The sequence below is a fragment of the Myiozetetes cayanensis genome, unplaced genomic scaffold (assembly GCF_022539395.1).
Source record: "Myiozetetes cayanensis isolate MyiCay16 unplaced genomic scaffold, myiCay2020 scf155, whole genome shotgun sequence".
In the NCBI taxonomy this organism is placed as follows: Eukaryota; Metazoa; Chordata; class Aves; order Passeriformes; family Tyrannidae; genus Myiozetetes; species Myiozetetes cayanensis.
In genome coordinates this window covers 15,944-88,032 of record NW_026087215.1, presented here as the reverse complement: position 1 = coordinate 88,032, position 72,089 = coordinate 15,944, and the positions used below count along the sequence as shown (strand labels likewise).

Below are 72,089 nucleotides of genomic sequence, written 5' to 3'. Positions count from 1 at the left end.
TGAGAGAAGTATATTCGTGTTATTGCAGAGTCTTCCATACAGTGTACAGGTAGTGGGTTATAATTGTTTTACCTTTTGAATATGCAATGTTCATACACAATGCTATATGCATAAATACTAGCATTAAATCCTAATTCCCCCTTTGCACAAGGATATGTAATCAGAAATATTCAACAAGGAACCATATTAGCTTCATGTTCGATAGTGTGGGTTGCTGAAAGGGGGACATGAATAATGGTAACTCCTAATAAATTCCACTCTTTCCAGTTGCAGTTTGTTTTTTATCAACTCTGTTGCATTGAAATCACTTGTTTACAGGAGAGACTAAATGAAATTCCTTAATACAGATGAGAATTGTGCAATTCAGGGTGATTGAAAGGGAAGTTTTCTGTTATTGTGAAAAGACAATGTAAATGTGTAAATTACCTGTGTTTGCTGTACATTCTGTAGGAGGTTTTGCAGCTAAGAATGAAAAGGAAAAAAAACATTTCTCTTAAAAAGTATCACAAAAGAGTTCCTTGTATTATCAGAAGCAGTTACTGAAGTAAGACAAGGTTTTAGAAGGGTTAATCGAAACACTTTTACTGTAAGAACCCGTTTATCTCCCTCCTCCCTTTTCTGTCTTGCTCAAAGGAAGACTATGTCCTGTACTAGTGTAGTAGACCTTATAAACCCACATGAAACACTAAGCAAGTTGCTCAGTGCTAATAAATCTTACCTAAAGGAGCCAGGCTAGGCATTTGAATAGGTGAAATAGGCCTGAAGCCAAGCCTTTTTCTCATGCCTCAATGATCAGAACATAGAACAATAGAAAGAACAAAAGGTTACAGGGTCAACTGGCAATGAAGAGGAAGATCAAGACCCTTTGACAAAGTAAAGATCGGACGTACCCCAAATTATTCCTCAAAGATGAAGACCACACCTCAAACTCCGCCCTGACCCCTCCTGCTATGAATATTGTAATCTAATAATCCAATATTGTAATCTAATAATCGTGGTTTTGCCCACCAGCCCATCCCTGGGGCTGAGGATGGTTTTGTCCAAGTGATTTCCGGACAAAAAAAACAATCAAAAAGTTCAGTGACGCCTTTGCTAATTACATCTTTAAGAAAACAGAAGAGAAGGTTGGTTGCGCAGTTGAAATTAGGAGCAGCAGCCATGTAGAAGAGTAGCGGGCCTGAGGAGGGCCAAGGCCCCCTCCTCCCCCGGCTTGGGCCGGGAGGGGGCAGGTGTAGTACTGAAGCCTTCCTTCTCTTCTGTAAAAGAGTGAAGAAAAAAAAAAGGTTTAAAAAATGAACTGCTTGGACAGAAACCGCTGCAGAGAAATTCCAACGAAGAGATAAAGGATTTTCAAGGTCAAAGCTGGCAGTCGCAGGAGAGAGAAGAAAAGTTCAAAGGGGGGAGAGCTGCTTTTTTCTCCCTTCTGCTCTCCCTCCCTTCAGCAGGGTAAAGACTGAAAAATAAAATCCCTGCCACTTGTAAAAGTTTGTTGAGGTAAAGAGACCCCCCATGCGGCTCACAGAGGAGCTTGTGGATGTACTAGAGATTTGTGACTTTAACAGAGAGAGAAAGCCTGACGCTGGAGCAGAAGCGGCTCAGATGAGACAGAGTCCTATTGAAGACTTTGTGACCCTTGAAGGGGACGATGCTTATGCCTGAGCAAGGATGGCTCGGATAAGCTTGGGATCTCAGTGAGAGATCCATGTTGCTGGTGCTGAAGATTTGTAACCCTGGCTTGGGTAAACTTGGGATCTCAGTGAGAGATCCATACTACTAGTGCTGAAGATTTGTGACCCTGAGGGAAACCCACGCTGGAGCAAGACGGCTCAGGTGGGATATTGGAATCCGAGTAAGGAATCCAGACGAGACCCATGCCAAGAAGTTTATCAAGGACTGTTCTCCCATGGGGAGGGACCTCCATAGGGAAACAGGGGTGAACTCTTAAACCATTATCCCCTGTAACCCTGTGGAAGAAGATCCACAGTAAGCAAGTGTCCCCTTGCAAGCCTATGGAAGAAAACCCTTCAGGACCTGGGTAACCCCCAGCCTTCGGTTTTAACCCAGGAGAGGGGTAGGCCCAGCCCTAAAGGCTGACATAAAGAAGGAGAAAAAGTTCCAACTGCGACAAGAGTGCTGCAAAGTTACTGGAGAGAAAGAGAGAGCTGGAATTCCAAGAATGGAAAAGGACTGCTTCTCCTCCTTGGACTGATATAAAGGGAGGTGGGGGGAGAAGTATCTTCTGTAAATACATAATACCTTTTACTTAAGTAGAATTGTTGTAGATATAATTCTTCAGTTTTAGCTTGTTAATAATAAATACTCATACTTTTTTTTCAATTCAGTCTCTTTTTATCTGCATAAACCTTCTCTCAACTGATAGTAATTGTATGGGGGGTGTAAAAGTAAATTGAGCCAGGGCAAAACCACAACATCCAGTAATGTGAATATGTATGCAAATATGTTGTAATCAGGGCCAAAGCTGTATAAATCACCCTTTTCGTACCCGACCAACTAGGAGTCCCTTTTTCCAGCAATAGCTGAGGGACTTCAGCGGCCACTAATAAATACCTGCTGTTTAAAGGCATAAAACTCTGTCTCTAATCAGTTTTTCAATCTGCCTTTTTGGGCATCACTGCACTGACATTGATCTCCACTATTACATATGCACAATCACCCTTTGCGTGGTTTAATTTGGCCATAATTTTGAGTTGCAATTGTTGGCAGAGAGGCTCCGAGACATAAATACACAGCCTATGAAGTCCACAATATGTCCGGTTTATTCAGGAGAGCTCAGACTTTTTATAGTATCTGTAACAAGGTCTCGTGACAAGAAGGACATAATTGGTTACAAGTCACTGTCAGGATGTAAACGTGCATTACAAATACATTTATAATTGGTTATTAACAGGTAACAAGGCAATTATTTACCTTATCAAACTCCACCTTCTTTTTGGCACTGATTTCCTCTAGCAAAGAGACTCGCAGCCATCTTGGCACTTATAGTATTATAAAACTATATAAAAGCTTATAAAAGTTTATAAAACTACAACACACAATATAAATTGCTCACACATTAATCATGTTCCTCCCACATGCAATTCCAAAGTTTCATAAAATATGTTGTGAACAATGGAGGAGAGCAGAAATACCAACGTTTCTCATCAGTCTTTTGGACTGGAAGGGCTGTTTCATTTATGCTCCCTCAACTGTCAGCCTCGGGTCTGCTGTGCAAACAGTTCTACACTGAACCTTATGTACTTTTGCAACACCTACATCTGTGCAAACCTATAAAATCTTCCAAGCATCACACTGATTTAGGCTGACAGAACTTACACAGAAATTCTGTTACCTGCTTCTTCAAGTCCTTCTTCACTTCCAAAGCTGAAAGACATTTCCTCAGTGGAAGTGGAATTAGTGCCTTGCTCTCTGGATGTGGTAGTGTTTTACGCTGGTCCTGCCAGGTAAAGGGGAAGCAAATTTGTTCATACTAGCCATGACAGTTAAATCTTTGGTTTAAGACCAAAAGGAAAATGTTAATTTAAGAAGTAATTTTGCCTGGATTTTTTTGACATGTGGACAAACTGCAGTCTGCTGACAACAATGATACTGTCCTTGTGAGTACAAACCTCTCTGAGAGATGAAAAGTCATCACAGAGGTCACATCTGCAGTTAAAACCCCACCGTGCCATTCATTTGATATAAAGTAAACACAAGTGACACAGCTCTTCATCCTCAGCAAGGACTTGCCATTGCAAAGACATTATTAACATGCAGAGTTCTTGTTTACAACTGTTATTAAAATGTCAGACAAATCAGCCAACCAACTTCCCTTATCCTTCTGTACCTCTCGCTGTTGCTGCTGAGAAAGGAAGAGGCAGAGTCCTTCAGGGTAAATAGAGGAGACTTTCCAATAGGGAGAAGCTTCCTCTTTTTTTTTTTTTTCCAATGACAACAGAGGGGTTTGCCTTGAATATCTTTGTCAGCAGCTGCAGAAATGCTGAGAAGTTGTGTTTGGTCATCACGAGCAGGACCTGAACAACCCAGACTTTTACTGCTCTGAAATCCAGAGGCTTCATGTAGTGACACGACCTTCTGCAGGAATATGGAGAAAAAGTAGAACCACATGTGTTGATGTCCAACAACAAATATCATAAAAACTTCTTCTGAACTAATACATATCAGGAATTCCTCAATGCTCATATTTGGGGAATTGACAGTAAATCTGACTGTAGCTCTGTCAATTCACACTGAATCCAGTGCAGCTTGACCAATAGACACCAAAAACCTGTGGAAGAGCATCTAAGTCATAAAGGAGCACATCTAGTTCAGGGGAGATTTCCCTGAAATCTCAGAATGACTCACTGTAGGTTGAAGGATAAGTCAGTGCTGAAAGATGAGCACAGCTGAGGTGGTGGTTGCATCCACAGATTTAACAAAAGAGGATGTTCTACAGGCTTTTTCTACATTCAGGTACAGGTAGCTGTTCCCATCTCTTCATTCCACTGAATCTGCACAGTGTTAATACAGTTCTGTGCTGAGCAGGGCAAGTGACTGACGGAACTGGAAAACAACATGGAAAAATTGAGTGATAAATGTGACCCTCTGCTTTAAGGATATGGCCTTAGAATAGCCCAGGGTGGAAGGGACCTTAGAAGATCACATGGTCCGATTTTTTGTGGAAAAGGGAGGGAGCCTTTTTGAGATTATCCAGAGCCCCATCCAACTGCATCTTGAAAACCTCCAGCAATGTGTACTCTACCATATCCCTGGACAGGTTGTTCCAGCAAATGCTTGTTCTTACTGTAAAAAATTTTTTTCTTGTGTTGACATGAAACCCCTCCAGTGTTACTTGTTTGTGTTGCTCCTTGTTTTCTTCGTGTGTCTCTTTGTGAGTAAAGATCCTCCACCCTCTTTGTGGCTCACTTAAATGTACCAGAGTAATGTGATAAGGTCCCTCTCAAGCACTGGGTTCTCCAGGGAGGAAAGACCTGACTACTTCAATCTTCCTCATAGCGCAGGAACATACAGTTCAAGAGATATTTGGAGGAAGCAAAAATGAGAATGGAGAAGTATCACGGGTGGGGTTCGGCCGCGTGATCGACCCTAGCGCACATTTTGTATAGGGAAGAGCCCCCAGATAGGTGACTCACAAAATGGCTCTTTATTAAAACAAGGTTTCAGTTTATATAGAGGATACATAGAAGGGTCTCGAACAAGGGTGGGATTCTTGCCAGAGGCACGAATCCTGAGGGTCAGAGATAAGGGAAAATGGAGGGATTGGCCGCAGGGATATGTCCAGCCATATAGGGAGATTTGGGAGTTAGGGAAGGAGGGGGAGGAATGGTGAGGGGGGCACAGATAGGGGAATTCTGCAGGGGTCTGTGGAAGCGGTGTCTTATCGCTGGATCTCAGGCGCTTCCTGCAGTTGCAGCTGTCAGAGCACCTCTAGATAGATTTCTTCCTCCGAGGTTTCTTCGCAGCCTTTCTGCATCTGTCTCCATTCTCTGCAGGCCTCTGCTGGTCCACTCCCGACATCTCCCCCTTTCCTGTTTTTGAGGACTGGGAAAGCTTGGGAAAAACTTTTAGTCATGGATTTTTTAACACAAAAAATTAGACAGGGAAGGAAGACAAGGATGGAGAAAGTGATAATTAAAATTCTTTGATTTTCTGCTAGCAGGCTCTGAATGGCTAGAGAAGTGGCATTGGTTTCTTTGGCCATCTAGCAGGTCATGTGGGAAGGAAGGTGGAAGGTAGTTTAGTGGATTGAGAGAAAAGTTAAGTGGGAAGAGGGTAAGGTTTGGAGTTATTGCACCATGCGGTGGTGTTAGTATAGATGGAGGAGATGGGGGATAGGTTAGGTTTTAGGTTAAGGCGATTAGTAGTAGGTTTGAATCTAAGGCAAATGGTAGTTACAGATGAGCCTAAAAGTTCTAATTCTTGGGGATCAGTGTCTAGGGTACCTAGACGCAGGAGGGTTTGGGAAATAGTGTTTGGAGAAGGAAGGAGATTATCTATGAGGGAAATGTTTTGGATAAACCCATTCCAGTCAGGAATACCCACGAGACAGCTTTTAAATGGATGACTCACGCTGTCGAGGGAAAGGCACATTGTATCACTGTTGGTGGCTTTGGCTAGGGTAATCCAGACGTTTTCTGCTGGTCGCTGCATCCAGTCTGGAATTGAGAAGGTTGAGGCAGTCTATGGTGGAACAAAGAGGATGAGAAACAGGAGGGTCTGGAGTCCTCTAGGAAGGGTTTGATCCTTCTTGAGGGAACCCATCTTGGACTGTTCCTGTTGTAGAATTGGCCCAATAGTGCGAAAGGGTGAGTGGATCCTCTCATGAGTTTCCACAAGTTGATGAGTCATATCTGTCCATTGTCCTGATGCTTGCTTGGTGTTGTCGGGTGCTGTGTTACGTTGTATGACAGCACCTGTGACTGTAATAATTGTGGTAAATGTTGCACTTTGTTTTATAGATGCAGAACTTGGTGTTTGGTTCTCTAAAGGGGTTGTTTTCAAGCTTTCGGTAGATGTAGAAATTGTCTTTTTAAGAGTTGTCTGGTTTTTGTTATTTACTGTTTCAGTTTGTGTGGTTGAAGCAGCTGCAGGTGTTTCTTTCTGTGTCTCTGTAGAGGTCTGCTTCTTGGAGGCAGGCTGTTTGAATTCAGTTTGCAGTTGTGCCTGCATTTGAGGCAGGCTAGGAAACAGTGTTTGATACTGAGAACTGTCTAATGATGCAAGGGGCATTGCAGCTGAGACTGGAATATCTGTAGGTTGAATTGGTGCATTTGTTGCCGCTGGTGTTTCATGGGCGCGGCCATGATTGTCGATGTCATGTGACGGAGGGGCGGAGGGAGCCCCCCCTGAGTCACTTGAGAAGGCTGGAACTTCTGGGGCTGAGTTACTCACGTCCCGTAGGAAGGAGGAGTTTTCCAGGGTGTACGAAGGAGGCGTGTATAAGCTGTCTGCCACCGCCCACTCTCTCTCCCCTCCCTTTTTGTAAAGTTCAGAAAAGTTTTCGCGCGGTTTGAATGTTTCTTTGTTCTGTTTTTCGCCATCTTGGCTGCCCCGGGACATCGTCCCGCCGTCTGTGTCTTTGTTCTCCCCCCACGGTCCGTCCCCGGGTCCTGCCGTTTCTGCCGTGCTGGGAAAGGCTTGGGGTGGGGGTTGCTCCATTGCCGGGGCTGAGGGGGTTTGTGGGGGGTCGTTTTCATTCCTGCCGTGGCTCCTGCCTTTGTTAGTGTCCACGGCTCGGGGGGGCTCTGCGGGCTCTGCTGTCGGTGCGAGTCCCGGTTCAGCGGGGGAGGGAGGGGGATTGCTCCTCTCGGGCTCCTCCGCTGGATAAGCGGGGCGAGTGGGGGAGGGGAGGTCGTTTGTAGGCAGGTTTGTCGGCTGTGGCTTGCGCCTTTCTTTTTGTAAGACTGTGAAAATAAGCCTCCAAGCTATTAATGCTTCAATAGCCAAGGAATCACCTCTCTCGCCTATTTTCCAAAGGTGATTTCCAATTTTTTTCCAGGTTTCATAATTTAGGTTCTCTGGGACAAAAGACTGATTTTCTTGGAGCCACAGAGTTAAAGCTTTTAGAGAGTTTTTGTCACATATATGTACTTCAAGTTCAAATACAGCTCTGATTTTCTTATAGATTTCTTTTTGTGGGTCATTTAATGTAGTTTCGAATTGATGCCATTGTTGGTAAGGTAATAATTGTGGCGAGAAAAGTTTGCTTTTGAAACTACATTTTGTTAAAGTTTTGAGGGATCTTTGATGTTTCGAGCTAGAAGGTTTGTTTCCCATTATTAAAATAAAAAAGTTTTGGGTACCTCACTCGCTATCTCACGGGGTGCTCTGGTCGCAGTCGGACTGGAGCGGGGCTGCAGCTGCGTCTCCCAGGACGGGGTGGTGGTGGTCCGAGCACGGGTGGAGCGGGGCGCGTCCGCGGCGCTGGGCGCAGGGTCAGCGACCGGCGGTTTCAGCGGCGGCGGCGGCAGCTCCAAGCGGGGGGGTTGCTGGGACCGGGGGTTTTTTCTCGCAGCAGCAGCGACGTGAGACTGAGTGGACCGGGGGTCCACGGATCGCTTGAGTGAGGTAGGGTCGTGGGGTGCGTTTGACTCCGGAAATCAAACGGCACCAGTAGCTCAGGTGAATCAGAGACCTTTCTTAATATAAGAAAGGGGGAGTTCTGACCACGGTGAGCGCCATTTATCACGGGTGGGGTTCGACCCCGTGAACGACCCTAGCGCACATTTTGTATAGGGAAGAGCCCCCCGATAGGTGACTCACAAAATGGCTCTTTATTAAAACAAGGTTTCAGTTTATATAGAGGGTACATAGAAGGGTCTTGAACAAGGGTGGGATTCTTGCCAGGGGCACGAATCCGAAGGGTCAGAGATACGGGAAAATGGAGGGATTGGCCGCAGGGATATGTCCAGCCATATAGGGAGATTTGGGAGTTAGGGAAGGAGGGGGAGGAATGGTGAGGGGGGCACAGATAGGGGAATTCTGCAGGGGTCTGTGGAAGCGGCGTCTTATCGCTGGATCTCAGGCGCTTCCTGCAGTTGCAGCTGTCAGAGCACCTCTAGATCGATTTCTTCCTCCGAGGTTTCTTCGCAGCCTTTCTGCATCTGTCTCCATTCTCTGCAGGCCTCTGCTGGTCCACTCCCGACAGAGAAGGAATCAAAAAAAGGAAAAGGAAACTAAAATGGGGCAGGGGGGAAGAGAGAGAGGAGAAAAATTATCCCAAATGGTACTTTTTAGAAGTCTACCAAAAGTTTCTGACAGTGAGGAGCTGGTATAGCTGGCAGCACAGAAATAGGAGCAATTATTTCTGCAATGAGAACTTTATCTATTGTGGTAACTCTCTTCTTCACTGTTCAGGCTCCATTCAGACTCAGTGGCTTGTTTGTAAATCATACAGTTTGCCTTATTTTCAAAAGGGGCTGATTGACACAACATGTGGTTATTAGTTTCCCTTGGACAAAGCAGAATAAGCCTTTTTGTGACTGAACGGACTGCATGGGGAAGGAACCTGCCCTAAAAGCTTCATAATGCTAGAGGACCTCCATCACTCTCTTTAGTTGTATCACAGTGTAAGAATATAATTGTACTGCAAAGTTTGGACAATTGCTTATGAACTAATGATCTTTCCTTCATCTATGCTTAGATTGAACATAATTTATTTTAGTCTTATAGAAAATATTTAAAGAGAAAAGCAGTTTAAATTATATGTGTTCTATGGTCTCAACTTAATTGCCTTCATATCAATAAGCCAGGGATTTTGCCCTTTAAAATAAAAACAAACACACACAAAGGATTGTCTTTTCTCTCTCTACACAAAATGTAGGTATCTCCCCTATTTGGAAAGTAAAGAATAATTACATTTGTCTTCATAGATTTTTGAGAAGTGAAATTAAAATACTGATATGTTATAATTTGAGGAGCCAACATTGAAGGCAATAGAAGTATCCATGTTTACTTGAAGAGAAAGAGAAGGGCCTAAACATTTCATACATTTACATGTCCTCAGCTTGGCCTCATGACTTGAAAATGTCATTTCAGCCTTCATTGTGTTGGTCACAAGATCCCATGTCACTGTTTCTGAAATAGATATTTGTTCATGCTATTATGAACAAAGACTCATACTATTTAAAAAGTTCATACTCTTCAAAAGTTGTGATAAACCCAGCAATAAAAATGTACCTTTTACAAAATAATATATCCTTTTAAAAATTTCAATTTTTATCTTAATTAAACAGAAAAATTGTAATGGAAAAGGAAAAAAGAAAACTTCAATGGTTTGCACATAATCCATTAATTATGTTGTATAATCATTAATAATTTGATTATAAGAACCCTATAATTTTCACTGGCACCATTAAAAAGGCACAGCACAAATTCTGTAAGACACATTGAAATCAGGATCTGGATGTCCTCCAGCAACCACTGAGCTAGATTTGTAATTTAAAGGTGCTGTAGTGATTTGTATCAGCTGAGTTTCTAGCTCATCCTCTTCTGTAATCTAGTTGTGTCTGCAATTTCCATGTTAATTAATTCTGTCCTGAATAGTTTCCTCGATATGCCTTTCTGCAAAATTCAGCTGCTAATCAACATTAATGAAAAGTTTTTACTTTTACCAGTGGATTTCTGGGAATCTTGTGTAGTTCTAATCATTCTATGCTTAAATATTCACCCCAGATCTTTCAACTACCTGCTTGCTATAAAGAACAAACCCAAGAACACTGAACAAGTATATGTTTTGAAAAATCAGGTTTTATTATATTTATTTTAATATTTTTATTTATATTTATTTTAATGAATATAGATATGCTCTGTATGGGCTTGATGATGATCCTTATCCTATCTTCTGTGATATAGAACAACTGCAATTCCTTGCAGGTTTCTTGCATCTTTTCAAATGCAAATATTATGCGTGTTCTCGCTTTCATCCTGACCATAGGAAGAGATAGTAAACAACTATAAGTCTCTTACTCTTATAAAAATATCAAATAGAAAGATCAGATTCAAATTCTGTTATTTTGTTACTAAAATGTGTGAGAATCAAGAGATCAGAGAAGATTTAAAATACTGCTGCAAGACCAGAGTATGTCTGTGTTCACACTGCTTTGTCTTCTGTACTTAAACTCAGGTTTTTAAGACATATTCATTTAGCAGTCTTGCAATTCAGAGTCGTGTTTCAGATTTGTGTGTTGTTTAGCCGTTTTGTAAATGTCAGCCTGACAACCTGCAGGTCAGGGTTACACACCTGAATTTACAAACCTCCAGTACCAGGCTGAACAGGGCCCCTGAAATCACTCACCACATCTGGTTTTACCTTTCCCTTTCTGCTACAGAGTAAATAAAAAATGAAATATGACTTTCAGACTGAACCGTCAGTAGCCTATGACGTACAAAAGTCCACCCCTCAAACTGCAGTTCTACCTCAAACCTGGAAACAAACCACTTAAAGTCCATTTTAATATTTTTTTTTGCACTGCTCAGATGGTGACTTACAAGTCAAAACATGGCAAAGCAAGATAGAAAAACAAAAAAAGGATAACTAAGGCTGAATTCTCTTCTGTTTTCAGCTGCAACACTGAAGAAAACACAGAATGAAACGTATCTGGCATTAAGCAGGTTTAGTCTGTAGGATTTTTTTTTTTTTAATGAGTAAAAGTAGTTAATCTACACTGCCTTTACTTTTGCTCCTATGCCTAAGCACCGCTGAAATGTGTTGAGTCCAAAAGGGTGAGGTTTCCCCTCCCAAATACTGCCCTGCTGTTCTGTTAATTTATGGATTGGGACTGGCTTCCTTTCTGAGGAGATTATTCAGTGACACCAATTCTACATGCACTTGAGTTCTGGGTATCATCTGGAATTACTGGTCTATCACAGACAACCTGCCAGTGCTGAGGAAATAGAAAACCAAGGAAAAACAACAATTTGTGTCTCTGCAACTGTCTAAAAGCAGCGAGAAAAAAGACCATCTGATAATTGGGAGGATTTAGCCCTCAGTGCAGCCACGTTCATGCTCCTCTCGTCCCTGGAACTGTCAAATGAATTACTTTTAATATTCCCAAGGTATTAATGGTTCAGACTGGGGACTGTCCATGCTCCATAACTGCTTTTCATAAACGTTTTAAAGGATAGGGGCCCAATTCCACTGAGGTCAATTAGAAACTTCCAAAGAAACTCTTCCTTCCCCTCCTGGCACTTGTGTACAGCTTGTCAGAATATGACACTAGACTTTTATCTTAAAATTATATGAAAGGCAATTTTCCTGTGGGAAAAACTGTCACTGTAGAATTCATGGGTAATACTGAATGGGATAAGACTCAGGTGAAAACACTCATTTAGGACCTAATTTTCAGACCTGCTGAACACAATTCTGCTTGAAGTTAAACCCAGGCTTTGGTGGTCATTTACTCCGAAAAACAAACCCAGAAGTGGTCACAGCTCTCATTTTGCCTCAGGCTGATGTTGACCAGAATTAGGTTTAGAGGAATGTGGAAGTGCATTGCAAAGTGTTTTTTTTCTGAAAAGTCTGCAACAAAATGAAGTGGTATGTTATGATAAAGAATGTTCTGTTTTATTCGTGTCTTAACTTGAATTCATGTCTTAACATGTCCAGGGAATGTCTGACCTTAATAAAATTCATTTTATGTGGACCTTAAACTTGATATAACTCAAAGTATCTTTCTTCACAGCAAAAATATAGTAAGTCTTTGCATAATTTACTGTCAAAAATGCAGGATGAGCTGTAAAATACCTGGGGAAATATGGATTTGTTGGTTTTTCCCATTCTGGATGGCCAGCAGATAAATACCACTGTGGTTTGGTGTAGAAACCCATTTCAAATTTCAATTGTACCTCTGAAGTTGCAATGTGGCTTGATGTTGATTGTTTTCATGACAACAAATTAAAACACCTTCTGTCTTTTTGAGGTGAGGCTGTGTGGTGGGTTCTGGTGTTTGTTTAGGTTTGTAATTTATTTTATTTTTATTCTTTATGGCTTTCACATCTTACACCTTATTAATACTAGTATAATTAAATCAAGTCCTTAACTGCAATGTGGAAGTTACAAATTTGGCAGCTGATTGCTACTGTCCTGTTCTGTGTAACATTACTCTGTGTGGACCTTCTGTTGCCAGGGGTCTCTATTCCACTGGTTTTGGAGATTCAATTGCATGGCTCACATGTCAGAAAGAGAGCATTCATTATAATTAAATTTATTGCTTAAGCTTTTCTAGTTCAAGTACTTGAAGCATGTTGTCTTATATTGTTGGATTTTCTCAGCTTCTGTTGATATTTGTTACTTTAAAACCAAATGTTCCCAGATATGATTTTGCAAGATGTTGTAACTGGCCTGATATTTTTCTCTTGGCTTTTTTGATTATGTGGCAAAACTGAAGGCAGTATTTTTGGGTGGGGAATGTTGTGACTGCTTTACTTAGAAAGCACAGTAGCAGGGAGGAGCTGAGTGTTGAGTGATAAAAATCACCTGAGGAGATTCAGCAGCAGTTCCAAGAGTGGATTCGAGTCCCTGATGAAATTCCTGCAGGGCATCTCGGAAGCAGGGTCAAGGGGGAACTGATGGGAATTTTTTACTGGGTTTTTTTTAGTTCATAAAAAGGGGTTCAAGTTCCTCCTAGCGCTTGGAAGGATGGGAGAACCCTGGCACACAAAGGGACTGCCACTGGCCAAGGCTTTACAGAAGAAGGAGAGGGTGCCCGGGGGGCCACAACGTTATCCCGGGAGTCACAGTGTTATTCCAGGAGCCGCAATCCCACTGTTCAGGAAGGATGCTCCTGGATGTTCACTTGGAGCAGGATGCTACATATTACTCCAGGTTACTCAACTGAAGCAGCAGCTCCACACAGCGATGCTCTCCCAGGAACTGCCAATGGATTGCAGCAATTCCCGTTGCCGCAGCAGTGCCTGGCGAGCGGCTTCCCAGGTCTAAGGGACTAATGGTCGGTGGGAAGGATGGCACCAGGCATGCGGGAACCATGCGGATGCGACTGGCAGGCCCTGTCCTTTGGGAACAAGGATGATGGGAAAATCGTGTGCTGTGTGCTGTGAAAGAGACGGTGTTAATGTAGGGTGGTTCCTTCAAGGAACTCAAACCTAAAGGTTAATTTAAACTATCTTTTTTTTTTTTTCCCCAATGGGCTTCTGAAAAGATTTTCTTGTTTTGCAACTCCCAGATAACCTCGTCGAACCCTGACACAGGCAACAGGGACAGCCACGGAGGGAACTGTTCCATTTGGGTTTGTGTAATGCTAAGACTCCTCTAAAAGGGGAATTCAGGAAGATCTGTACATAGAGGCATACTCAGCTTCAACACATGTGCTTTTTATGTCCTTTTTTTCCCCTGGAAAAATTACCGTTTTGTGAACTAATATTTAGTCGTAACTATTTGCAGCATTGCAAGGAAGCTTTCCTCAAATGAAGAATATTTGTTTGAGAGCCTCGTGATTTTTCAAAGTGCATCTTGTGACTCAATAGCCTGTGGAGACTGTCCTTCTGTTTTAGTGCAAGTCTACCTATCAAAGATGGGTGATTGCCTCCGTGTGTCATAAAACTTCATTTGATTGATGCCTATGGATTTTTAGGATTTATAGCTTTTTGTACATTTTTGAAGTAGCTGTAGTTAGTTCACCCTTTAGCACAGTAGTTTACACATTTACCCAACCCTATTACCCTATTTCATGTCTAACTTCCTAAATTCCTTTAGCTTGTTTAGACTTCCCCCAAGGTAGGCCTTTCTGTTTAAGAACACTTGGCTTGAACAACAACTCTGTCTTGAACAACAAAATACATCATAGTCAAAGCATCCTTCAAAACCCAGAACTCTGGAGGAGCTCTAAGGACTGGACATGTTGTGACAAAGAGGAAGATGAGGAGTTTCCAGAAGAGGTGCCAGGGGAAGGACCTGGGGGCAGATAAATCTGGGATCGGATGGGATAATACCTTAAATTGTGGAAACCCCTGGATACGTGTGTACATGTCTCTCTACCCCTGTGGTGGAAGGCCTTCTATTAAAACTGGCATTCTATTAAAACTGCTCTATTGTCTTATCTCTACTAATAATTGCCTGGTGAGTCATTTTTTGGCTCCTGATCTTAAGACAGCAGTTAAAACCAACTCCATGGCAAAATAATGGCATTTGCAAAGGGCAGTAATTCTTCATTTCCCTTTCTTACATGTTTAAGGAGCTCAGATTTTCTAAAAAAGATTTCTTTCTACTTATTTGGTTAAGAATGAACACAGGACTATTGAAGCTTTGGTCAGTTCTTTCTTAGTTTTCGAAACCCTTTAGCCAGGGAGGATGGTTTCTAACAGCTAAAAATGTGTAGGATTGAGACACGTGAGGAGATACATGATAAGCAGATAATGGGAATTAAGTGGCTCAATACCTTCGGGGTCCTGGATTTTTCATTAAACCTTAGGGCTGGATTTTTCGTTTCTTTGTATATTTTTATTTTAAAATTACAGTTTCACTGGAGATGGCAGGTGCAGCTCTTCTATTCCATGGAGTGTTTGTGCATTGGTCAGAAAACAATTACCATTGAATGGTGACAAGGGCGCTGAGGGCACTGAGCTGGGTGAAGGGCTTCACCTTCTTAACCACAGGGCAACACCTGGCCTCTTTTTTTAAATATTTTTCCTAGTGTTGTGTACCTTGTACTTCTAGTTGCCACAGCCATAATGTGCTGGATACCACTTTTCCTCTATGGAAATAGGGGAATATCTTTAGTTAAGGCATCAACCTGGACAACGGGCAACGTGAGGCTAAATTCTTCCTAGCAGAAGATGAAGGAATCTGTGTTCAGTGCTGCTTGGAAAAAATAGCAGAATTTTATAGAGTTTGGAGGCAGAATATTCTCAGAGCAAAAAATACAGGCCTGGTTGTGTTGTTTACAATTTTACATTTAATATGACTAAAATTTAAATTTTATTAAGAACATTTAAATTAATTATAATAAATATATTTAACAAAAATTTAGTATCATTAAATAAAATTTAATACAATCTTAATTTAAACAAATACAACTTCTATTTGTAAAAGTAGACCTACTCTTTGAGCTGAGCAGGACTTGTCCCAGCCCCAGTTGCTACCTGGCATGATCAAGCAGATGAGAACCTCTGCAGGGTTACTGCCAGGTCTTGTGGCAGATTGGGAGCTGCAGGACATGACAATGGACTGTCCCTACTGGGAAGGAAGGTGCCAGGCAGCACAGGAGGGGCAGGGGATGCAAAGTGTCTCAGTTCAATGAGATTGAAGTGTTTTGCTGAGGAGGATGAGTCACAAGGAAAACTAAGCTCCTCCCTCTAAGCAATTGTAAATCTGAAATTAAGAGGCTCCAATTGAAGAAGTGTGAAGAATGAAAAAAATAACAGCCCTTTATTAAAGGATATGTGTGTACTGGCAGAACAACCAAAGAACACAAAAACAACTAAACAACAATCCTGTACCCAAAAGTCCCCTTCAGAAAGGAAACAGTACTTTTTGCCTTTTGGCGCAATTCTAACCATGAACAGGAGGGGGCGCAGTTGGATCTCTGGAGAAGTAGAGCCTGCAGGTGCTCGGTGAGGGCGGCAGGGGGGGCTGTTGGGCTCTGGCAGTTGCCACGGGCGGCCTCGGTGCGCGGGAGAAGCAGAAAATGGAGATCTCTCCCCCACACTGAGAAGGAAAAGGGGAAAAGTCCTGTGAGGAGAGGCTGAGGGAACTGGGGTTGTTTAGCCTGGAGAAGAGAAGGCTCAGAGGAGATCTCATCACTCTCTACAACTCCCTGAAAGGAGGTTGTAGTCAGGTGGGCGTTGGTCTCTTCTCCCAGGAAGGTCTCAGTAAGACAGTCTCAAGCTCTACGAGGGGAGGTTTAGGTTGGATATTAGGAAGAAATTCTTCACAGAGAGGGTAATCAGGCATTGGAATGGGCTGCCCAGGGAGGTACTGGATTATCCAGCTTAAATACCTGGAGGCATTTAAGAAGAGACTGGATGTGGCACTTAGTGCCATAGTCTAGTAACTGCGGTAGTAGTGGATCAAGGCTTGGACTTGATGATCTCAGAGGACCTTTCCAACCCATCTGATTCTATGATTCTATAATTCTGTGAAAAGGGGGAAAAGGAGTTCTTCCCACAAACTCACTCTGTCGGCAGCTGGCTCCAGCCAGGACTCCCCAAAAGGTTCTTTCACAAAAGGACCAAGTCTCTGATGAAATCTGAACAAGTCTGGGCTGAGGGCAGAACAAGGCACAGAATGGAGGTGAACCAGGGCCAGAAGCAGCCAGATGACCTGGTCAAAAACAAAGCAAATTCAGAGTCCTTCCATGCACACACCCTCCTGAGTCAGGGCAAAACTGAAGTGCCTGCTGTTTCCCAAGGAAAAAAAACACCTCATCCCTTCTCCCCCACCCCAGTCTTCTGAAGGCTACCAACCTGGAATGTGGGTCTGCTAGCTAGTTCCTTTGTGGGTGTCAATCACCCTGGGCAAATGCCCTCCCCTCCCTCGTTCAACATCTTTCTTTCACAGGGATGCAGGGGAAAGGAAAAAAAAATAATACCCTTTTTTTTTTTTAGAACAAGTAAAACTGTGACAGAAATGTAGACACTGCTGTCCCTGCAACCCAGAGCAGAAGACATCAGCTCTCTGCCACTTGAGTCCTTTTTCTTGTCTTGGTGCTGAAAACATGTATCTCAGTGGTCTTCGCAACAACATATGGGCCTAAATCCTACTGGGATCAACATTTTTTGGAGAGATTGGAGTTTCCTGAGAAATGGTTTATGCTCCTCATTTTTTTCAACAAGTAAAATAGCCCATGTCTGAAGAAAAGAGGAACCTACGCAAGTATTTTGAGTTTCCTGACAGAACAAATCTCTTGGACAGGAAGAAGCATTCCCACAGAACAAGTAGGGCAAAAATCCCAGTTAGCTGAAGACACCTTGATAAATGGATTCAGGGGATTATGGGCCACATTTGCCTGAGATTGCAAGGTCCTGGGCAGGATCGCATAGGTGCAGATGGTCCTCTCAGTCCTGTTTCTGTGTATTTCTGGGAACCAAAGGAATCCTACTTGAGCCTGGAAGGAACTGAGTTTGGAAAGTAAAAGTTCATTTCTTTTTTTTTTTTTCCCTTTGAGCAGCATCTATATGTAACATCAGCCAAGCCTACCTCCAGCCTGATGCCTCTGATTGTTGCAGCAAAACTATTTATGGCTGTCAGGAGAAACCAACCCTTCCAGAAGGTTTTCTCCGCTATTAGCTGTGAGTGGGACTCAGAATAAAATCACTATAAAATCTCAACCACATTGGTAGGTTCCCCTCCTTTTCACTCTGTGAATAAGCTCTGCCTTCACTTCTGAATTGTCAGTTGCTCCTTAAGAATGGAGAGACCTTTTTATGTTTTGTTTGGTTGGGGTTTTTATATCACTTGGAACTGGGGAAGGGTTCCCTTCATTCACCAACTCCAGACCACACTGCCTTTGGAATATGGCCCACTGACTGGTTTTTGTCCAGCCTTGGTACTTCAAGATGAGGAAGAAAGTGCAGTTGCATTTCCAGCCAAAACCAAACAAAGAATGGGGCAGCCAGAAGATCCTGTACAGGTGCAAGCTTTCAGCTGGGACTATAGAGCATTTGGGTTCCTGCCAAGGGGATTTGTATCGCTCATTGCAATCTCTTTGACTGGATAAGACTCCGATGAAAAAGCAGAAAGATCAGTGAGTGTGCACCAAAAGGGCCATCACAACTTTTCTATTTTGTTCAATCTGCTTTAAGTTTGCAACTAAATTTATGTCTTCAATTGAGCTGACAAGAGAAAAGAGGGAACCACAGCAGGGCTGCCGTGAAATGACAGGAGTCATTTGCATACATTTCACAGAGTTCTCTCAATCTTAATTAAATATTGCAGTCCTTGTTTAAAATAGACAAGTATGAGACAGTACTTTGATAGTAACTAAAAGATAGATAGACTAAAACAGCTAATGGATTTTTTTTTTTTTTTTTGAGAATGAAGAAAAATACCCAAAATGTGGTGTTCTATAACATTAAAAAATATACTGCATAAAAATTAACTGCAATAAATAAAACATTAAAAAAATAACTGTTTCAGTGTACAAAGAATGAGAAGCAAGGAAATGTGACAATATGAATGCATATTTTCATAAAAATGTAAAATTATGGACAAAACACACACACACTGAACTACAACTCCAAGGTAGCTGCTAGATTTTACTTTAATTACATCATTTTACACTACTACATTTTTTTCATTCCCAAAGGGAAGCTGATATATAGCTAAGGGAAACTGACATAGCTAAGACTCTGAAAATTAATTTCCTTCTTTTCTAGTACTGGATAAGACATCCTGGCTGAAGGACCTGATTGAAGGCAGAGAAAATCCGTTTGATGTCACACTGTTGTATGTATCCATTGAAGACCCACCACCGAATTGGTGTGGTCTCACAAAGAAGAGTGCATCCACTGAAGGCCCAGAATGGATTCTGTCCACTAACACACCAGAGGATATGTCTAAAGACCCAGTACCAGTACTGATTCCTTGTGGTATCACGTTGGAGGATATGTTTCTTGCAGATACAATAAAGGTTCTGCTCCGCCTCACACCAGAGGATATGTCCAGTGAAGAACCAGTACCAGCTCTGTCCGGCAACACATGGGAGGATATGTCCGGTGAAGAGCCAGTACCAGCTCTGTCCAGTATCATGCCAGAGGACATACGGATTAAAGGCACACTGTGGGCTCTCTTTGGCTTTGCATGAGGGGACATGTGGGTTAAAGGCAGAGTATGGGCTCTGACTGGCGTCGCACTGGAGGACCTGCGAATTCGAGACAGAGTTCTGGTTCTGTCCAATATCTCACCAGGGGACACATGAATTTTAAACCCAGAAGCGGGTCTGTCCATTGTCTCACTGGAGAGCACATGGCTTGTAAACACACTATCAGATCCACTTGGGAACACGCGGCTTGTAAACACACTATCAGATCCACTGGAGAACACGCGGCTTGTAAACACACTATCAGATCCACTGGAGAACACGCGGCTTGTAACCACACTATCAGATCCACTGGGGAGCACGCGGCTTGTAAACACACTATCAGATCCACTGGGGAGCACGCGGCTTGTAAACACACTATCAGATCCACTGGGGAGCACGCGGCTTGTAAACACACTATCAGATCCACTGGGGAGCACGTGGCTTGTAACCACACTATCAGATCCACTGGGGAACACGCGGCTTGTAAACACACTATCAGATCCACTGGGGAGCACGCGGCTTGTAAACACACTATCAGATCCACTGGAGAACACGCGGCTTGTAACCACACTATCAGATCCACTGGGGAACACGTGGCTTGTAACCACACTATCAGATCCACTGGGGAGCACGCGGCTTGTAAACACACTATCAGATCCACTGGAGAACATGTCGATTGATTCAGCTTCTGTTGGCAATAGATAAAACTCTGGGATATAAGCACCAAGTCTGTCTGCTATCCCCCTGGAGGACAGGTGGGTTGGAGGCTGAGTACTGCTTTTGTCTGCTATCCCACTGGAGGAGAGGTGGATTGGAGATCGAGTACTGCTTTTGTCTGCTATCCCACTGGAGGAGAGGTGGATTGGAGATCGAGTACTGCTTTTGTCTAATATCCCACTGGAGGAGAGGTGGATTGGAGATCGAGTACTGCTTCTGTCTGGTATCCCACTGGAGGACAGTTGGATTAGAGGCTGAGTACTACTTTTGTCTGCTACCCCACTGGAGGAGAGGTGGATTGGAGATCGAGTACTGCTTCTGTCTGCTATCCCACTGGAGGACATGAGGATTGGAGGCTGAGTACTGCTTTTGTCTGCTATCCCACTGGAGGAGAGGTGGATTGGAGATTGAGTACTGCTTTTGTCTGCTATCCCACTGGAGGACAGTTGGATTAGAGGCTGAGTACTGCTTTTGTCTGCTATCCCACTGGAGGAGAGGTGGATTGGAGATTGAGTACTGCTTTTGTCTGCTATCCCACTGGAGGACAGTTGGATTAGAGGCTGAGTACTGCTTTTGTCTGCTATCCCACTGGAGGAGAGGTGGATTGGAGATTGAGTACTGCTTTTGTCTGCTATCCCACTGGAGGATATGAGGGTTGGAGACCGAGTACTGCTTCTGTCTAGTATCACATCAGCAGGCATGTTGATGGGAGACCGAGTACTGCCTATGTCTGGTATTGCACTAGGGGACACACGGTTTGAAGGCTCAGTACCAGGTCTATCTGGTATCACACCAGGGGGTATGTGGGTTGGAGGCCGAGTTCTGATTCTGTCTGCACTCTCACTGGTCGGCATGACGGTTGGAAATACAAAAATGCGTCCATCTGGTAGCAGAGCAGGTGGCATGTTGATGGTAGACCGAGTAGCGCCTCTGTTTGGTATTGCACTAGGGGACACACGGTTTGAAGGCTCAGTACCAGGTCTATCTGGTATCACACCAGGGGGTATGTGGGTTGGAGGCCGAGTTCTGATTCTGTCTGCACTCTCACTGGTCGGCATGACGGTTGGAAATACAAAAATGCGTCCATCTGGTAGCAGAGCAGGTGGCATGTTGATGGTAGACCGAGTAGTGCCTCTGTTTGGTATTACACCAGGGGGCATACGAGTTGGAGACCGAGTTCTGATTCTGTCTGGTATTGCTTCATCAGACACATGGATTGAAGGCCCAGTACTTGGTCTGTCCGGTATCTCACTGGAGGACAGGTGGATTGAAGGCTGAGTACTGGCTCTTTGCAGTGTCATGCTGGAGGAAATTTCAGCTTCTGTTGGCAATAGATAAAACTCTGGGATATAAGGCTCATCAGCCTGACCATCTAGCTTGAAGCTACTTGGATGTTTAGACTCTTTCCTGCTTTCTGCAATAAAACAAAGAATTAAAAAAAATAAAAATCAAAAGGGAATCTGCAATTAATGTTAAATACCTTTCACAAAAGGTATGTATGTGAAGTACTTGCGTTTGCTTTTTGTTTGAAGAACTTATTTAAAATACATGGCACCTGATCATATACATTAATCTCTAATAGATAGAAACAAGGACCTTATATCAAGTATTCTGCACCAGAAAGTGTTAGAAAACAATAGCGTACTTTATTTGAAGTGCTACAAATACTTAGAGAGAACTTTTAAGCCTTACCATTATAATTTCTAGGGTATGGGGTTTTTTAATCAAGTGAACAAACTTATTCTACAGTCTCCCTATTACTGTCACTAGGAAACATTTGCCATGCTAACCACAGAAGATACTCCTTTACTTTTCTATTTATTTTACCATCAATTGAAATCAAACACTTAATGCTCTTCAAATATCAGTCTGTTGGAAGATGGTGTGCCCATGACTTGCAGATTATTCCAACAGGAATTCACAGAAATTAAGGAACTGCATTATTAAAAAACCACATTGTTACTTGCTCACAGCAAGATCCTTCCTTTAGGGATGTTTACGCAGCTGTATACTGCTGCAGAATGCAATTCTCTGACTACCACACCCCAGCAGTCTTGCGCTTCTACCACCTGCCAATGGAAGACTGCCCTAAAATTCAGACTACCAACTGTTCTGTGACTTTTCACCTCAGGATGTTTCCATCTCTGTTTCAACAGCTCAACTGTCTTGCTCTTTTTCTGGAGTGCAGCTACATTAGTAACTTTAATAAACTTTCAAACCCAGGGGCCACTGTAAAACTATAGATATGGAGGCCCCAGTCATTGGGAGTTGGTTACATTTAGTTCTGCACTTAAATTACACTTGCATCCTATTAACAGAACCTTTTGCCTTGTAGGCAACATTTAAATCAAATTACTATAATTTCCAAAGGGGTTACAATAGCCTGACAAGCTAAAAGTACACATACCTAGATACTGAGTATCCAAAAAATTTTTGCATAGAAAAGGCTAGATGAGATAGTGAAAAAGGCAAGTAGAGTTTTCATCCAGTTTGCATCCAAATCTGCTTCTTGCAATATCTAGAAAGCACTCCCTCAATCATGTCATAACACCTGGAATGTGTCATGGATTTGGTCCATGAAAGACACTCTCTGGCACTTAACATGATACCAATGGACTCAGTACCTTTCTCTTCTGAAAAAAGTCTCAGGAGGTTTCTGTTGACAATAGTTTTACTGCTCCATTATGTTTATAATTAAGTATTAATGTATCTGCCTACAGAAACTATGCAGCATGAAGGGAGATGCTGGCTAGGAAACTATATCCAAATTTCAAAATTGCTTGAGAAGTGACTTACCATAACTTTCATGAATGGTGAATGTTTGTTGTCCGGATCTTTGGGCTGCAGTGCGAAGCTGAGGAGTTTCTCTCAGTAATGTTTCAATTCTGCTAGCTGCAAGTTGGTAGACGTCCATAAAACTTTGAATCACGTCCTTTGAAAAGTAAAATAAATCATTAGTGACAAGTAAGCTATATCTAAATGCCAAATAGCATACTTTCAAATTCATTAGGGAAGATAATTTCCTGTTAATTGGAGAAATCAAACAAGGTTTATAAGCCAGACAAAATAATCTGATTACAATACAGCTAGGGAAATGTAATTGTTTTTATGTATATAGTGGAAGAATGTCCCAGTTGTAATATTGATTAGATTGATAATAAAGTTAGCAGCATAAGAGAGTACAAATGATTTGGCAGGACAGGAAACTTTATATGTACCATAAGTGGTTGAAAATATTGGTCTTCCTTAACAGTAGCAGATCACATTTTATAAGTTATAGTTTTCTCTTCAGATAGTATGAAACTGACCTTCTGCAGGTAAGTCTATAGTACAGACAAAAATAAATTTAATACCTCAAACAGGCATTTGCAAAGATTTTTGCTGTTTCCCTTTCTCAAGCACACTACTGCTTTTCAGAATAAAACTTAACATAACTGAAATTAATCAAGTTATGTCATTGTGAAGTGTAGGAAACAGCAGTAGCAAATTAACACCATCATATATCTTTTCTCATCAGAAGAAGTATTCAAAATGTTTTGGTGCTATGGTGCTAGTCCTAAAAGAGGATTCTTGCAGATTATAGTGCCTTTAACTGATATGTCCTTGTCACAGACTAATTATAGCAATTCTAGAGGACATGTCTGCAAATAATTCCACTGCTTTTAGTAAGAAGTCTCCCTAAAGTGATTATTTACTTCTTATCTCATTCAAGATCACAGGATATAGTGTTGCATACAGTGAAATTAAAATCAGTTGCCTGACTCCTAACTATAAAAGGCAAATTTTAAGATAAAATCTCCATAATGTACTGAGAAAGTTGCTAAACAAGCACAATGTAACCAGAGATGAGGAAAGGTAGAAAAGGGACAGGGAGAGAATGGACTTCCCAGTGACACAGACTGTGAACCATTGTTCTTTGATGTTTGCGTACCTCCTGAGTAATGTAAGTGGTGGGTTGTTTTGTTTGTTTTTTTTTTTTATTTTGTCTTGCTCATATTAAGAGAAGGAAAGGGAGAGGGGATAAAGGGATATTAATTTTCAGGTATATGTGCATTTCTCAGTGGTCATATTCCTATCAGTTATTTAACACCTGCAAAACTAAGAGTTCCCATCAGCTCTGAAATGCTGTGTGCAAGAGTATATATGGAAATTATTTGTCTTTCAACTGTTGACTGCAATATTTTTGAAGCTTTTTGCTCTCCACACATTCAGAGCAGTCTGGTTACTCATTTTATCTCAGACGAAAAATAAATTAAAAAAAAAAAAAAAAGAAAAGAAAAGAAACAGGATTGGTTTAGGCAATTGTTAGATAGATTGTTTAGACCTGGAATGCTATCGCCTCTGGCCTGCCCCACAGTTCTTCATCTGGAAGGGCATCTATTTGCAGTCTGGGTAGCTCCAGGCAGAACTCTGTTGTGCCTGCTGCAGCACTTGGCATCAAGGCCTGCTCTCTGACCTAAAAAGAAAAAAAATCCCAGTCACAATGTGGATTCTCCTTCAAAAAATTAACTGGGATGAACTGTGTCCCCTTGAGCCCTTTGAGTGTACTTGCAGGGATGACTGAACCTCTAATCCAAGAATAAATTTAGGACTATTTGATTTTTCATTGCAAATAAATCTCTAATTCAAAATGCTGGGAAAGAACACTACAAAGAAAAGGATCTTTCCCTGGTCTTAAATGAGAAGGCCAAGGACAAAACTTGCTCATGTTACTGTAAAATCTCAGCAGTTTCTGCATGACATCCACCTGAGAAGCTTAAGTGAAGCTGTATGAAGATGATGGTGGCACAAAGCAAATTATCTGTGAGCACATTTTGCTACAGCTAAAACATACAGTTTAGGTTCTATTACTTTCTGTGAATGTTAAAAGAGAGACTTGAAAAAGGTATCTGAAAATTAAAATAACAACAGTTTTGGTGAACACAGAATCTAAAATAAGGATTAGATGTCCATGTTGCTAGGAATTAAAATGTCATGGAAATTAACACTCTAAGGTAATTAAAAAAAAAAAACAACACTTCCTCTCCCCCTTCCCCCTCCCCCCTGTGGCTCTAGATTAAGAAGTTATAATGCAATCAGTCATTAGAGTTAAAAAACAAACAAACAAACAAACCACACAAAACCCAAACCAAAAACAAACAACCCCCCCTACTTTTCTCCCAAATAACTAATAAATACATCTTTGCTGGACCTTCAAATAATCCTATAGCTGGCAAAACCAGTAAAAGTCAAAGAGTCAACTTAATATCATTACTCAATTTAAAAAGTGTTTTTAAAAATATCAGTTAAATTTCTGACCACAGGTTATTTGTCTTTTACTTATTCTGTTTATCATGTATTAAAGGTTAAAGTAGTACACACAAAGCCAAATATTTTATGGCCACCATGTATGTGACCTCAGCAGATGACCTCCACCTCACCCAGTAGAGAGTTAACTCAACAGAAGTTGCCAGTTTTTCAGATGTTCCCTAGTCAACACTTGGCAACCAGAAACAGTAGTCAATGATTGAGGGAAAGTGAATTTTGTAGTAACTTTTCTATTCAAAATTAGAAGTTTGTGTATTAGAATATTGCATTTTATTTCATTGCATTTTTTTTAAGATTAAAGTTGAAGGGGGTAACTTAAATTCTAAGGAAAGTAAGTTGTTCTAAAACAATTTCTATTCCTGTCCTGAGGATAAGAAGTTATAAAACTTTGATGTCTTTGGAAACACAAATCAGAGGGAACCCTTCAACTGAACCTACCAACTGAAGAGCGGTTTCCACAGCTTTCATATGAGTAATGATCAATTCTTTGTTACTATTACAAGAGAAAGAAAAGCAAAAACAAGTGAGTAATTTATAGAACTAGAGTTCTACTTATGTAGAAATTAATTTTCTGCTACTCTATAACAGTAATGTCTTATAAAATAATTGTTGATAACTGTTATGATTTTATCTCTCCTTTTTATATCTCCAATGCAAACCCTAAAAATAGTTCATGTACCACTATTTGGTAAATTTCCATATGAAAAACACTTCTACTGGGCGTAAGACTAGGTCCAAAATGGGTTTCAGCCCCTTTGGCAGCTAAGACCTGCCACACAGCTGATGCTTCTGTATTTATTATAAATGAATGGTATCTCTCTATAAAAAGATTATGTGGAAATAGAAAGAATAATAATTTCTTAAATGAACAGAGTGCTAAGGATTTGCCAAAGAGATGTTTTCAAATCCTTAGGATTTGAATGGGCAAACAAATGCCCATACTACTCAGAATCTGAAGCACTACTATGGGATAACTACAGAAAACACATCATCATTTTGAACTAACAGTTTTCTTTTTAGAAGATTATCCCTGAATTTCAAAGAGATGCAGATGTACATTTGTCTTCTAGCATCACATTGGCCAAGGCTAAAACCCTGCACATGAAAGTAGCAATTGATGTTTTGTCTGATTTAAGGGATGTCCCCAAGGTCCCAGTGCTCACTTCTCTGCTGTGAGCAGGGCACGCTCTGCATTTTGGACACACTCTTGCAGTCGACGCCTGTCCTCCTCCATTTCAGTAAGAAGGTTCTTTTGGTGTTTCAGAACTCGATCTCTTCTCATATCCATTGCTGTCTCTGGGAGACTCTGAAAGCAGATAGAAAGCAGAGTTACTTGCCAGCCCAAATAATTAACTTCAGTTTATGCCACTGCTGGTTAACCACAGTGGAAAACTGACTGTGAAGTAGATTTGGACCATTGCATACTAAGTTTTAGCTAGAGAATTCATAAAACAGTTACTGACTTAAAACCCTCAGATTTTAGTATATTGCCTATGTACAAATGTGCTTTAGTAAACAAAAGGATTTTGTAGGCACTCACATAATGCCACTTGCTGTTACAATGTCTGTATGTCTAGACAATGGTCTAAAACATAGATCTCAGATATCCAAGTAAGTTTAGGTGCCGCAGGCATTTCACCTGCAGTGGTTCAGGCTGGATTACAGTGCCTCAAAGACTTAAGCTAGGTTTAACATCACTTTGCTATGATGCAAACATTTGTTCTCATGAGAAAATCTATTCTGATTAACAAGAAAGGAATGCATTTTTCAGTTGCATTAAGTCAAAATGTTTAGCAAAGTATGTTTAAAAATGCTTTATGAAGCCATAGAGCTGTGTGTACTCATGAGTTTAAGAGCTTAGTAATTTAAACACAGTAGCTTTTCTTGGATAATTCCATGTTATAACAGGCCTTCCAGAACAGTTATCCTATGTTCACATGTCACTCAGTTTCAAAGTAAAACTAAACAAAACTTTTAAAATGTGTGCAATAGTAGTAATAAGAGAAAACATAAAAATAATGGAAATTATTTTTCAGGGAAAATATGTGGCTATAAATGCAAGAGGTAGAAAAGGAATAAAAGGCATAAAATTTTTTACCACCTTCACCTGAAATCCACCCATGAACAGAGAGGCTGCTCAGGGAAAAGTTTTATTTCTAACAAGCCCAGAAATCCCAAACTCCACCCAAATTTAATGAATTTAGATGTGTGTGTTTAGCAAAGCACACAACACTCTCTGAACACAGAATGTGCATATAATAATTTTAATGAAATAGCTAGTGCAAATAAAAATACTAAACTTTATATCAGAAAACATTTTTCCATGAGTGTTTTCACAGCATTTGGATGAGACTCTTTTCTGACTGATGCTGTTGTAAATCAGTGGCAGCTTCACTAAAATCAGCACAGTAAACAAGCCCAAATTTTAGGGTATCTTCTTCTAAAACATGTATTGAAGACTATTTTGGGGTATATCAGTGTCAGTTACATGATTTAATGTATATTGAACCCAAAACGCAATTCATAAACAATTTATATGACTGGCTTCATAAATTTAAAAATAGATTGGTTTCATTACAGGTGCTAACATTTCTAAAAGGAAGTAAATATATACACAATGACTGTCATTAGGAAGAAAAAAAATGTACTGGATTAAGACCAGTGATGCCTCAGAGATTTTTGGGTTTTTAACTTTTGTAGAATTTAGAAGTAGTTGTTCAGTGAATGTAGATTTTAATGCAGCTGTATTATATCATTACCCTTAACACAGTGTTTACACATACCCAGTCCTACTACTCCATTCCATATCAATCCTCTAAATTCTGTTAGTGTGTTTAGCCTTCTTTTCAAGGTAGAATTCTAGAAAAACACCCTAAGGCCTGGACCAGAAGATATCACACAGACACAGCAACCTTCAAGCCCAGAATTTTGGAGGAACTCCAAGGAGTGTATGTGCTACGAAGAAGATGAAGATGAGAAAGAAAGGGTCCCAAAGACCACAAACCCAATTCGCAAAGGGGTGTGTCAAGAGGCAGAACTAGTGGGTGGACAAATCTGGAATTGGATGGACCTTATTATAAAATCAGAGAACCACTGCATCATGTATTTCCTGGGCCTCAGGCCTGAGATTAAAGGACCTACTCTCTTTATCTTATCTCCTACACTAAATTGGCCTGGAGTTTTTTTCTCCGTGATCTCTTAAGACAACACCAGCTTGTAACAGCAGTAAAATTCTGTGTGGCATAGATAACCATTTAGCGTTTGTGTAAAAGTTCCTTTTCAGATACAGAACAGAGCTACTGATTTACCTGATCTAATAAAAAAAGTAGTGTAAAATAGTTGCTTAGTCCCAGTTGACCTTGAAAGTGATGAGCTACATTGGATGTTTCTATGATATAGTCCATCAAGAAGATAAAAATATGCAGGATTAAAATTTGAACTGATAAAGTGAAGAAATTAGGTATTACAAAGTGAAGAAATTAGGTATTACTCCTTTAATAAACCTACTTTATGAAAGTACATGAATACCAAAATACCTCCTTACTGATAGCTGCTAAGTGTGAATAAGTTTTAAAATAAGCTATCAAAACTAAAAGTAGCTAATATATTTTTCCCCTCTTATGTGTTTAAAAACTGAATAAAGGATTCAAAGCAAAAATTTGTAAGAACACTGTTTTACAAGGTCAAGATTGATTATTAAAATTAGATTGTTCCACTGTACTGCAAAATAAATGCTACAAAAAAAACACAACAAAAAAGTGCCCTCAAACAAACAAAAAAAGACACCCCACCCCCAAACAAACTCACTAAACCAGAATTCTGAGCCACAAAACCCAATTAGCTAAGAGAAAAGGGACTGTCAGTTGGAATGCCAGGGCACAGGCAGAGACCCTTTCTACCTGTCATTAATAAAGGCACAAATAAAGCTGGGTTTTGGCAAGCTGTGTGAGAGAAAAAAGGTTCATTAAGTCTTTTTCTTCAGTTTTAAAAACCACAACACCTAGAGCTCAAAGGGGGGAAAACAAACAAACAAACAAACAAAACCACATAAACCCAAAACCAAACCAAACCAAAACAAAACAAAACAAAAAAAAAGAAGTTTAAAATCTTTTCTGATTACCGAAAAATTCTGACTGATTGAGTAATAAGTCTGCTTTTTCTCCAGTAATTTTATTTGCACAAGACGTGCAATGTTATCAACAGGTAAATTTCTGGGGACTATTTCAAAAGAATAATCTTACCCTTACGGATAGATTTAGGTCTTGGCCTCTATCTGCTGTTTCACTGGAGAGCTTTTGTAGTCTATCATTTAACTGAGTTATCTGTTGCTCCTGTTCAAGTAACAGCATTCTTGCCTCGTGCTCACGTTGTAAAGCATTATTTAATTCTTCATGTATATTGTCTTGGGTGATCATTCTCTGAAAAGAGAAATAAATTGTATTTGGTTGTGTAACTATAGTCACTGGTTTACCTGCCTGAATTTCCGAGTTCCACTCGCAAACTTATCAAATTCTAAAAGAAACACATACTAAAGATTGTTAGGTTTTTTAACATGAAGACAGGTTACTGAACAATAAAACCACAGACTAGTTTATTAACTGTATTTTTTCTAAAGAGTATGCAGGGTACTGTAAAAACTAGGCATTCATTATTCTATCCAAAATAGCACTCTAGCTTGCAAGACATCAATATTTAGAAGGAAATATATACAGATCAATGTCCAACATTTTAGTGCACATCTTGTTAACCCCTGTGAACACTTTCTTGGACTTTTTCTCCCCTTCCAAAACTGTTCCAGAAAAAATGAATAGCTCTTTAAGTAAAATCATCTGCATTTGAATGACAATCTAAATTTGAATTGAAAATCTGAGACAATTTCACCTAACTATCCCAGAATTATACAGTAATAAAACTCATCAAAACTGACGATGATCACATATAACCTTCTTCATGTGAGAAAAAAAAAATTCATTTTCTTAACTAGGAACAGGAAGGAGAATGGGTGCAACGTTATCTAGTAAACATTCTCTGCTTGCGAGTGTTTAGGTTGGGACACACTGAAAGATCTACCACAGTGTGCAACCATGGAAAATACTGCTTATTCAGGGACACAACTGTTTCAGTTACACTGTGCCCCTGTAGACCATGACTAAGGAACCATACCCATTCACTTTCTTAGAAGGCTCAAATGTGAGCTCAGTTCTGAATTCAGCCTATAGAAAAGAAGCATAGGAGGAAAGGTACTTAGGGAACCTCCAGCATGCTAAAGCAAGACAGGTTTCCTCCCTTCCAAGAAGGACTGAAGGCACAGTTCTGTACGTATGACAGGAATGAAAGCAACACCTCATCAAATGGCATCAGTCCTGCAAGCACTTCATCCATTACTCACTATCTGGTGGCTTCAAGTAGTTAAATAACATTTCTGGTTATCTCTTCTCATTCCTGTCAGACAGTGGTCTTTGCAGGTTAGTGAACCCATTTAAGTAAAGCAACCAATAACAGCTAAGACTCAGGGGAATTTGGTGTGCATATGTGCACTGAGAAGGTAGAAGAGGGGTTTTTTTTCCCCTGCCATAAACTTATCCCTCAAGGAAATAGCCCCACTAAAATTTGTGTGAACTATCTCAGGGTACAACTCATGGTCAAAGACACAGTAAAATATCTATTATAACAGTCAGCAATATCCATGCAGAGTTTAAATGGTTGTATTTATGCTTTATGAACTTCTCATAAACACACTTACTGAGTACCCTCATTCCAACTGACTTTACTCTGCCTAAGTGAAATCTATAAATTCTTTTAGGTTACATAAATCACATCAACATTTTCAACAAATGGAAAAAAAACTGGGTTGCTGAAGACCAAACATGTAATTTGCACAGAATATCTCCTTCTACAAATCAAAAAGAAATTCCTAATACATCTGACTTCTAGTTTAGTGACACAAGGTAAGTTTCTGGAAAATTGTGTCAGGACTACATTTTATACTTGTTTTTCAAAGGAAGGCAAAAGAAAAAAATGTGTAAAAGGGAAGTTCTCTGATGAGCAAGACAATCTTGAAATCAAATACGCTTACATGCTGTAATGTATTTAATTGATCTTGTAGGCTCCTGGCTTTTTCAGCATCCTTTTTCACATCATTGAAACTCCATTGAAATTCTGCAAGTTGCAGGCCCAGTGAGCGGCACTCTGCCTCTGCCATATGAAGTCTTCGTGTGTATTCAAACAGCACCTGCTGCAAGTATGCTATGTTTCTCTGTTGGTAACAGAAACAAATTGATGTGCTTTAAAATGTGCTATTTCAGCAATAAAATAAATCACAGCTTACACTCAAGAAAATAAAACACAAAGTGTTTCTGTCTTCTCCCTCTGAAAGACACAAGTGCAAACACGTGAACCTGTTTCACCAACTGAGGGTTACTGAAAATCCTGTTTACAAGGAAGTACTGTTTTCACGTAGGGCCCATAATAAAAGATAGAATATGAGAGACTTTATCCTTCCATTTTGGTTAAAGGGAAGAAGGTTACCTTTTCATAGTAAACATGAGAAAATAGGAAATAATTTTTAAAAAAAGAATCTTGACAGTTAAAACCAAAAGCAAGTTTGTTCTTATAAGCAAATACTATTCTAGTGGAACTTGAAAAAAATCTCTTATTTGCATATACTAAGCCTCTTCTAAAAATCCTTTCAAGTAAAAGATCTATTCATGCCCTAACACTTTTGAGTGTTACAAATCAACTTCTGATTGTCCATATTGTTGGCTTCATTGCAATGGATTCAAACAATCTGAAACACAATAAATGGTACTATCAAGAGAGACTCACTGTAACACTTAGCTGTGACCCTTCTGTTTCCATGAAGTAACACTATAAATAGGCTTACCATACTGGGCAGTCTGTCACGTAATCCAGCTTCCAGAGCCTGGGTATTTATTCTGAGAAGTCCACAAGCCAGCCTCTGTATCAAGGAGTCCTTCTCCAGGTAAGTGATGCACCTGGGGTAGTTTAGTGGAACCATCCCCAGCATTAAGCTCAGCTTGTCCATAAGTTTTGAGAAGGAGTTCCTGACTGCATTTATAAGTGAGTTTCCAGAAAGCCAGGAGCTTGGATCTTAAGAAACAACAACAAAAAATAAACATCAGTTAGGTTGTAGTATGCGATTCCTTTTCAATTATACACAGTGTGAACCCTGTAAATACTCTGAAACACAGAATGCTGAATCTGAAACAGTTCAAACTTTGCTTTCTAAGGACATAAATTCAAGTTACTGAAAGCAGCATGATCAAAGAAGAAAATATCTGCAACTGAATCAGAACACACTTGATTCAGTGGCAGTCTTCTGGTACCAGTTTACTCTTTAGCCCTCTGGGAAATGTGTCACCTTATCTGTCCTGCTACTTCCCTTTATTCACATACATTATCCCTCCTTCAATATCCTTAACTCTGTGACAGAAATGTTGGGGCTTTAAAACTGCAAGTTAACAAAGAACCAGGGATGGCAACAGTGCAGATAAACCAAGGGAGCTTATATCAGTTCTCACTGCAAATAAACTCTAGAAGCACTCTCCAACCTTCTGCCTTCATGACTCTGTATACTGAACAAAATACCACCAATGAAATAAAGTTGATCTATTCTAGCAATACAGTTCTTCAGAGATATAATCCAGAATAGTTTATCTAAAATCCTGAAGCTGGAAATTATGTAATCACCCGGGGGTTGTTTTGTGGTTTTGTTGTGGTTTGGGTTTTTTTGTTTTGGGTTTTTTTTTTTAATATTTCTATTACAAGAATATACTTTTAAAAATACCTGGTTTGCTAAGAACATCTTGCAATTCAGAGAAGGAACTGATTATTGCAGAATGGAGGTTAGAGCTAGTTACCCAGCCAAGTGCTTCAAGGCAGTCAGCTCCATCTCTATAACCTGTGAAACAGAATTGCAACTATCAATATAACTGGATCACTTAGATACGGCTCACTGCTATGTCCAGCTCTTTCAGAAACTGACCAAATTTAGAATGTATTAAGCACGCTTTCAAAACTACTAAAACAGAAAAGTAGATGAATCTCTAGTTTGCCAGTCATTTTTGATACCACTTACCCTTGTGGGGGGAAGCATAAACTGGTCTGGTAAAAGAAAGGGACAATTAGACTACATAATCTCCAAAGAAAATCCCACACTAATATTATACCTGAATCGGAAAGCAACTTTTTGTATATTTTTGTTAGTAGGAAAAAACATTTAGAAATTATTATTATAAGAAGAAGAAATACCTTTCCGAAAAACATGTTGATGGTTAATGACTTAGGAACATTACAAGATATTTACCACAGCGACAATGTAGTAGCACCTAATTTTGAAATCCATAACTCAAATATCGAGGATATCAAAAAGTGTGAGTTCATGTGTATAGTTGCACCTTTACTTGCAATGCTCAATAGACTAGGTATTTACTTCTAGGGGAAATTACATCTGTCAAGAAATCTAAAAATCATAAATCCAGAAATTATATTGGTCAAAGGGTCATCAAATACATCTTTACACTCCAGTAATAATAATATTGCTCTTTCTTATTTTCTAGCAATGTAATTTAACAGAACACTTATCAAAAGAAAGTAATTAGATTATGTGACACATTACGTCTGCCTTCGGATTCTCCCACACAAACTTGAATCCCATTGCCTCCTTGTAAGCCACTTGTCCAGGTGAAGAGGGAAGTAGAACACTGAGCTGCAGCTCTGAATCTGTTGGCTGCCAAAACTACAATCACAGCTCTTCGGAATACATAAACCAGGTCTTTGCCTCTCCTTTGTCTTCGTCTGGCTTCATCTAGATTGTTTTCCTCTTCAGCGTGGAAAGTATGAACTACAGTCCTAATCCTCTGCTTCAGTAATTCGTAGGAGTTGACCTGATTCTGGAGAAGGTCTTTTTGGGAAGTCAGAGCACACAGTTGGTTGTAGAGGGGACACAGGGCACCAGACAACAGTGCACAGGCTGCCAGGAGAGATGAACGCTCCCTCTGAACAGTTATTAATGAATTTCTTAGAGAGACATTTTCATGGGCCAGTTTCTCCTGGTTTTTTTCAAGCTCATACATTCTTTCCCTGTTTTGCTGTGCTGCTTCTTGGTATTCCTGGGATAACAGGGGAAGAAAAAAACCAAAACAAACACAATCAGAAAAAATGTTAACTGCATCATTTTCACCTAGACTAAAGCTAAAGGAAAATAATATTTTCACATTCAAATAACACTTTAAAGTAAGAAAAATTATTAGTAATGATGATGGAAGTATCTCTTCTAGAAAACAGTTACAGAATCAGATATAAGAAACCAGATCAATAGTGCAAGGAAAATTTCCAGTCTTCAACTACAAATGGACTACTGATTCCTGACAACAATCCACTACTACTGTGATAGCTTAGAGCAGGTCCAACAGCATGTGGTTGCCCATAATACAGTTTTATGAGTTGACTTAGCAATAGGAAATTACATGCTCCAATTTCAGAAAGAACATTGCTCTACAAAGCAGAAAGAAGGGCAGTGTGAGCAACAGGAGAAGAATAAGGAAGACTCTGGAACATGAAATTAGGCAGACTAAATACTCCAAAATGTTGTATCCCAAAATATGAAATCTGCAGAGAGGGATTTGAGTGGACTTTGCAGAAAGCCATGGGCTATGAGAGTTGGGGAAAAAACCTCAGCTTGAGAAACAAACGAGATATCATTGGTGTTGATTACCCTGCTCCAGCCCAGAAAGTCCATACCTTGATTTTAGCAAACCTGTGTGGAAGACTATTTGTACTTTATCTCTCCTTTTGTGTTCCTTGAATCCCTGCATCCTGTAGAACTGAATACCTGTGCCCCCTTGTAAAATCCCCTAAGATAAAGTGGGTTTTTCCCCATGAGGTAATTGCTAAGGTCCCAAATTTGTTAACCTGGGCTTTCCTCTTATGTCATCCCCTGAAATGCCCTGTTTGTAATAAATTGTAATAGGTTCAACCCCCTGTTGAATATGTAGGCCCTAAACCCTTTAAATATGAACTTGTAAGTCCAATAAACCATTCCAGTTTCTTGCCTCCGCTGGTATCATCTTAGTTTTATTGACCTCCACACATAAATACATTTTTCAGCATGCAAAGACTTCCAGAATCCAAATCTATTTCAAATACGGCATTCTTTTGATGAAGTGAAGTTGTAGTAAGTCAAAAATAACAAGGCATATCTATTTCCTCTATTTCACAACATTTTTAATTGAAACAAGTGTAAAGAATGTGACTGTAAAGACTCTGAATATGGAGATAGAATAACAGGAAATATTTTAGAATGCAAATATCTTGTCTAACAATCAGTGATGACACTGGTACACTTTTGAACCACTGTTCACTGTAGTATCAGTAAAACAGAGTCCTTTGACACTGTCGAAATCTACCATTGTAGCTGCTAATTGGCTTTTAGCATCAGTATGTACATACCTACATTTACCCCCAGGCACCACATTACTGTTACTCTACAGTCTTTGCAAAGCATGACACTGAAAAAGTCACTGCTACCCTATGTAATTTTTAAAATAAACGAATTCAATCTCATAGCTTTAGCATTCTCAAAAAAAAAAAAAAAAAAAACAAAAAAAACCACTGGTAACTGTCGACCAAATCAGGCTTCTGAACTAGGGATGTAGACCAAATTCCTTTCAGAATGTTTTTAAGAAGTCATTTAGTTCTTATTATAAGGGAAGTTAATAGTAGCGTAAGATTTTTTTTTTGTTTCACTTTAAAGATAAACTAAAATTCCCAAACAATCTTGACTTGATAAGGGGCTTAAACTACTGAAATAATCCCCTAAGTATTCACAAGAAAAAAAAAAAAGAAGTTCACAGCCCATACCTTTGCTCTTGCATGAGCTTCAGCAAGGGCACTTGAGTATTGAAGTTCACGATGCCTTTTTTCTTTCTGCCAACAGTATTCCTGTGCTTTCAACTGTTCAGCCATATTTTGAAAAGCATCTTCTTGGTTCAGCTGAAGATCCCTCATAGTATCAGTTTTCTCCTTGCAAACATGTTCCAGGTGAGATATCTATGTGACAAGTATTTAAAAAGAAGAAATTATTTTACCTCTCTAAGCACCTTTCTACTTTAACTGTACATATTAAGTTAAGCACAGACTATTCCAGTATAAAATCTAAATTTTAAATTCTTCAGTATATTTATTAAAACTAAAGAAAATCCTTTCACAATAGATTAAATAGTTGAAACAACGAAACTGAAATGTACTTTGGAATAAAGAATTCCATTTAGTTTCGGTTTTCCCATCCTTATACCACCTTGCAGATATTTGTTGCCTTCTTTGTTGGAAACCTGAACTGGATGCTTCCCATATTTATTTTTTTTTTTAAAGTGCATGAAATTTTGTATTTTTGAATTAATAGTCTGAGTATACAAGTCCTTTAGAGGTTTGTGATGATTGCAAATTAATTTTTGTTTTGTTTTGTTTCCTTGGAAAGGAAAGACATTCCAGATTACAATTAAGTATTAAAACAATTTTAGGAAATTCCAGAATACAGAATGTTTTTCTTCACAAGTAGCTCATTAATTTACGATGTTTCAACAAGTATGAAGGAATTCATTCTGTTTAGCACTGCTGCTCCCATGCAAACTAAATGGAGGAATAAATCAAGCTAACAGTGGTCTCTAACTGCGCACACCTGCACTTTGTTACTAGAAAATATCAGCAAGATGCTTTCCAGATAGATCACACAGAACTGCAAGAGAAAGATTTTGTTCTCAAGAAAGTAGATACAGCAGAGGTAACAACACAGCCCAAAACTCCCAGAAAAGCTGCTAAGTGCATGAGAAGAGCTTCAAAGACCTCATAATCACTCTCACTATCAATACTTAATTAAAAAGCAAGAAACAATAATACACAAGCCCTACAAACACTTCCATCATCATGGCTAGGCTCAGCGAATGAAGATTTGAGAAGGGCTCTACCCACGCTTGCTACAAGCACGCTGATGGTAAAAATGCCAATGTAAGATAGGCAAGTCTGGTTGCAGAAGGCACAGCCAAATGTCTCCTTAGGCGGTATCGGCAAGACATGGTTTGTTCTGTGTTGTGTTTTCTCCTCAAGAATGATTCTACATGTGTTCTCAAAGGAAGCAGCAGAGTTATAAACAGTGTCTTCATGTCTCCCAACTGGAGGCCAGGGTAGACCAATGGTGGTGATCAGTATGGCCAAGGCTGAGGGATTGTTTCAGGCAGTCCTTGTATCTCCTTTTCGGGGCTCCTCTCTTGCGGCAGCCAGTGGCAAGCTCCCCATAGAGCACGATCTTAGGGAGGTGGTAGTCCTGCATCCTGGAGACGTGCCCTGCCCAACACAGCTGTGTTCTCAGCAGCATGGCCTCAATGCTCGTGACTGCTGCCTGTTCAAGGACAGACGTGTTGGTCACACAGTCAGTCCAGTGGATGTTTAGGATTGTACGGAGGCAGTGCTGATGGAAGCGTTCTAAGAAACGCAAGTGGTGGCGATAAATGACCTGTGATTCAGAACCGTATAAAAGAGTAGACAAAACAATGGCTCTGTAAATGCTGATCTTTGTACTTTTCTTCAGGTGCTTATTACACCAAACTCTTCTGTGGAGTTTCCCAAAAGCTCTGTATGCCTTTGCTATAATAATATAATAATATAATGGCCAGTCTTCGCGAGCAAAGATCTGGGGAAGGTCTTTACACCTTCCAGCCTGCGCATTGGATTTTTTAGGTGAGACACAGTGTGCGCGGAACTGAGCCCACCCTTTAATCCTAAGGTTCATCTGCCGGGGCCAAGCGAGCTTGGACGGTGGCAGCGAGGTCCTTAGGACGTAGATCGGTTGCCTTTAAGGGCTAACGAGCTCCATCTGCCTGGGAGTGGCCCTGACCGGGAATCGAACCCGGGCCTCGGTGGTGACTGCGCCATGCCCTTACCACTAGACCACCAGGGGCTCCATTCTTCAAGGGAATGGCCGTGGTGAACGGAGAGTTCAAGGAGCTGAGCCTCGATGACTTCAAGGGGAAATACCTGGTTCTCTTCTTCTACCCGCTGGACTTCACCTTTGTCTGCCCCACTAAAATCGTGGCTTTCAGCAACGAATGAATTCCGTGACATGAACTGTGAAGTGGTGGCAGTGTCAGTGGATTCTCATTTTTGTCATCTGGCCTGGATAAATACACCATGAAAGAGTGGTGGTTTGGGCAAAATGAATATTCCAGTTCTGTCAGACCTCACCAAACAAATGCCTTTGCTAACCTGTTGTCTATCTCTTTGTCAATTTCACCATCCAAGGAGATGATACTTCCCAAATAGTTAAACTGATGGACTGACTTGAGCTGTGATTCACCAATGGTGATATGGGATGATGAAAGACTTCCTGAGGTGCAGGCTGATAGAAAACTTCTGCCTTCTTCAATCTGACTTCCCGCCCAAAAAGCTCAGAAGCCTCTTCAAAGCAGGTTAAACGTGGCAGAGCTACTTCAGTGTGGGGGACGAGGGCAGCATCGTCAGCAAAAGGTAGTTCACAGAAAAGATGATTTAAACAAACACTACCAACAACATTAACTCCCTTGCCTTTATTCCTCTGCCTCAAAAGGGAAATAGAAATGTACCTCAAATCTGCATAATCCAGATTTTATACTACCCCTCCTTAGTAATTTTCACTGACTGTTGAGGTATCTGTTAAATGACGGGCAGATTTAAAGCAATTCAATGTAATCACAGCTCTGTCCTATGCTCAGGCCAGAAGAGTGGTCACAAGGATGAGAAATATCCAAAAGAGCTTTTCCCTTCCTATACTTATGGAACTAAATATCTGGGTGCTAAGTCCTGAAATCATTCTACTAGACTGCAGGACTGGGCTGATGGATAGAGCCAGAACACAAACTGAAATCCAAAACCAGAGTGGTATATGTTAGTCTCTGGAGCCAGTTGACTTAAGTAAGTCCTAAAAATGCAGGGATTTCTGGAAGGAAAGGTCACATAAGCTCATTTTCAATAAAATCACTTAGAAAACCACAGCTTCTCCCTTAAACAAATATTGGTATGTTTTATAAAAACAGGTATTTCCTACTGTGTTTCTGAACACAGATGTAATAACCCAGAATTTACAATTAAACAAAAAAAACCCCATGCTGGCATTCTTTCAAATAGTATCTCTGAATCATAAACACATTATTTAAATATGGTAATCCTGGGGTAAGTGTATTTTGCTTCTAAATTATGGAAAAATAAAGACTTGCTTTAAGACTGTAAATAACTACGTTCCTTGAATTGTTTTTTCACCAGTAAGATTAATTTAATCTTTTTAAACTTAGGTCCCCATGGCTAATACTAGATAGTGCTATCAGAGTGTCCTGCACAGAAAGTGGAGCTTAGAGACTTCATACAGACTTCAGTCATCAAACTGAGCTGCAGACAAGCCATAATTCATGCTATTCAATTTTTAATGTCCAAATGCTTTTTGAAAGAAGATGAGACTCTTTTTTAATGAGACTGTGATGTGGACAAATGTCACTGATTTTAACAGAGGTAGCTGATGCCTAAGGACACTTACCTTGTCTTTAGCCCTCCTGAAGTCTAAGACCAGGATATCAATATTTTCATACAGGAGGACACAAAGCTCTGTCCAAGACAAACTGTCTATGGGAACTTCTGGTTGCTTTGTAAGCACACAGCTTTCTGCCAGATGCTGGTATAAGCTACGGAGGACATGCACTTCCTCCTGAAACAAACAGAAAAAATTAATTGTTGAATCTGAGCAATGTTAGAAACAAAAGAGATCCATTAGGAGCTCCAATAGGAGCTGCATGCAACTGAAAACAAAGCCCACAAAGCTCATTCTCAAACCTTTACAAAATTCCTCAAATCCTTGCTAATGTTTCCTTGTTAATGTTTGCAGTCATACATATTGAAGCCAGAGTAAGAAAACTGTCTAATTAGACAAATTTTGTAAAAAAAATAGTATATAAAGAAAGTATTTAAACTAAGCCCAGTCCTGCAGGAGTCACAGTCATGACCTGGTACAGACAAAACCCTCCATGCTATCAGTAGATGCAATTAATTCATCCATGTTAATACTTACTGGTACATTCAAACTGTACCCACTTCTGACACCCGCAAGCAGAAAACTGTCTGATTGGCCTGGCAGCACAACACACTGTCACTCTCAAGTCTTTTGAAAAATGATTTTTCTTTGATTACGTATGACTAAATAACTCACCAAAATAGGCTTACGGCTTCATCAGTTGAATCCCATAAGCCATGTCTCATTCATTTACACTGATTTTAGTAAGTAGTATAATAAACTGGTGCAAGTTATAAATATCAACAATAGCATGCAGCAGAAATTCCAGCCTTCATACTTTTTGTAAATACATATTTAATAAAATAAATAGTAACCCAAACTGTGTATTCTACACCCTCTATGTCATTTCCCACAAGCTGTTAACAATAGCTCATTTGCAGCAGCTGCCCAGAGCACACCTGACCCCTCAGGCTGTAAGCTGGGTGTTAAGAGGCCTGTGAGAAAGGAGGATATTCCTGTCCTCACACCTACAACTCACATGTGGAATTACCCCTTGTGGAACTCCCTGCCCTGGGGGAGGTGCTGAGCATTCCTGCCTGAACCTGAGAGTATATAGTGTTGGGGTCTTGGGACTTCTGGTACCACTCGTGGGATCCAGAGGAGGACCAGAACCTTGATCGGACTGCAACCACCACTCTCAACCAGACTGCGACCATCACTCTCACCAACAGGTTTTTCCTCTCCTTTTACGTTTGGACTTAGGGGACCCATGTGGGGCCCAGCATGGGGGCCAGCAAACACCATTCTGTTCATGCCCCAGGGTGCCGGGTTATACATCTGGGTTTTTGTGGTTAAAACCAATTATTCATCTGTATAATTGTATTTATTGTATTATTTTTATTCAAATTGTAATTCTGACTCATAATCCCTTTGAGTTGGGTTCATTTCTCATGACGATTTGCCTTTAAACCAGCACACTTCCACACCCAGAGCTCCAAGAGAGAGAGGAAGGAGAAATTTGCAAGCCAGTACCAAAACAAAGTTTACATTGCTAAGTATAGAAATACTGCAAATGCTACCACACAATGAAAGAAGAGAAGATTTTTCTAGATATGCTAAGACCTTTCCTTTGTTCCTGCTGCTATGCAACAGGATAGCTGTCCCAGTTTAAATGAGACAAGGGTCTTTTGCTGAGGATGGATTAGGAGGAAAAGACCCAAACTTCTCTTTCTAAGCAATTATAAATCCAAAATTAAGAGGCTCCAATTGAAGGAAAACAAATTATGGAAAAGGGAAAAATAACAGCCCTTTATTAAAAGGTATGTGTGTATTAACAGGAACATGGAAAAAAAAACAAGTAAAACAACCAAGCAATACTCCTATACCCATCAATAATCCCCTTCAAAAACAAAACCGATAGACTGGCAAAAGGAAAATTAAACAGTTCGATTTTTGCACCCTTTGATGCAGTTCCAACCACAGTCAGCAGGGGGCGCCGTCGGGTCACTGGAGATGCAAAATTTGTAATGTCCTGTACCATTCACCAGGTGGCGCTGTTGGATCACTGCAGGTGCAGAACTTGTAATGTCCAGTGCCCGTCACCAGGCGGCACTGTGGGATCCCTGGTTGCCGCCCCGTGGGATGGGGGAAAAAAACCCAATACTCTCCAGGTATGTTGGAGGGAAGGAAAAAAACCAGACCAAAAACCAAAAAAAACCTCGGTTCCCCTTCCCTTCCCACTCTGGGAAAGGAGAGAGGGAATGGGGGGGGAAGGGGGAAGGAAAAAAACAGCAATAAAGCAGAAAGTTCTCCCAATGGAAGAAAACTCACAATCTCCAACTAGTTAGAATCTACCTCAGGCAAAAAAACTGCAGCTGGCGATGGTTCAGGGTAAAAAGACAGCCGCGAGCTTCGACGACAACGACGACGTGTCCTGCTGTCCCAGCCCCAGCGACACACCATAGCCTCCCCCCAACTCCTCCCACTTCTTTGCTCAGGAGACAAGAGAAAAAAGTAAAGTACAAGTCCTTATCTGCCTTGTTTCCTAGGAAACTAATGTCCGGCCATCAACCATGAGGTTGTGCTCTGAAGTGCTTATCTTGATAACCAGGGGGGAAGGGAGAAAATTCCTCACTTGGCTTATGAGAGCTAGCTAAAACCACAATAATAGCAAAACTGGTTTTCAAAGTTGAGTTGGGTAGAGACAGTGGGAAGGTCCTAACTGATCATATAAGAGGAGAAAGATATCAGAAAATAATCCAGTGAAGTACATCCAACATACCAAATCCACACCAAAATAAGGGAAAGGGGAAAACCAAAAAGTTACATGAAATAGAAATAAATCTACAATGGTAGGTAATAAAACTTGACAAAAAAGTTTGGGTAGAAAGATAGAACATTCTTCACAAGAAATCATAATCCATATCTACAAAATGCTTTCTTGATTTACTACAATTTACTCATATCCATACTTTTAAAATAATTGTTTTCTGCAAATAGCTCTTCAGTTAAATACATGGCATATCACTTAAAATACATTCTCAAATTATCTTCTCCAAGGTATTAGCTATATTTACTCATATGTTTTCAAAAAAAAAAAAAAAGTAACATAAAACATCATAGCAGATGTAGATTATTCTCACAGTATAAAGAAACCTGAACAGTGAGTGAAACAGTCTTTTTGTCTTACCATTTGACCTTCCTCCATTAACATTCCAGAGCTGCTTTTGGCAAGTTCTAGTTTCCCAGAGATTTCTTTGGTTTCCTTCTTTTTCTCAGTCATCTCTTTCAGTTGCTTGCTTGAGGAGAAATGTTCCCTTTGTAATCTGGAAAGGTTCCACATTAGAACATTTTTATCAAAATTACTTTTTAAAAAAATAATAATATAAAAATAATATATAAAATAAAAAATAAAAAAATACTTCTAAAAAATAATCAATGGATATGGTACATGTCACGTTAGCACATCTTATGGCTTCTGAAGTTGCTTGCCTTTTTTAATTAAGTGAAGAAACACATATTCCCTCTAAAAAAGACTTTTCAAGAAGTGGTTTTGTTCTCACTTACCAAACCTTATGATAGATTTGCAGTTATTAATTCAACTGAGTATTTGGATACAGCCTCTAAATTACATCTAATAAACAGAAAACACAGACTGGCTTCTACACAAACCAACCAATTTATCAACATCAGGCGGAAAGAAGGTCACCAGATTTAATGTCTTTTTTGTCTCAATCTTCTCTGACAAGGTCTCTAGCATCTGTGATCAGGAAAAAGGGCTCAGAAAGGAGAAAAATTGCTAGCAATAGGTGAGGACTGAGCCTAGGATAACTTCTAAGGACTCAACCCATAGAAACTGAAGAGGCCAGCTCACCTACACGCAAAGGCTCTGACAAACCTGACCAACATCACAGCAAGGTTTCCCATTATCATTGTGGAAGGTCACAAAAATTGGGGGAGATCCCTGGCAAATTAGGAAAGGCAAATGTCACACCTGTATTCGGAAAAGGGCAAAAGGAGAAACCAGGGAACTATAGACCAGTTCACTTCAGTTCTGGGAATGTCAAGAAACAAATCTTTTCAGAACAAAGAATTCTTGGAGGTTCATTAGACAAAGGCTTAAAGACGAACTCAGATGACTCCTTTAGAAAAAGAGAAAATATATTAGGATGCCAAACTATGGCTTAGAAAAAAACCCTAAGATCCTGACCCTCTCTAGAGTAAAAGGACCACAGCCTTCAAGGGTAAATGGATCAAAGGCTCTTGTACTGTTTCTGAAGGTGTCTAGTGAAAACAATCACTGATATTCACCAGTGTTACTGATATTTCTACGTTTCAAAGAAGAAAAAGAGCACAGGAAACAGATGAGGCAGTACCCCACATAATTCCCTCAGGGGAACTGAGTATATTGATGTCCATCTCAGAAAAAGCTCGATCTTCACTACCTATCTTTGTTGCACTCTGGAAATTTGGGTGTCCAGACTACCAAAACTATAAGGATAAGCTGTTTCTGTTTCCTCAAGCTCTGTTAATAAAACCACCAAAACTTAACTGTATTAACTTTCATGGTAGGGTTTCCATTCTCTGAAATCAGAGAAGATAATTTGCTTTGAAAAACTCAGTTGGCAGAAGTTCCCAGGAGTAATTGCCTAAAGCAACAGATTATTGCAATTAGTGATAAGTAGTGTTTGGATATTAGACAAAAATTATTTTCATATCCAATTAACATTTTTTAAAAGTTCATAAAGTGCAGAGTAGATTTTTATGTAAAACTCCTGATCCAACAATCATTCCCCCAAACCAGGCTGTTTTGAACAGAAAGGAGCTTTTTAAAAACAAAACGACAAAACCCATAATAAAACATCAAATCAATGGTACAGGTCTTGTCCAGTTCAAGGAAGAACCAAGTAACTTGGTATTAGGTTAGACTTGCCTATGTTGCTGCCATGGAACTCATGCTCAAAGCAAAAACAACAGGACAGAGTGAGATTACAGTTTAACTAACTGATCTTATGTTATTACCATAGGGAGTCTTGAAATACACTATTTCAGTTTCCCTGCTGTGAAGATCATGGTCTTCCTCAAGCACCACCTTAGATTACTACCATAGTGTATTTTAAACATTTTCACAAGTTTTTATCATAAAAACTATTTCCTTTTCTTTGAGAGGGGGAAAAAACACTTTTTTTTTTTTTTTATGTGACTCTAAATGGTTTACCTAAATGCACAATTTCAATTCTTTTGGCCTTATTTTAATAAGGAGTTCTAAGGTGCTTATGACATAGCTCATCTTTGAACTATCTTACTAAAAGCATCGACATAAACATGAATCTGGAATTACTCAGGCCACAAACTTCCTTCTGTAGGAAAACCAGTTTCTTTTGTTCTCCTCTACTCCTTGTGTGGGTAAGTCAACATAAATACCTCTGTATACTGACCCATGTAATCCTAGATTGAAAGAGAGGCCAAGTCTGTGTTTTCTAACACTTTCTACTACCCTGAGTCTCTTCCCATATCCCCACTGTGCTCCACTCACTTTTAATCTTCTTAAACTTCCTTTTTCACCAACTACTATCATCTCTTTCAAACCTACTCAGAGAACCTACTCAGTTCTCTGCCTTCTAACACCATTCTTCTTTATGACGTTTTCTCACCCCAATATATAATTGATTCAGCCAATGAAGAAGACTCAATACTGTGCATCCTATATCTACCCAAGTTCCAAAAATCGTCTTTTACCACAGACACAGTAGATCATGCTGAGCACGAAAGGTATCCCAAGTAATTTCATCTGCTCTCTCACACTCGATCCCCTTTTCTAATTTTTTTTTTCTTTTACCAATTAAAGATTTCTACACTTATTCAAAAGCTGAAAAGTATATTACCCACTATAAACGATACACAACTTCTTGACAGGATCCTTAGATATTCATGTAGCTCAGTGAAGTCGAAAACAATGTTTTCAGGATAATACAAATGGATATAGAAAACCCATCTTTTCTAAACCTTCCAGGTATGTCTTCCTATACTCCTCCCAAACACCACTGGACACCACCATAATTATTTTCAGCATTTTTGCTTTGGGAAGTAACCTGTAATGGATCAGTTATTATCTCTACCCATTCAATACCTACGGTTACTGGTACAGACCTGTTATTAATGGATTGCCAGGTTCTGAACCTTTGCCTTGATTTGGCAAATTGCACTAAATTGTGTTGTTCTCTACTGAATGAAATAATAGGGAATGTAAACTATAAGCGACACTCAAGCTACCTACTGCCATTTTACAATGGCTTTAGAGGAAAACTTACACATTTTGATCCCTCTCATGTGGATTTGCTGGCTCTCTGAAATCTCTCTTCATATTTTGTAACACTGAAAGAGCTTCTGCTGAGCTGCCCTTTTCTGAATTCAAAGCTTCTTCAAGTTCTTGAATTCTTAACTACCAAGTGATAAGAAAGCAATTTAAAGCAAGTTAGGAAAAACTAAGAAAGTCTTCAGTGCTGTTCTCTGTTCTGTTCTGCTTTACAGGAGGGTATATTTTATATGAAAGTATACACACAAAAAGCATTGAACACATACATTAATACACATGTATTAATGCATAAAGTTCAAGCCAGACAAAAAGATATCCTGAACAAAAGCACCTTTTGTTCTCCTTTGGGTGTGTCTGGATTTTCCTGTTTTCAATTATTAATATTACTGAAGTTTTCTGGAGGAATTCTATTTTTAAAATAGACCCATGAAAGTCTGGGATTAATAATAAAGGCTAAATTTCCACTCAGAACAAAGCACATGTGGAACTTGTTAATGTATATTAACAAGGAAGAAAACCTTACCAGTTATGCACTTATAAAGATAAGTCTCTAACTTCAAAGAATGTTACCATCCCAGTTCCTTTGTAGGTTGTAAAAGTAGAGAGGAAAGTAAGAAAACTAAATTATTTCTACTTGTTTAATCATAATTTCAAAAGTGTAAGTGCCTGTACATAGAGAAGGCCATAAGAATAAGAAAATAACTGACTGAAGAACTGCAATACTTATTTTTGTTCCTCAGAAAAAAAAAAGGAAAAAAAATCCACTGAGATTACCTTTTTTTGTTGTTATTGATTAGCTTTTTAAAAATCCAGTGCAAAATGCCTATTAGTTAGTATGAAATTAGCAAGCAATTTTTTTTTTTTTTTTAATAAGCCCTAATTGCTTTACTGGGTGAAACCCTGTGGGATACAGTTTAAGAATACAAAAAGTTAATATTCAGGTATGTATACTATATTTTTTCTTATACTCAAAATTTACTGGTAACTGCTGATATCATGGCTTTAATGCTGAAATGTACCCTGAAAAATTATATTTGGAACTGAGTTTCAGTATGTATTAAACTCTCAGTCCTAGAGAAGTTGGTTGTATCTCCAAATTGCTCTGAGTGCCCATTTAAAAGACACAGGGCAGGATATTTAAACAATAATATAGTGTTTAACTATTCAGAAACACTTCCTTTCCCCTCACTGAAATGTATGCTGCTGAGAATTATCAGACTTACAAATGTGACCTTTTATTTTCTTTTTCTACTTACTTTAGTAACTTTAAAGTTCCCTGAAAGGGGACATTTTTCTATTCTCTACTTTCACCTATTAGTTATTAAAATTTTGACACTTGTTGCAAAAAATCTACTTAGTGTTTTCGCTGAAGCAAGTAAGTGGTCTTAACATTTTTGGAAGATTGTATCTTTACAACTTCAACAACAGTTTTCCTGTAAACTTCTACAAAGTATTTAATAAAAAGTTTACCTGCATGATCTGTGTAGTGTACTTGCATTCCAAATGTGCTTCTCTCGCTGCTTCAGTGTCTCCTTCCAGTTTTCTAGTTCTTTCTGTAGCTTCCTAAAAGTACATTTGGAAAGTATACAAATATACATAAACCTGCAAGTGCATACATAGCTTAAGCAAAATGGGATTTTCTGAATTAAACTGTTACATCTTTCTTATCCATTCTTACAACATTTAGAAAAGCACAAAAATGCAAATGACTATGCTAAGAATGTACTTGGAAATTTGGATTTCCTATAAAAAAGTTCAAGAATTCGTCTATATGATTAATGAACTTTTTTTAAAAAAAGTTCTCCAAGCTGAAAAAATTTCTTTCAAGTTACAATGAACACAAAAGCAATCACCATATATGTATGTCCAGATAAAGGCCTGGACACAGAATTTCATTTGGAAAAGTATTTTTAGCAAAAGCAGTAATTACAGAACTGCTGTAATGGAAATTCACATGCAGTTTTAAGTATACTATTTTGTACCCAACAAAATCTTTTCACTTTGACTTATGACTGAATTGAAAAGAAAAATTTGCCCCAAAATGACTCTTGGTTTCAAGTGACATCACAGAAATTAAGAAAAAGACGTTAGTATTAAACGTTATTTAACAAGAGCACATTTAAGGTTACATAAATACAAGTGAAGTCATTGATTTTGGAAAAGTAAAACACAGTAGCAAGGACATGAGACTACATCTTGATTAGAAGCACTTAAGTGAGAGAAACATTAACAGACATTAAAATAAAAACTCTTGGTAACACATTTAAATTTTGTGTAATCTCAGACACACACTCAAAAGGAAAGACTTCAAAAACAGACATCCGTGGAAATCCCACTTAAGAGAAAATCAAAAACAGCACAAAGCTTACCAAACCTACTCCACAGCAAGATCTTTCAAAAGGCTTAAACTTTGCCTTGTCCCACAGGTTTTATCTGTTCAACATTCCCAAAAGTACAAATTCATGATTCCTGCAATAACACTACTCCCACATTGCTGAGAGTATTTTCACTTTATAGGTGAAAATACTTTTCACACCTGCTGTTCAAACACCAATCTCAAGTCAAACTCATAGTGTAAACAGCATCTACCTATGAAGAAATGCCACCATCCAACCCTCAAGAAATGAAGTTGCTCAAGGTGCTAGTACTTGCTGAGACTGATAGCAGTAGTGACAAAGCCTTACTTCAAGCTCTCTCATGAGTCGCTGGTGTCGGTCAGCTCTGAATTTCAGCTCCAAAGCCTGACGCCTCAGCATGTCACTGCAGCCATCATGTTCTACCTCCATATCCCTCAGTTTCCTGTACATATTTTGCAGTGCATCATTCAGGTCCTAAAACAAACAAACAAACAAACAAAAATAATAATAAGGCATTAAGAGACAGTTTTAGTTTTTCTAAGAAAGGTAGTGTAGCAGACTTCAAAAGAGGGGTGGAAACTGCATCAGGACAACTTGTTTAAATCTAATACATTAGCATACGTCATTAGAACTGTTTACTCAATATCAGACACGCTCTTTGTTCACCATCAGATAATGATGATAAGTTCATTTGATAATGATAATGATGTTACGTACATTTGATGAAATTACACATAGGGACATTTCATCACTGTTATGAAATGTCTATAACCATACAGACTAAGTTTAAGACAATCCTCTAGCTTTGCCTGTATAGTAAGCCAGTGAACAGTTTTCTTCCCACCATGCAAAATATTTTAACAATTTTTACAGAAATATACAACTACTTCCACTCTCTCCACACTGGAAAGAAGTAGAAATATTTATTACTTCACGTTTATCTTCTAGAAATTAACAAGAATGAGCTGGGAAAAGTGAAATGAGTAATACATAGTTTGCTGTAAAATAATTAAAATACCCAAGACGTTTCTGCTAGAAATATAATTAACATTAGCAAACTAAAATTGTCTTGAATACATCAAGCTTGTTAAACAAGTCAACATGAGTTGTAGGATTTCAGAATCTTGAAGCCTGGACTTTTCAGACATGGTATGACTGTGTAAGGCTCTCCTAGTAGTCACCTGCACACATCTGCTCATGAAAAACACAACTCTTTTTTAAAACAAACAAACAAACAAACAAACACAAACCCAAATCCCCCAAAACCAAAAACAAACAATCAAAACCCAAACAAACAAAAAAACCACAACCCAACAAAAACCGATGTGTAAACCCAAAATTTCACATGCATTCTAAGGAAAAACTGCTTCCGTGAAGGAATATTATATTCTGCCTAACCACAAGGTGGTGATATTGCCCCTACTATCGAACTCCAACACCTTTAATCCCGTACCTGAGGGTGAGCTGAGCACACCCGATAGAGCCCACCATGAACCTCTCTGAAAGCAGAGGGTATTACTTTTCCAGTATGTGAAATATTAAATATTTCCTAGTATGAGAAAGGTGTTTTAGGGACACATTTTAATAGGTTAACTTTAATTACAGCTTGTGAAGTGGAGCTTTTCCAACCAGGATTTTCATACATGCTTAGAATTCCGTTTCTCTGTACATATCAAGACCACAATTAAATCTACTTTCTCTAGCTTTTATTTCATAACTCAGAACAACTAAATGAGATTTAAATCAGGCCTTAAATACACAACACAAAAGACTGGAACACATTCAAAGTAGTAATTTATAAACCCAGATAATTCTGACATTTATCTGCCAAGTTTAAATGAATTAAGCTTTCAAGCAACAACTAATGCAGTCAAGTACAGTTTAACATTTCTGTGTGTATTTTTTATTTTCTGAAATTACTGTTGATGCCTCAGAGGTTTTTTGTTTTTTACTTTTGTAGATTCTAGAAGTATTTGTGTGGTGAATGTTGGATTGTAATGTAGCTGTATTATATCCCTTAGCCTTAACACAGTGTTTACACATACCCAACCCTACTACCCCATTCCATATAAATGTCTCTAAATTCCGTTAGCTGGTTTATTCTTCTTTTCAAGATAGAATTGTAGAAAAACACCCCAAGGCCTGGACCAGAAGATATCACACAGACACAGCAACCTTCAAGCCCAGAACTTTGGAGGAACTCCAAGGACTGTACGTGCTGTGAAGAAGACAAAGATGAGGAAGAAGGGGTCCCAAAGACCCCAAACCCAGTTCCTGAAGGGCCATGTGAGGGGGCAGAATGGGGCAGAAATGGGGGTGGATAAACCTGGGATTCTATGGACCTTATTATAAAATCATAGAACCCCTGTCTGAGGGGCACAAGAGGTATGTATTCCTCTAGGTCTAAGGACTCATTAAAGGACCAGCTCTCTTTATCTTATTTCCTACACTAAATTGTCCTGGAGTCTTTTTGTCTTTGATCTCTTAAGGCAACATTGTAGATAACTGTAAGTAGAGTGATGGGCAGGGGAGCAAAAGCAAAGTGGAAAAATTGGATGGTTTCACTATGGAAAGCAGGTTGGGGGCTGACACTTAACAGTGAATCACATTCTCCTTTGGAGGGCACCCTATGTTTTTCCCTAACACTACCACTGTGCACTAATAACTTTGTTTAAGTGTTTACATGACAAACATGACAAACAACCACAACACATTTCAGCAAAGCAAGAAATACTATGATACACTAAGTGTAACCTTAGTGTTCTTCAGAACTATTCTGCAGTACTTAGTTATTTGGGGGATTTTTTTCCCTTAACCAGAAAGATCCCATACTTTGCACCAAAAAAAGTTCCAGACACTATCTCATGCAACTTTTCAACTATTAGCACATCATACCTGAGCAGCCCTTTCTGCTTCACTTTTTTTTTTGACAAGGAATAGAATTTCATGGTGGTAAACTCCACGGATATCGTCTTTCTCCTTTGCACATTTTTGGTGTTCTTCTTCCCACTTCTGCTGAGCCTTACGAAAAGATTTCTCAGCCTCTGCCACTTTCTGCTGATTTTTGCCACTGAGCACTATTGTTTACAGAGAAAGAAAGACAATAAAAGACAATTAGCACTTGTTTAGAAAAAATTGGATAATTATCATCAGTTCTTTTGTGTATTTTGATATCCTGTGGAAGACTGGAACTTTAACACTTCCAGAATTGGAGAGCATGACCTTCGTTATAAAGAAACAATCACATTTTGTGTTTTTATAGCATCTTTCACACATCTGTATCACCAGACAAAGGGCTGGTTTGGTGACTTTTAGGAATTGAAATCCTTCTCCTCTTGGAAAAGAGTAAAAACTTGAGTTAACTCTTCCAAGTGAGGCCTCTATATCCTGGAGAACTTAATTTCAGATTTCTTCAACATTTTGGCATCTTATATCCAAATGTCTATTTGATATAGATATTAGTCTGCATCAATTAATTTTGAGCTCCGTTTAAATGACAGTAAAAACAGAAAACTGCCTCATGAAAAAAAATGTAGGAAAACCTAAGGCAGGTTGGGCTAATGAGTAAAGGGTTAGGTTTTCCAAGGAAACTTACTGATGCTTGGGATATTTAAATCTTCAACCCAGCAAGTGCCCCAAGATAGGGAAATATTGAATATACCCTTCTTTGAAAACTTAAATGCCAAGGAAAACTTCCTTACCTATAAACAGTTTTACCTGGAACTTTCCTTAATCTTACAAAGTGGATTTTGGATGAAAATATTTTGTATTATATTTTATTTTTCTGGGTAAAACTAGCTACATTAACATTTAAATTATCACCCGTTTCTAACAGATTTTTATTTCAAATTCATCCCATTTTTCTGAAACTTCTTTCTAGGTGGAGAAAGATAAACAGAAAAGACATATTAAGATAACACAGAGAATTAGTGGACAAAGTGATGGGAAAGAACTATCAGGTAGCAGAAAGTCAAATCTCAGTGAGATTGGCAGAAAAACAATTCAGAAGGAAACCTGAAGAGGACAAGGTCCAAATGAGTGCTCTGTCTAAGAAGCTAAGTTGGGATCACATCAGAGTATCACACAAGGTGAAGAAGGCTCCAAGAGATCAGGGGAAAAGAAGCAGTAAGTTATACACCAAGAAAGAACTGAGAAGCAACAACTGATGATTTGGCTTCTTTGGCATTTGTCATAATAAAAAAAAAAATGGTTTGAGAAATTTTAACCAATGTAATCTCTACTATCACTTAGAGACTTCTAATTACTGGTATTGAGAGAAACACGTATTCAAGAAACACTCCCTTGCCTCTGCAAAACCTCTCCTACCCCCTTTTTGTTCTCCAGTCCCCTCAACACACCCTTATAGCATAGTTCCTTCAAAGAGGTGACAGGTAGCCCAGCACACTGGGGTCACTGTGCTATGGTTCCTCCATCATCATCAGACCCTTCTGAGTCCTGCCTCTCGGTGCCTGCATGAGCAGTCACTGATCAGGCAGCTGCTCTGCCAGTCTCTCATACTGTTTCTTTTTTTTTGTTTCCCTTGGCATTTGCTACTCTTTGTACAGGCTCTGTGCACACTCTGGTGGGCAGTTTGGTGCACAGTGGTGAGTGAGCTTTGGTATAGTGGAGCTGACCAGGACCAGTCTCATGCAGACCCAGACCTTTATCCTTCTGCACAGGTTGCCTTGCAGACCCACACCCACCACAGACACCTGCCATTTGTACCTGATGCAGCAGCAAATCAGTTTTCCAAATCATAAAGTGAATTACAAACTCAGATTTAAAGTATTTTAAAATACACACTTACTACTCCCTTCTAATTTGGCAAACAAGCTAGTGAGCATGTATAGAAGTAAACTTAACTTTTCCAAATGGGAGGAACTTGCTGTTCAAGTCTTCAGCTTGCAATCACAGGGAAATTTCCAAAGGGACAGAAAAATGCCTTCTTCCAGTTAGCAATCCATGAGATTTTTAGAAGGTTTTTTTGTGTTCTCCGAAAGAGTTAAAGTTCAGCTTTCTCACTGTCTCAAAAAAATATCTGGCACTTTAAATACTTGCATGTTTCAGAGACTCCTTCCATCCTTGGAAGGTTAAATTCTTAAAGAGGAGTGCTTCAATCTCTTCAGAACATCAAAGGTTCAACAAATTCACAAATGTATCTCCTATACTAAATTTAAAAGGTATTATACTTACTTAGGTAACTCAAAATGCACCTCACTGACTTGTAAGAGTGGGAAATCTCTCTGTTTGAGAAGGATTAAGAAAATCTCAGTTTCTGAATGCAAAACTAGTAGGGACAAAATGTTTAGGCAAAACTCTTCCTTTTCACATACTACTGTCACAACAGTAAATAACAAAGATGATGAATGGAAACCAGACATGAGCAACAAAAAGCTAGAAGCATTGGAAAAGACAAAAGAAAGAAGCAGTATGATGAGAACTCTTGGGGAAAAAAGTTGTTGGAAATAGTGAGGAAAAAAAAGAACAGAACTGGATTTTTTTGGTATTAGTAGTAGCAGTCGTAGTATTTTTTTCCTCCTGAAATAGAAAAAGAAGAATTTCTGGACAATAGTGATAAGCAGGATGTGGAGATGGACACTGTGATGACAAGTTTGTAAACAGACAGCACTGAAGGAAGGAATAACAGAAGGTAAGGGACAAGATATAAAAAGAGCTGACAGGTTTAGCAGGTCTTATTTAATTCACACAAGGCAACAAGAGTTTTGTAAACCCTTATGAGTTTATAAATGCAGATGGATAAGATGTGGGAGATTCAAGAAAAACAGCAGGAGCTAGAAAATTTGTTTTACCAACTTGGGGCTGACTTAGCCTCTGGTTCATCTTTGCTTTTTTGGAACTTACCTTGCAGTTCCATAAGTTCACTTTTTGCAACACACAGCTCCTCTTCTGCAGCATACATTTGCATCTGAGCCTCTTTTCTGGCCACTGACAATTCATACTCCAAACCTCGACGAATAGCTTCCCCTCTCTCAAGTTCCAAACGTAATTTAATTATCTCTTTTTCATACTGTGACTTCTAGAAAATAAATTTGTACCAGAAAACTGGCAGTAAAGTGCAACGTTACAGAAATACACCTACAGAGTATTTTTTAAGGATATTTTGGGTTGTATTCACAGCTGCCATCTTATTCCATTTGAATTTGAAATATGGTCTTGCAACTGCACATTTATGTACTTTTAAAATATTTTCAGGAGGGCTTTATGCAAACTCATCAAATTCCTGGATTAATTTCATTTACCTTTAACATACCCCTCTGTTTTCCAAAAAATACATGACCTTAAGAAAATGAAAGTTATAATACTATCATCTCCTGGGATTTCAGAGGGGAAAATATGGCAACAGAAACATTATATTGAAAGGCAGTTTTCTGGTAACTTTGTTTAACACTTAAAAATATAATTATGTCAGGATACTGGGGTATCAGACACCTAGTTACTCACTATGTAAGAACATAAACTTCAGTCCAATAATGTTCTGTTATCAAACAGAATGATATTAAACAAACGAAGAATGGAAATCACTTCAAAAAGGACTAAGAAAGATAGTTTAGTCACGACTGCCAAAAACTGGATCCAGAAAAATTAAATTCAAGCTATTCCAACACAAGAAGGTGGAAAGTGAAACATATTTCTTCAGAACATCTACAAAGGAGCAACATACTTATTAAAGGGAACTTAATTCTTGGGAAATAATTTATCCCTGTTACAAAGGTTTTCCCTGCTGCTGTCAGAGCAAACTAGTATTGAAATGCAGTAGCAGTAAGAAAATGCTTCACTAATATTTTCTTTGGTTTGAATATCAGCTCTCACACTAACAAATACAAGAAAAGGTGAGCACTGAGTAGAGCACTAGTTGCAATCGGCTTAAAGTTTGTTGCTATTTGGCACACTTTTCACACCTGCTAATGCCAAACTGGCAGCTGATATCCTGTTTTAAACTGTGCTGCTGAAGTATTGTTACTGCTACAGGTAACCATTCTACTCTCAGCAGTTTGTTAAAGGGCAGATGATGTGAGTGTTCATTCATCTGGTTTTGGTTAAATCCAGCCAATAAACCCAATTTAATGTTCTATATCTATTTATTATTGGAGTGTGTACCCAAATTAAGAGATTCCTGCTTCTCCTACAATGACTTGCTCTTTCCTGCTTCCATTGCCCCGTGAAATGTCAGGTGATTCTGTAAATTGCATCCCTGAAATTATCTGGATTAAAACACTCCAACAAACAAACCAAACACCTCTGACATCAAAAATTTGAAAGCTGAGGGTGTACAAGATTCTTCTGCATCATTTTGCTGCTGTGAAATGCTCAAGTTACTTACACATACCTTTAACTATAAACAGTGACAGTACAGGTGCTAACAACTCCTGCGAACGGGTATGAGAAGTCTGTACAGTGCTATTTCCTTGTTATATTCCAACTAGTGACAGTGCTTTTGATTCAACCCTTGAGAGTATTATTTTAATGAAACCAATTATATTTATTGCAAGCATAAAAAAAAAGTAAATAAAGTCCTTACTTCTTTCTTGAATTCAGTAATTAATTCAACATTTTCTTTTTCAGTCTGATGGAGTTTCCTTTTTAGATCATCCATAGTATCCTTGTCTGATGGATTTCTATTCTGTGCCTCATATAAGCTGAAAAATATTGATTTTTTGAAAAAAAAAGTGAGTAGTACCTTGAAGTTTTAATACTCCTTTACTTCAGTTACTCAATTGTGGGCCCAAAGTCCTAAACATTCACTTAAGCAAAATTATGCCATGCATAATGATTATGTCATCATACTATTGCTCTTTGAAAAAAGGGTCACATAGAACTGCATATTTTGCAAGATATGAGAAATGTAGCAGGAGGAACTTGAAACAGTTATGTGCCTTGGATTAACAGAGATGCTTAAGCATAACAGGTTCTTTATTACTTTTCATTATTTTTATTATTGATATGATAAACTTCCAGGATGTTTGAAAAACATCATTCCAATCATGTACATTAAAATGATTAGCAAATTTTTGCTTGTTTCTGCAGTAAGGTGCATTTTTAATATGGATTGTCATCTCAAAGCCATATCTGTCATGAAGCAAAAGCACAAATGTGGAATAAACCTGACTTTTACACACTTTGTCTTCAAAGATATATACATTTCAACTACAGACAAGCAACTGATCACAAACATAATAAAAATTAGAGGTCTAGTCCTATGAACTACATGGTATCCTAATTTCCACTACTATTTTAGTTCAAAGAAAATCTACTGTGGAGCTGGCAGAATCAGCCCTTGATCGCTAAAAGCATTAATAAAAGAATCAAAACCAGCTTCTATATGTAAAGTGAAAAATTATCATAGAATCATAGAATCAGGTGGAACCATGGAAAGGACCTCTGAGATCATCAAGTCCAACCCTTGATCCATTACCACCACACTTACTAGACTACGGCACTAAGTGACACACCCAGTCTCTTCTTAAATACCTCCAGGGACAGGGAATACACCACCTCACTGGGCAGCCCATTCCAATGCCTGATTACCCTCTCTGTGAAGAATTTCTTCCTAATAGCCAACATAAACCTCCACTGGCAGAGCTTGAAACCATGCTCTCTTGTCTTACTGATAGTTGCCTGGGAAAAGAGACCCACCTGGCTACAATCTCCTTTCAGGGAGTTGTAGAGAGTGATGAGGTCTCCTCTGAGCCTTTTCTTTTCCAGACCAAACAACCCCAGCTCCCTCAGCCTCTCCTCACAGGACTTGTGTTCAAGTCCCTTCGCCAGCCTGGTTGCTCTTCTCTGGACCTGCTCCAGCACCTCAGTATCTTTCCTGAACTGAGGGGTCCAGAACTGTGCTGAGTACAGGGGAAGAATCACTTCCCTCATCCTGCTGGCCACGCTGTTCCCGATACGGGCCAGGATGCCATTGGCCTTCTTGGCCACCCGGGCACACTGCTGGCTCATGTTCAGCTTCCTGTCAATCAGCATCCCCAGATCCCTTTCTGCCTGGCTGCTCTCCAGCCACTCTGTCTGTGCCCAGCCTGTAGCGCTGCAGGGGGTTGTTGTGGCCAAAGTGCAGGACCCGGCACTTGGCCTTGTTGAACCTCATCTCATTGGAATCAGCCCAACTCTCCAGCCTGTCCAGGTACCTCTGCAGAGCCCTCCTGCCTCCCAGCTGATTGACACTCCCTCCCAGCTTGGTGTCATCTGCAAATTTACTAATGGTGGACTCAATCCCCTCATCTAAATCACTGATGAAGATGTTAGACAGAACTGCACCCAACACTCATCCCTGGGGAACACACTAGTGACCGGCCGTCAGCTGGATGCAGCCCCGTTCACCAGCACTCTCTGGTCCCAGCCCTCCAGCCAGTTCTTAACCCAGCACAGAGTGCCCCTGTCCAAGACGTGGGCTGCCAGCTTTTCCAGGAGTATGCTGTGGGAGACAGTGCCAAAGGCTTTGCTGAATAGATGCTATATAGATAATAGATGTCTATCTGCTGTCCAGATAGACACATCCACAGCCTTCCCCTCATCCACCAGGCAGGTCACCTGATAGTAAAAGGAGATCATGTTGGTCAGACAGGACCTGCCCTTCCTAAACCCGTGCTGGCTGGCTCTGATGCCTTGTCCATCCTGTAGGTGCTGTGTGATTGCACTCAGGATGATCTGCTCCATAACCTTGCCAGGCACTGAGGTCAGGCTGACAGGTCTGTAGTTTCATGGGTCCTACTTCTGGCCCTTTCTGTGGATGGGCGTGACATTCACCAACTTCCACAATCATCTGGGACCTTCCCAGTGAGCTGGACTGTTGGTAAATGATGGAGAGCAGCTTTGTGAGCTCTTCTGCTCCCTCATCACCCTTGGGTAGATCACACCTGGTCCCATAGACTTGTGAGGATCTACGTGGCTCAGCAGGTCACTAACTGTTTACTCCTGGATTACAGGGGGACTATTCAGCTTCTTTTCCCTGTCTACAAGCTCCAGAAGCCAGCTGTCCTCAGGACAACCTGTCTTAACTGTTGAAGACTGAGGTAAAGAAGGTGTTAAATACCTCACTCTTGTCCTCATCTTTGATAACTATGTTCCCACCCATGTCCAATAAAGAATGCAGGTTTTCCTTGTCCCTCCTTTTGCTACTGATGTATCTATAGAACGATTTTTTTTTATCCCTAACAGAAGTGGCAAGATCAAGTTCGACTTTTGCCTTCATCTCTCTGATTTTCTTTCAGTAAGATCTAACTATATTCCTAAACTCTTCCTGAGTAGCCAGCCCTTTTTACCATAACTGGTAGTCTCTCTTTTTTACCCTAATCTCCTTTCAAACCTCCCTGTTCAGCCAGACCTGTCATCTTCCCCTTTGGTTTGCCTTTCGGCAGACTGGGGAAGCCTTCTCTTGTGCATTCAAGACTTCCTTCTTGAAGCATGTCCATCCCTCCTGGACCCCCTTGTTTTCAAGGGTAGTTTCCCAGGATACACTCTGAACTACTCTTCTGAAAAGGCCAAAATCTGCCCTCTGGAAGTCCAGCATAGAGGTTTTATTGATGGCCCTCCTTGCATCCCTGAGTATTGAAAACTCTATTATTTCATGGTCACTGTACCCCAGATGGCCTCTGACACCACATCTCCCACCAGCCCCTCTCTGTTTAGAAACGGAAGGTCTACTGGGACCCCATCTCCAGTAGGCTCATTTACCAGCTGGAGCAGGAAATTATCCTCTATACACTCTAGAAATCTCCTAGACTGCCTCTTCTTTATTGAGTCCATCATCAGCAAATTTGCTGATGACACCAAGTTGGGAGGGAGTGTCAACCTACCAGAAGGCAGGAGGGCTCTGCAGAGGGACCTGGATAGACTGGAGAGCTGGGCTGACTCCAATGGGATGAAGTTCAACAAGGCCAAGTGCCGGGTCCTGCACTTTGGCCACAACAACCCCCTGCAGCGCTACAGGCTGGGCACAGAGTGGCTGGAGAGCAGCCAGGTGGAAAGGGACCTGGGGGTGCTGATTGACAGGAAGCTGAACATGAGCCAGCAGTGTGCCCAGGTGGCCAAGAAGGCCAATGGCATCCTGGCCTGCATCAAGAACAGTGTGGCCAGCAGGAGCAGGGAAGTGATCCTTCCCCTGTACTCTGTGTTGGTGAGGCCACACCTTGAGTATTGTGTTCAGCTCTGGGCCCCTCAGTTCAGGAAGGATATTGAGGTGCTGGAGCGGGTCCAGAGAAGAGCAACCAGGCTGGTGAAGGGACTTGAGCACAAGTCCTATGAGGAGAGGCTGAGGGAGCTGGGATTGTTTAGTCTAGAGAAGAGAAGGCTCAGAGGTGACCTCATCACTCTCTTCAACTACCTGAAGGGAAGTTATAGCCAGGTGGGGGTTGGTCTCTTCTCCCAGGCAACCAACAACAGGACAAGGGGACATGGGCTCAAGCTCTGCCAGGGGAAGTTTAGGTTAGATGTTAGGAAGAAATTCTTTACAGAGAGGGTGATCAGGCATTGGAACGGCCTGCCCAGAGAGGTGGTGGATTCACCATCCCTGGAAGTTTTTAAAAAGAGATTGGACATGGCCCTTAGTGCCATGATATAGTAATTAGAGTTGGATCAGGGGTTGGACTTGATGATCTTGGAGGTCTTTTCCAACCCAATCTATTCTATGATTCTATGATTCTATGATTCTCTGCTGTGCGGAGTTCCCAGCAGACATCCAGCAGGTTAAAGTCACCCACAAGAACAAGAGCTGGAGATTTTGAGACATCCGCCAGCAGCTTTTAGAACAATTCATCTCTCTCATAATCCTGGTTAGGTGATCTGTAACAGACTCTCATGAGGATATCAGCCTTGCTGGCTTTCCCCCTGATTCTGATCCACAGTCACTCAACCTTATCGTTACTGACTTCAAGTGCTACAGAGTCAAGAGAGTCTCTAACATACAGAGCCACCCCTGCACCTCTCCTACCTTGCCTGTCCCTTCTGAAGAGCCATTCATGGCAGCACTCCAGTCATGCGAGTCATCCCACCACATTTCCATGATGGTGACTACATCACAGCTTTCCTGCTGCACAATGCCTTCCAGCTCCTCCTGTTTGGTACCCACACTGGTGGGTATACATTGGTGTACATGCACTGCAGCTGGGCTGCTGGTTTCACTTCTAACTCAGGTTTTCCACCCTCAGGCTCACCTAGGGAGAGCCTATTTCAACCGCTTCACCCCTAAAACCTAGTTTAAAACCCTCCTGATCAACCCCGACAACCTGTGGCTACAGTCCTTTTGCCCTTGCTAGATAGATGAAGCCCATCTAATTTGAGGAGAGTAGGTACCACGGAATTTGCCCCATGGTCAAAAAAACCAAAATTCTGCCAGTGGCACCAATTCTTTAGCCACCTATTGATGAGATGGGTTTTCCTACTCCTCTCCTCATTCCTGAGGTGAACACCACCTGTGCTCCTGTCCCATTAACTAATGGACCCAGAGCTTTGAAATCCTTTTTTAATCGCCCTGGTACTTCTTCCATCAATGTCCTCACTGTCAGCCTGCACTACCAACAGTGGATAATAATCTGAGGGGCGAATTAGCTCAGGGAGTCTCCTACTAGTATCCCTCACCCTGGCTTCTGGAAGGCAGCAAACCTCCCTGTGGGATGGGTCCAGTCGATATATAGGGCCCTCAGTTCCCCTCAGAAGGGAATCACTGACTACAACTGCTCTTGTTTTTTTCCTTATTGCTGTGGTTGTGATCCATCTGGTAGACAGAGTGGAACCAGGAGACCCTCCAGACAGATCTTCCTTCTGACTGTACTCTACCCAATTCTCTGGGTCCAGGGCCTCAAACCTGTTCTTTAAGGGCACCCAGGGAGGTGATGGGAGTCAGGAAGGGATTCTTTTGCCTCTCCAATCTCCAACCTGTTTCCATTCCCCCTCATCTACTTGGTTTGCTCCATCTGCCTGATGGCAGGAGGGGCAGAGCTTTACTATGTCCTACTGGACTTCCTTTGGGGTCTAAAGGGTGCGACTCCACCAATCAATTTCCCTTTCACTTTCCCTAATGCTTCTTAGCCTCTCTAGCTCTTCCTTGAGCTCTGCTGCCAGGCACAGCAAATCATTCACCTGCTTGCATTGTACAGAGATACCACTCACACTGTCCTCAGGTATTGGTGCCAGGGTCAAACACTCTGTGCAGCCAGAGATCTGAACAGCTGCATCTATCTGGATGTCCTTCTTGATAACAGTAGCAACAGTATTCACTTTTTTAGAAACCATTGCTTGCAAAACAAATGGAAAGAAAAAAAAAAGAAAAAGAACCAAGCCTCAGCCAAGAGCACTGGGAGGTGGCTAAGCCCCTTCCTGCTTGCTCTGCCTGCTCGAACTGCCTCACTAACTGCCATGCCATGTCCCTGTTCGCCGTGCTCCTGGTCACTGGCACTCCCAGCAGCTGTTTAAATCCAATGCCGTTGGGTAGGCAGTGTCCCCTGGTGATATTTAATATTTCTTGCATGGAGAGCACACAGAATAAAAGCAAGGGAAAAACCACCTTTGTAAAGTAAATAAAAAAACACCTTTAAATCTTTAAGTAAGATACATTAGTTTGTATGACAATCAGCTTTAAGGAAAGTTGTTCCTTTCCACTCTCTGATTACCTATCTAGAAAAAAAAAAGCACAATGGAAATACCTACATATTAAAACTTACTCAAGGGCAAATTTAACTGGATCACTGGGGAGAGGGGGAGCCAAAATAAATCATTACATTAAAAAAACCCAAAACCAAACACCAAAAAGCAACCAACCAAACCACACACAACTTACAAATAACAGCAAATTAGGGAAGATATAGAAATGCAAAATGTGTATTAGAGCATTAAAGCAAATAGCATAAGAGTAAATACCAGGGAAAAAAAAACATTAAAAAATTTTTGAAATAGCATTTTATGCACAGCTTCTCAACTCACAATGCCACTAGTGGAAACTTAAAAATATAGAGCAGAAAACCCTTTTTTTGTTCTTAGGATAGAATCAAATCAGTTACTTAAGAAAAAAAACAACAACAACAACCAAAACCACAAACAAAACAAAAACCCAAACCAAACAAAACAATACAGGAAAGCTGATGTAATATTACTATGTTACCCATTTCATTGTTATATTTGTCTATTAAAACATTTTCAAATAAAACAGAAAATAGCCTCAAGAATTCTTGTTTCTGTGATATGTTCTTTAATCATCACAGCATCACCCAAACATCCAGTACTTTATGAAAGCTTCATACTACCTATTGTAGGAGATTCTTCCTTCCTTATTTATATTGCAAGTAGAAGTGCTACAAGCATAAAGCTCTCAGAAGCTTAAAATAAAGACAAAATCACAGAAAAACCTTGGAAAGTTCTGAAACATGTCTAACAGCAATTCAGGGAAGGCTTTCTCCTTCCATTTTCATATATTCCTAGTTCATCAATAATTTGTTTTGAACCAAAGATATATTTTACCAACTACAGCCTTTACCTAAGTCACCAATTTTAGTAGACTTTAAAACTATTCAGGAAAGCATATGAGTAGGTGAAATAACTTTTGAGTTCTACACCTCAAAAGGACTATTTATGTCTCAAAAACTAAATTCAAATTCACTTCATAGGTCAGCTAGTGACAGTCAACATAGGCCATTGCAAACTTTTCACTAGCTTTTCTTCCACAACTGACAAAAAAAGTAGTGGAATTCTGTAACACAGAGAAATTTTCTTTTCTTTATTACCTAGCAGTGTAAGTTTGCTGAAAGAGTAGTCTGTAGTCTGATTTTCTAAGCAAAGCTTATATTAATGGAATTTCACTGTTCTTACATAACTGGCAGTTTTGTATAGTCAGACTAAATGAAGACAAATAGCTCTCACAGCTAAGACAAACAGAATGAATTAAGCTTACTTTAATTGTGACAAAGATGAAACTCATCAGGTTAAAAGAACAGAAGCCAGAGGGCCAGTCTGCACACATGCAAGTAACTCGTTTTATCTAGTGACTATATTGCACGTATCACACCATATCTGGTTCTTCTCTGATCTGAACTATATAATTTCAGGGATCTGGAAAATAAATAAAACACAAGAAGAGGAACCCTACTGCTAGACTTAAAAATATGGAAGTGGAGCTCACCGGTTAGCATCTGTGGGAGGCAAGTTGGATGAAGTCATGATGTCTAATACGCAGTTTCTGAAGTCTATAAACTGAGGAAAAATGAATATTGTCATTAGCCATACATAATTTTACTTGAGAAGCATCGAAGATTGCCCCTTTCTAAATCATAAAAGTACTAAAATCTCTAGCACAGACATACTTCAGTTTATTTGGCAACTACTAAAATAATACTAATGAATAGCAGAAAAAAAAATAGGTACAAGTGAAAGACTTCATTAAAAAATCTGGCTTTTTCACCTCCAGGATAGAATTCACTTACTCTATCCAGCAAGTAACAGCTGCAGTGAAAAAAAACCAAATTAGTTTCCTAACATAATCAAAATATCTTCTGTCACATCCACATCATTCTGAAGTTTTAAAACTTCTTTAAATTGCTCTCAAGTCACATAGAGGGAAAACAAAACAAAACAAATAGACAAAAACCAAAACAAAACCACACAAAAGCAAACAAAGAAACCACACACCTAAAGCAGAAGAGTGTTACCTGTGAATGTTAATAATTTTTGAATATGCAACATTCGTCTGTTAAAATATGTATCAACAATTTATTAGCATGCAAATTTTCCAAAAGCGTGCTTTTTCACTTAGGAAAAAAAATTTCAGTGCCATAGGAGTGGCTTCTAGGAGTCCCATAATTAAAGAAAATAGTAAAATAAATGTTTGGTTGAGGAGTTGATACATTCGATGTGTGTTACCCAAAAAACTTGTGTCATATCCTCCTGCCAAACTTCTGAATTCATTTAACTAACTAGAGAGGCCACTGAATTTAGACTGGATATGAGGAAGAAATTCTTCCCTGTGAGGGTGGTGAGGCACTGGCACAGTTTGCCCAGTGATGCTGTGGCTGCCCCATCCCTGGAAGCGTCCAAGGCCAGTTTGGACGGGGCTTGGAGCAACCTGGGATAGTGGAAGGTGTCCCTGCCCATGGCGGGGCGGTTGGAACGAGGCCATCGTTGAAGGTCCCACTGAAACCATTCTATGATAGAGGCCGCTTAAAAATAAACCTAACAGCGACCTTAGGACGCACTGACTTAAAGCATGCAAAGCCTGGCTGAACTAACACACCTGTAGTGAAACTCACCAGATGCTCAGCTGCGGCGGCGGGGCACGATCCGGACGGCGCCCCTCCGCTCTCATTACGAGTCGGGACTCCCGGAAAGCCGCTGCTCCCAGGACCTCTGGAGTTCTGCCGCTCGCGGAACCGAACGTCGAGCCCGGAACGGGACGGACACGAGCCCAACACGCTGGAATTCCGCGGTTGCCGGGGACACTCCCGGGCGGAATTACCGCATCACGCAGCGGCTGCCACCGGCGACGCCGCTGGTCCCACCGCACTTCCAGCGCTCCCTGCACCATCCCAACCGCGTTTGAGGGATGCCGAGTCCCCAACGCGCAGGAGATTAAAACGACCGGTTGACAGGAAAGCCATACGGAGCTATGGGTGATCTCAGGGGAGCGTACTCTTCACCCGAGTTATGGAGAGACACTCACCACTGAAAGATTTTGGGACGACTGCGAGACAAAATTCACAGCAGGGTGTTCTCTGGAGCATAGGATTCTCTTCAGTAGCTCCTCTCCCTTCGTGGGGGACACAGGTAGCAAAGTCATCACTCTCTTTCTTACTTCACTACACAAAGGGAAAGGTTCCTGTGAAATATCTCAAATCGAGAGATATCAAGCCCCAGTGTGAGCATAAATGATGTCAAACAACAACAGCACAAGACACTGAATAAAATCCACCCTGCAGTATCCTAGAAAAATACTTTCTCTTTCTCCCAGCATGGCTGCACATTCTTTAGTTGATTTTTAAAGCCTCTTTTAAAGTCTCTCTGTCGGCACACTTAGAATGCAGATGATTTCCCTCTTTGTTGGCATTAAACACGGTATCCTGAGCCTCTCAAGGTCTTGTCTTACAGCACACATCTATCAGGATGTCAGGGATACATCCTTCTAGGTACAGATGGAAGTTTTAATTGCAAGAGACAAAAAGGTCCATACCCTCTGAGATAGTTCTCAAAACTTCACTTCTCGTTTGTGACCTTATCTGTTAAATCTGGCTTTTAGCTGTAGTTTTGCTACTTCTGCATCATGCAGGTATTTTTAATGTTTTATGCCAAATGAAAGACTGTTGTGGATTTGAGAGTTTTGTGTGTGTGGTTTTTGGTTTGGCCTTTTTTTAGTAATTGTTTCCAAGAGAAGATTTTAATGCACAAGTTTGTGATTTTAAATCAAATAAGATAAAAAATGGAGAGTAAGACAATAAAACAAATAAAATATACATGGACATATCACAGAAGAGTGAAATTTAAGGTGAATTTTAAGTCTGGATATCTGAATGACAGACTGAGTAATAGAATGCAGGCTTTATCATGGTTGTTTTCTCTTTTGTTTTGTGAGAGAAGCTCTCATGCCCAGTCCACAACCAGATGCTCTTTATGTGTCTTCTTTTACATATTCACTTAAAGCTTGGCTTTTATCTACTTCTTCACTGTAGTGCAATTCTTTTTTGTTATTGAAGTGTTGCCTTTAACTATTTGACTTATTTAGCTGTTGCTCCTATTCATTCAAACGTAATTGCATCTGATGCTCCCAATGTAATGCATTATTTAATACTTCAGGTACACTTGCAAACCTCTCACAGGTGATCAGTTTTTGCTGAATCATATTTAATTGCTCTTGTAAGTTCTGGGCTTTGTTAGCTACTTTTTTCATCTCATTGAAATTCCATTTCAACTCTGCAAGATGTAGATGCGGTTAGCAGCACTGCATCTCTGCTGTGTGAAGTCTTCAGGTAAATCCAATAATAAATTAAATACCAGCTTCTTCAAGGATATTATGTTTTTCATATTGGATAGTCTGTCACAAAATCCAGCTTCCAGGGCTTGGGCATTAAATTTACAAAGTCCACAAACCAGGCTCTGTGACAGGGGGAGAGCTGTAACTCCACCAAGAACAAGATCCAGAAAGGACTGCTCTTTATGCAAGTCACAGTGTGACACAGAATGACCATTTATTGAATAGGGTCATCAGCTTATAAGAGAGAGAGCTAGGAACTCACTAGAACAAGGGGCAGAGATTGGGAAGAGTATTCAGAAGAGTGACTAAATATAGGAAATAGGGATGAATTTATTTAAATATGGAAAGAGGAAACACTATCTATGGGGAATGCTGCAATGCAGCAAAGGACAGATAGAAAAGGGTTTTACATTGAGCCAATAGGGGAGAAGATAATGGGTACAAAGAGGGAATTATACATAACTATAATAAACTTATTATATCAACAAATATCACTTCTCAACAGTGGAACATTTTTGTAGTAAAGGGAATACTGGAATTGAACTGTTCTCGCGCTTAGGATGATTATATCTTCTGCATGACACCATAGGTGCACTTTGAGTCAACTTCTGCTTCCATTTTCTCCTCTGTGAGACTTTTCCACCACTCGTAGGAGTTCCTTGGGGCACCTTCAACAGCTCTGTTTTAAGGAGTCTTTCAAGAAATAAGTGATGCATTTGCTGTGGTCTAGCTGAACTGTCTCCATTATTACATTCAGCTTGTCCACAAATTTTTACAAGGAGTTCCTGGCTGCACCTACAAGTAGGTGCCCAGAAAGCCAGGACTTTGGATCTTGCTTGTTAACAGCATCCTACAGTTCAGTGATAGAACTGATTATTGCAGCATGAACTAGGAAACTAGCTGAATGCTTAAAAGCAGTCAATTTCTTCTTCAGAACCTGAAAGATTACACTCGTGTTTGGATTCTCCTACACAAACTGCACAAACTCTAATTCCAATACTTCCTTTTAAGCCATTTGTCCTTGTGTAGAAGGAACTAGAAGACTGGGCTAAAGCATTAAGTCTCTTAGCTGCCAAAACAGCAATCACAGTTCTTTGGAATACATAATTCAGGGCTTTGACTTTTCTTTGCATTAGCTGATTGACAAATATCTTGACTGTTTGTCTCATCAGCAGGGAGGGTATGAACTATAGTCCTAATCTTCTGGTTCATTACTTTGTAAACGTTGATTTGAATTTCAAGAAGATCTCTTTGGGAAGACATTGCACATAGAAAATTCGGAATTGGGACATAAATAAAACCAACTTGACCACCTTATTTTGTGGAAGCCTTTGATAGAGCTGCTGAAGGGAGCATCTTACTTCCTTTTAGCTGTAGACTTGAAGGACTTGCTAAATCCTAAGATAAGAATCATGAGTGAAACAAACCATGTATTCAGATGCAGTACTTCCTCATTCAACAGCTGTATTTAGGCAAGAAGGATGTGTTTTCAACTATTGTCTGTTATTTTGTTATTATTAAGAAATGCCTGTCCTCTGAATTCCAGTTTTACCTGCCATGTGACAAGCAAAAAGCAGAGGATCAGTTGCCTGCACAGCTGAATCCAACCAGCAACCTACTGTCCTGCTTCCAGCAAGGAAGCTACTGCCAGCCCTCTGCCACCTCCCTGCCCCTGCAGCCACTACTCCTCCTGCTTCCTTGAGGCTATGTCCCACACTTCTTCCCACTTTCGATGCATCTCAAACCCTCAGCTCCCTTTTCCTCTGCATCCCCGAGGAGCAGGAGACACAAGAACTGCTGCTGGACAGTTTCAACTAAAATGGCAGTAACATCTCTGAGGACTTGCAATAAAAAGATACCTCTTGGACTCCTTTTTGGAGTCCCAGCACCTGTTGTAGTACAAGGGGGGGTCTCAGAGGTCTGCAGATGAGAAAGAAGAAATGGGCAGCCTGAAAAAATCCCCCCAGTTGGATTTTGGTAACATATTAATGCACTACTTCTCCTAACTCCTTTGTAAGTACCCCTAGTGAAAAAGGACCAGTGAAATCAGGGACTGGAATGAAAGTTCTGCTATATATTAAGTGCTTTGCACTTATCTCTACTTGCAGGTCTCTCAAGGCTAAACAACCCCAGCTCCTCCTTTAGTCTAGAGGAGAAGAGGAGACTTGGGGGTGATCTTCTTTTTCTCTACAACTCCCTAACAGGAGGTTGTAGACATGTGGGGGTTGGCCCTTTCTCCCAGCCACTAGTGAGTGGACAAGAGGAAATGGCCTCAAATTGCACTGGGGAAGGTTCACCTTGGATATTAGAAAAACTCTTTCCCTGAAAGGGTGGTTAAGAACTGGAACAGATTGCTCAGGAAGGTGGTGGAGTCACCATCCCTGGAGATTTCCAAGAAACAACTGGATGTGGCCTCTGTGCTGTAGTGTAGTTGACAAAGTGGTGATCAGTCAAAGGTTGGACTCAGTGATCCCGGACATCTTTTCCAACCTTAATGATTCTATGGTTCCAAATCCTAAACTCTGAAAAAATGATTGCATGCCCTAATTTTCTTTTTATCTTTCCTTTATAGTGTAACCCCAGCTGCTCTGAAGTGAAGAAAGATGTCAGTATCTCCACAACAAGCTGTCTCACACTAGGAGATTAGTATGGGAATTTGACAAACAGCAGGTGGAATCCTGGCACCAGCTGTCTGCTTCGGCCAGGACACATCTGTGAACTGTGTCTTGTTTATTAAGAACTGAAGACTGGTTCCTCTGAGATTATTTATGTTAGTATCACACTTTTGCATTAAAGAAGCTTCAGTAATACTAACTTCTTTTGTTGGTGGTTGTGGTATTGCTTATACCATAATCAGAGCTGCTTTTTTCTGGTCTTTTTCTTTCTTCAAGTCTTAGGTTTGTCCATTGAAATAGTTTTTTTTCAGTAGATGTTGGAGAGAGAGTATCTCTACTATGAAGTTGTTTACATTTTAAAAAAACACTAGCAAATTGAAATACTCCAGGATAAGTATAAGGCTGTTTTCTGACATTTTTCATTAAAGAAAACTCTTTGCCTTAAGTGGTACAAGCTGTAGAAATTTACACAAAAACAAACAGGATTTTGGAGGACTAAAGAGGCAGAAACTCATCCTTGTGACTTCAGACATTACCTTAAGGTATTTTCTTGTGTCCATTTACTGCAGTTAAATTATTCACAACACTGCTTTCCACCTAGTTAAGTCCCTGGGAAATGCTGCATGGCCTCACAGTGCGTGGAGGTGTGTGCTGGTCCTGTGGGTGTGAGAGGATATGTGGGTGTGAGCAGGTGTGATGGGGAACAAAACAAAGCTGCTGCTCTCAGTGAGCCAAACATTCAGGGTAAAACCACTGATGAGTGTTGCTGTAGGTTTTTTCTATGAAATTGTTACTTCAACTGAGAATGATGAAAGCATTTCAACTGCATGACTTTTCGGCTTTAATAATATTAAGGTAATTAATATTGTGCAGAAATGAAACATATCTAGTCTTGGGACAAGATCATAAATTAAACATGTAGATACCTATTTATACAAGGCCAACAAATATTTTTTGAATGGAGAGATGCAAAAAACCCTTGCCTACATGAAAGAGTTTTTTTCCCTGGATGCCAGGAATACAAGAACAGATCTATTTAACTATAAACTACTGTGATTATCAAATAACACAAACTTTCATTTCATGAAGGTCTTGGTTATTTTAATCTAAACTATTGTTTACTTTATTCTGTGAAAACACAGGTTATTTGGTCAAAACTGAGCCAACTCTGCATGTCTCACTGTGTCTGGCTTTTCAAAGTGCTACTCATTGAAAAGGGAAGCTTTATGTTTACAAATCTGATTTTGGAGGCTTTTTCCAAAATTTTTGTGGTCTTGCTGCTACTTTCCAGCATCAAAACAACCTGTTGTGTAAACCAGAAAATGTTTACTTGCAATTCATGCAAACATGCATTCAGGTAATGGTGATAAGTAGGAATTTTTTTTTAAATTTATGGGCTCAAAGAAGAGCCCATAAGATGAGCCCAGAAGATGGAAGGGCAGGCAAGGTACATCCCTTCTTGTTGCATGACAGGGACATTTATGTTACCTCCTTGAAACCAGGTTGCCTTCGGATCCCCAGGGTTAGCGCAGGTTTTTTTAATCCCAATTTTCAACAGCAAAAAGAAGAGGAGCTTTCCTGTGCAGCGCTGCATCCCTCTGAGTCAGCCTGACCTGGGTCCTGAGGACAAATGAAACTGTGAATCCCATTACAAGGTATAAAAAAAGCTCAACCAAACAAACATGGATGAAAGGGACACAGTAGCCCTTCTCAGTTGTCTGAAAGAAAACACAGATTAGGGGGACAGGTTTCAAGTCTTTCTGGGGTTTGACAGAGAAAAGCTGTGTCCAAATATTTATGTTTCTTATTCATAGATATGCCCTAAACTGTCAGTTGAAGCAGCTCACTGGACTGCTTTAAAGTCTTAGTTCACATTGTCAGTGGTCAAAGTAGCACTCAAAACTTTGGAAGATATTTTGTAAAACACATAGACGAGTTTTGGAGGCATGGTGTTTCAACAGGTTTTAAACAAAAATTGGGTTAAACTTTAGCAATGGAAACTTTCCCCATATGTTAGTTTGTTTAAAAATAGTAATGTTACAACCTGTCCCCCCCCAAGAAGGCTGACTCGGAGCAACATAAGAAAAAGCTTCTTTCCTTTATTAAATCCCAACTCCTTTTATATCATTTTCAAAAAGCAGCAAGCAAGTAGCAAGCAAGCAGCAAGTAAGCAAAAACATCCTAATTGGCCAGTCATCATTACTGATACACTTGGCAGCAACCATGAGGCACCTGGAGATGCCCAAGGACGAGGCTGTGGTTCTCGCATACCAAATCTAGAACTCACAGTCCGCCCAATTAGCCTGTGTGTGAAATTTACTTACCTTCAAGGCCACACTCCAAAGTTTCTCAAGTTGATCTCCTCTTCCAGGGAGCTAACAGACCCACTGTTAACCCCTACAACAACCAGTCTTTCTAGAGAGGCAAATGCTGAATCTTGCACAGTCTTATGGTAAGTTGAAGTCTAGTTCTTTCTCTGAGTTTACTACCATTTATTTATTTACCTGATGGGGGAGAGGTGTGATCAGCAATTCCATAAGCTTCTTCTGGGAAGCTGTCCTAGTTAGAGCAACCAGGACCAGTTTATCATTGTGTGGGTGTAACCCAAACTGTGTATTCTGTGCCCTCTATGTCATTTCCCACAAACTTTTAACAATAGGTCATTTGCAGCAGCTGCCCAGAGCACACCTGACCCCTCAGGCTGTAAGCTGGGTGTTAAGAGGCCTGTGAGAAAGGAGGATATTCCTGTCCTCACACCTACAACTCATGTGTGGAATAACCCCTTGTGGAACTCCCTGCCCTGGGGGAGGTGCTGAGCATTCCTGCCTGAACCTGAGAGTATATAGTGTTGGGGTCTTGGGACTTCTGGTACCACTCGTGGGATCCAGAGGAGGACCAGAACCTTGATCGAACTGAGACCACCACTCTTCACTGGACTGAGGCCACCACTCTCAACCCAACTGCAACCACTGCTCTCAACCAGA

At 40.1% G+C, this 72,089-nt stretch overlaps 1 protein-coding gene across 1 annotated transcript; it reads right to left on the bottom strand.

The window, feature by feature from the left end:
- Positions 1-18,829: 18,829 nt before the first annotated feature.
- Positions 18,830-56,134, bottom strand: LOC126637620 (coiled-coil domain-containing protein 171-like). Its single transcript, XM_050310990.1, has 21 exons — positions 56,060-56,134; positions 54,382-54,556; positions 51,415-51,596; positions 48,847-48,993; positions 47,633-47,725; positions 46,158-46,288; positions 43,037-43,172; positions 39,877-40,044; positions 36,180-36,368; positions 33,937-34,429; positions 33,106-33,219; positions 32,182-32,408; positions 31,375-31,554; positions 29,540-29,716; positions 26,462-26,604; positions 25,737-25,791; positions 24,316-24,447; positions 22,788-22,923; positions 21,223-21,405; positions 20,202-20,313; positions 18,830-18,896 (listed from the first exon to the last, which is right to left on the bottom strand). Exons 1-21 carry the CDS (start codon positions 56,132-56,134, stop codon positions 18,830-18,832), a joined length of 3,315 nt encoding a protein of 1,104 aa, XP_050166947.1.
- Positions 56,135-72,089: the final 15,955 nt, after the last annotated feature.

Excerpts from the sequence above, each read along its gene's own strand:
- LOC126637620 (XM_050310990.1), bottom strand. The coding sequence starts at position 56,134 with ATGGATGATCTAAAAAGGAAACTCCATCAGACTGAAAAAGAAAATGTT. Across the intron at positions 31,555-32,181 it reads GTGACAGACTGCCCAGTATG|AGAAACATAGCATACTTGCA; the intron begins GTAAGCCTATTT and ends TGTTACCAACAG. Across the intron at positions 24,448-25,736 it reads TGGAAACCGCTCTTCAGTTG|GTCAGAGAGCAGGCCTTGAT; the intron begins GTAGGTTCAGTT and ends TTTTCTTTTTAG.